The following is a 71,542-nucleotide window of genomic DNA, read 5'->3' on the forward strand; positions in this document are numbered from 1 at the left end:
CGGCACTCGAGGACTGGAGTTTGACATGCGTGTTCTCAAGGATCTGGTTGGAAAGGATCTGGTTCTTAAGGATCTGGATGGAAAGCATCTGGTTCTAAAGGATCTGGTTCTAAAGCTTCTGGATGGAAAGGATCTCGTTCTAAACTATCTGGTTCTAAAGCTTCTGGATGGGAAGGATCTGGTTCTTAAGTAATTGATTCTAAAGGATGTGGTTGGAAATGATCTGGTTCTAAGGCATCTGGTGCTAAAGGATCTGGTTCTAAAGAATCTGGTTCTAAAGGATCTGGATGGAAAACACCTCGTTGTAAGTTCTGGTTCTTAAGTAACTGATTCTAAAGGATGTGGCTGGAAAGCATCTGGTTCTAAAGCATCTGGTTGTAAAGGATCTGGTTCTAAAGCATCTGGTTCTAAACTATCTGGTTCTAAAACATCTGGTTGTAAAGGATCTGGTTCTAAAACATCTGGTTGTAAAGGATCTGGTTCTAAACTATCTGGTTCTAAAGCATCTGGATTGAAAGGATCTGGTTCTAAAGGATCTGGTTGGAAAGGATCTGTTTGGAAAGCATCTCGTTCTAAAGCATCTGGTTCTAAAACATCTGGTTCTAAAACATCTGGTTGTAAAGGATCTGGTTCTAAAACATCTGGATTGAAAGGATCTGGTTCTAAAGGATCTGGTTGGAAAGGATCTGGTTCTAAACTATCTGGTTCTAAAGCATCTGGATTGAAAGGATCTGGTTCTAAAGGATCTGGTTGGAAAGGATCTGGTTCTAAACTATCTGGTTCTAAAGCATCTGGATTGAAAGGATCTGGTTCTAAAGGATCTGGTTGGAAAGGATCTGTTTGGAAAGCATCTCGTTCTAAAGCATCTGGTTCTAAAACATCTGGTTGTAAAGGATCTGGTTCTAAAACATCTGGTTTGAAAGGATCTGGTTCTAAAGGATCTGGTTGGAAAGGATCTGGTTCTAAACTATCTGGTTCTAAAGCATCTGGATTGAAAGGATCTGGTTCTAAAGGATCTGGTTGGAAAGGATCTGGTTCTAAACTATCTGGTTCTAAAGCATCCGGATTGAAAGGATCTGGTTCTAAAGGATCTGGTTGGAAAGGATCTGTTTGGAAAGCATCTCGTTCTAAAGGATCTGTTTGGAAAGCATCTCGTTCTAAAGCATCTGGTTCTAAAACATCTGGTTCTAAAACATCTGGTTGTAAAGGATCTGGTTCTAAAACATCTGGATTGAAAGGATCTGGTTCTAAAGGATCTGGTTGGAAAGCATCTCGTTCTAAAGCATCTGGTTCTAAAACATCTGGTTGTAAAGGATCTGGTTCTAAAACATCTGGATTGAAAGGATCTGGTTCTAAAGGATCTGGTTGGAAAGCATCTCGTTCTAAAGCATCTGGTTCTAAAACATCGGGTTGTAAAGCATCTGGTTCTAAAACATCTGGTTGTAAAGGATCTGGTTCTAAAACATCTGGTTGTAAAGGATCTGGTTCTAAACTATCTGGTTCTAAAGCATCTGGTTGGAAAGCATGTAGCTCCTCGGGGGTCATGTCCAGGTCACGTCTTCGTATCGGTGTTTCACGTCAGTCTAGTTCTTTTGTTTTCTGTAAAAGTCCCTCAGTGTCGTATTTGAGCTTTATACACATAAACATGGGTTCTATGATGCACATCTGCATCATGACAATGTAAAAGCGTTTCCCACCATGTGATCTAGTTTCAACGCCACCATAGATTTAGCTTTTGTTCTTGCTCATAATGATAATATGTACTTTATGAATGTCAGTCCCATCATCTTGTTCGGATCCATGCTGGAATTATATCCTGCAGAAGTTTGGCTTTCGTCGTCTTGATCCTGGCAGGTCCTGTTTGTGATACTGTTTTTAGGTCAGGTCCGCATCAGAGACATGCCTCCCTGCATGCCAACCAGGACACATCTGAGAAGCATCTCATGTCGATGATTTCTGTACATCTGTAAAACAGGCACAACCTTTAGTCTGTCAGGATCAGCTAATCTCCACAGATCTGGGGTTTAACTTTCCTCATGTCCCCTCGCAGCAGAGCTTCACAGCTAACATAGCAGCCATGTTGATTCCCAGGATGAATGACAACTGATTATTTATCATTTGGAAGCATCAGTTCAGGAGTCTGTAAAACATGAAACATAACGACTGCTGTTGCAGAGAGCAACAACAACATTTGCAGGTCATTTTGATAAAACTTTGTAGAATATCTGGAGACATGAAAAGAAACAAAGCAGTCATCCTGCTTTAAAAAAACAAATAAATGAGACTAATAACTCCCATCTCAGCACTGGAAAATAAAACTCCAAAAAAATGTTGGCTTGCTGCAAAACGTCAGCTAGGGCTTCATCTGGGACAGAAAAGATTCTAAAGTAGAAACGTATTTAAGATGGGGGAAATCATTTTGTTTTTACACCAAACAATCCATCTAATATACTCTCTGCACCTTGCTGGATGTGTACCAGCATCTCTCCATCTTTCCACTGGATTTGTCCATGAAGGACCTGCACAAGCCACTGCACGTGTCTGCGTTCTGGTTTCACTTCCCAGCAGTAGAGGAAACGATTCAATTCAATTCATTTCAATTCAATTCAACTTTATTTATATAGCATCAAATCACGGCAATGCCATCTCAAGACGCTTTACAGACAGAGAAGAAAACATAATGAAGGCCAATTCATAACAGCCTATATAAGGAAACCAACAGATTGAGTTGAGTCCAACTCAATCTCCCATCCTGAGCAAGCACACTGGCAACAGTGGGAAGGAAAAAACTCCCTTTTAACAGGAAGGAAACCTCCGGCAGAACCCGGCTCAGGACAGGCAGCCATCTGCCTCTGCTGTGTGGGGGGAAGAGGACAGAAAGACAACAGACAACAGGAACTGCTACTCCCGGCCAGGGAGACCTGCTGAGACAGGTCTTAAAGGTGGGGAGGGTGTCTGCTTCCCTAACACTAACTGGGAGCTTATTCCATAAGAGAGGGGCCTGATAACCAAAGGCTCTGCCTCCTGCTCGGCTCTTTGAGACTCTAGGAACCACAAGTAAGCCTGCAGTCTGCGAACGAAGTACTCTGCCTGGTATATAAGGAACAATGAGGTCTTTGATATATAGTGGTGTCTGGTTGTGGAGGGCTTTATATGTAAGGAGAAGGATTTTAAATTCTATTCTAGATTCAACAGGCAGCCAATGAAGAGAGGCTAAAACTGGAGAAATATGATCTCTCCTGCTGGTTCTGGTCAGGACTCTGGCTGCAGAATTCTGGATCAGCTGAAGGCTTTTCAGGGCATATTTAGGACAGTCCAGTAATAGAGAGTTACAGTAATCTAGTCTCGAAGTAACAAAAGCGTGAACCAGTTTTTCTGCATCACTCTGAGACAGAATGTCCCTAATTTTGGCTATATTACGTAAATGAAAGAAGGCTGTTTTAGTAACCTGCTTAATATGTGGACCAAAGGACAGGTCAGGGTCAAATGTTACTCCAAGGTTTCTCACTGTAGCACTGGAAGCTAAAGTAATGCCATCCAGGTTCATTACAAAACTGGAAAATTTAGCTCTGAGTTTTTCAGATCCAAAGAGAATTACTTCAGTCTTATCTGAGTTTAAGAGGCCTATTTTGTAGCCTATTGGGCTGATTTGTTTAATCTGGTTTAAAGGATAAGTATAGTTGAGTATCATCTGCATAACAATGAAAGTTTATTCCATGCTGTCTAATAATTTTGCCTAAAGGGAGCATATATAGCGTGAAGAGTATTGGTCCAAGTACAGAACCTTGAGGAACTCCATGACTTACTGTAGTTTGTGGGGAGGACTTGTCATTTACATGAACGAACTGAAGTCTATCAGATAAATATGATTTAAACCAGCTTAACGCTGTACCTGTAATTCCAACCACCTGTTCTAGTCTCTGTAACAGAATGTTATGATCGACTGTATCAAATGCAGCACTAAGATCAAGCAAGATAAGTACGGACACAAGTCCTTTGTCTGAGGCCATAAGAAGGTCATTAGTAACTTTCACCAATGCCGTCTCAGTGCTATGATGAGCTCTAAATCCTGACTGAAACTCTTTGAATAAATTATTTCTGCTCAGGTGGGCATGTAGCTGAGCTGAAACTATTTTCTCCAGAATTTTGGACATAAACGGGAGGTTAGATATAGGTCTATAATTTGCTATCACCTCTGGATCCAGAGATTGCTTTTTAAGTAAAGGCTTGATTACAGCAGTTTTAAATGATTGTGGTACATATCCTGTCACTAAAGACATATTGATAAGATTTAGTAGTGATGTATTAATTAAAGGGAAAATGTCCTTAAAGAGGCTCGTTGGGAGAGGGTCTAAGATACAGGTGGATGGTTTAGATGAAGCTATTATTTTAGTTAATTCAGAGGGTTGGACAGGACAGAAACTATTTAGACACAAGTCAGATCCTGGTTCTAAGGATGCTTCGGAGACCACAACAGGCTCAACATTATAGGTAGAAGGAAGAGTATTGTGAATTTGATCTCTAATAGTGTCAATTTTATTCCTGAAAAAATACATGAAATCATCACAGCTAAGTGAGAAAGGAATACATGGCTCCACAGCGCTCCGGCTCCTAGTAAGCCTAGCTACAGTGCTGAAAAGAAACCGAGGGTTGTTTTTGTTTTCCTCTATCAATGATGAATAATAAGCTGTTCTTGCCGTACGTAAGGCTTTTTTGTATACAATTAAACTTTCTTTCCAGGTTAAGTGAGACTCCTCTAGTCCTGATGAACGCCATCTGTTTTCCAAACGCCTTGATGCCTGTTTTAGAGCTCGAAGCTGGGAATTAAACCAGGGAGCCTTCATAATCTTACCTAATTTTTTCTTCTTTAGGGGAGCAACATTATCCAAGGTTGTACGCATTGAAGCTGTTATAGTATCAGCATGTTGATCAATCTGAGCAGGAGTAAGGCTTAAAGGGGGACTCTCAGTCATGCTAACACATGGTAGAGGGGAAAAAAATGATTCAATTGATTGTTTAAATTTTGTAATATTATTGTCTGATAAACATCTACTATAGTAGAATTTAGTTTTGGTCAGTGAGTAATCAAATAAAGTGAATTCAAAGGTTAATAAGAAGTGATCGGACAAGACAGGGTTTTTAGGAAATACTTTGAGCTTATCAGTCTCAATACCAGATGTTAGAAGAAGATCAAGAGTGTGACCATGAGAGTGAGTGGCTCCACTGACATTTTGTGAAAACCCAATTGAGTTTAGAATAGAACTAAAGGAAATGTTTAAACTATCATTTTCATCGTCAATATGAATATTAAAATCACCTAGTACAATGACCTTATCAGTAGTCAGCACTAACTCAGACAAGAGATCAGAGAATTCGGTCAGAAACTCGGAGTAAGGTCCAGGTGGGCGATACACTAATGCTAAAAGGAGCGGTTTCTCTCAATTCCATTTTGAATGAGATAAATTTAATGTCAGGAATTCAAAGGATTTATAGTTAGTTTTGTGCTTAGGATTAATTAAAAATTCTGACTTAAAAATAGCTGCTACGGCTCGTAGCAATCCGCAGTGATACACGCTAGGGAAACAGGAAATGACACAATACGTTACCGCAACGTCAGCGCGTCCAATTAACTATTGACAGGTGATAGGGTCAGCTTTCACCAGATCTGAAACATAAAACTTTCCTAAATGATTCAGCTATTAAAGAAACAGCATTAAATCAGTTCCCAGTACATGTTTAGTTACACATCCATCCATTGTCCTCTGCTTATCCACCATCAGGTCTCAGGGGAAGTGATCGCTTCAACCAGTTACTCTCCGGCTCCTCCTCAGGACTGCTAAAGGCGTTCAACGACAGAAAGCCATTAAAATCCCTTCAGCATGTAGTGCAGGGGTGTCCAAAGTCCGTCCTCGAGGGCCGCTGTCCTGCAGGTTTTCCATGTGTCCCTGCTCCAACACACCTGGCTCACATTAAATAGATCCAACAGCCACTGAAGTTCTGCACAACTACTGTATAATTTGTATCAGGGATGTTGGAACAGGGATACATGGAAAACCTGCAGGATTGTGGCGTTGGACTGGAGCTGGTTGTCACTGATTTAGTGGGTCTGCCTTGAGGTCTTCTCCATTTAGGACATGTCCTCCAGCAGGAGGAGATTAGGAAGCATCCTGATGGTTTATACCATCCCTCTGGATGTGAGAAAAGACAGATATCATGATAAAAACTTCTGTAACATTTCATTCCTCACCTCAACAGGAAGAAAAAATTAAACCTGATCTGAGAATAAAACATGTCAATTCATGTCAAGTATCAGCCGAGATGTCTACCCAGCTGATGGAGAGCAGCGACAGCAGGGCAGCCTCAGGCCAGGCTTTACCACAAGGAGCCGTCCATTAAAAGCATTTAATGCACGGCTCCTTGATCTGCAGTAGAGTGATGTTCCTCCATAAGCTTCCTGTTTTTCTGTACTCCACATCATCGTATCATCCTACTCTTCATCCATCCTACTCTTCATCCCATCGTCCTCTTCCTCCCATCATCCTCTTCCTCCCGTCATCCCCTTCCTCCCGTCATCCTCTTCCTCCCATCATCCCCTTCCTCCCATCATCCTCTTCCTCCCATCATCCCCTTCCTCCCATCATCCTCTTCCTCCCATCATCCCCTTCATCCATCCTACTCTTCCTCCCATCATCCTCTTCCTCCCATCATCCCCTTCCTCTGTCCTACTCTTCCTCCATCATCCTCTTCTTCCCATCATCCTCTTCCTCCATCCTACTCTTCCTCCCATCATCCTCTTCCTCCATCCTACTCTTCCTCCATCATCCTCTTCCTCCCATCATCCCCTTCCTCCATCCTACTCTTTCTCCCACCATCCTCTTCCTCCCATCATCCTCTTCCTCCATCCTACTCTTCCTCCCATCATCCTCTTCCTCCCATCATCCTCTTCCTCCATCCTACTCTTCCTCCCATTATCCTCTTCCTCCCATCATCATCTTCCTCCATCCTACTCTTCATCCATCATACTCTTCCTCCCATCCTACTCTTCCTCCATCCTACTCTTCATCCATCATACTCTTCCTCCCATCCTACTCTTCCTCTATCCTACTCTTCCTCCATCGTACTCTTCCTCCATCCTACTATTCATTCCATCGTCCTCTTCCTCCATTGTACTCTTCACCCCATCCTACTTTTCCTCCATCCTACTCTTCATCCCATCGTCCTCTTCCTCCATTGTACTCTTCCTCCATCATACTCCTCCTCCATTGTACTCTTCCTCCATCCTACTCTTCCTCCATTGTACTCTTCCTCCCATCCTAACCTTCCTCCATCGTACTCTTCCTTCCATCATCCTCTTCCTCCCATCATCCTCTTCCTCCCATCATCCTCTTCCTCCATCCTACTCTTCCTCCCATTATCGTCTTCCTCCCATCATCATCTTCCTCCATCCTACTCTTCATCCATCATACTCTTCCTCCCATCCTACTCTTCCTCCATCCTACTCTTCCTCCCATTATCGTCTTCCTCCCATCATCATCTTCCTCCATCCTACTCTTCATCCATCATACTCTTCCTCCCATCCTACTCTTCCTCCATCCTACTCTTCCTCCATCGTACTCGTCCTCCATCCTACTATTCATTCCATCGTCCTCTTCCTCCATTGTACTCTTCCTCCATCATACTCCTCCTCCATTGTACTCTTCCTCCATCCTACTCTTCCTCCATCGTACTCTTCCTCCATCCTACTCTTCCTCCATCCTACTCTTCCTAGACGGTACTACTCTTAGAGACTCTGGAACCAGAGGTAGACCTACAGTCTGAGAGCCAGTTCTCTTTATGGATATATGGAACTATGAGATTTCTGATGTACAATGGAGCTTGGTCATGCAGAGCTTTATATGTGAGGAGAAGAAGTTTAAACTCCATCCTGGATTTACCAGGAAACCGATGGAGAGACGCTAAAACTGGAGAACTATGATCTCCCTGTAGTTCTCATAAATGTCACAAGTGGAACGCTTGTTGTTACATGTTCCTAGAGGGTGACTTTGTAGTGAGACTCCTCTGCAGGTTAGGGTTGTATGCAGGAATACGTGTTGAGACAGTTGTTCAATAAAGCGGCAAACTTACAATTATCATCCATTCTGTTAAGGCAAAATGTTAAGGAAACGTAAACAGAATGAAACATAGTGGCAGCGGTCACGAAAGTACCCAAATAACTGCGGAAGACAAGTGCTAAGTCTGTCGCTAGCCTGTTAGGTGTTGTGTTGTGTGTGAGAGACAGGCGGATGTTGGCGCCAAACGGTAAGGGGCGGAGATTCACAATGGAAGGTTTGAAACCACCATCAACGTTAGTTCTGGATTCTGCAAATTGGGCAAAGACATGGAAAAGTTGGAAATAGGAGTTCCTATTGTACAGAGACCTCACCATGCCCGGTGCAGAGGAAACAACAAAAGTAAAGCTGTTCAGCTATCTCCTCTGAGCGAGAGGAAGAGAGCTTTTCACCATGCTGGAGAGTGGGCAGGACAACAGCCAGAAGGACAGTGAGTTCCATGATGATGCTGTTTGATGAATACTGTAATCCAAAAGTAAACGAAACTGTTGAGAGACACAAGTTCTTTGTCAGAAACCAAGGACAGGATAAGAATATTGACAGATATGTCACTGATTTGAGAGTTTTGGCCAGTGCATGCAACTTTGGTGACAAAGATCCTAGCAGCTATGTTGTCTGACCCTGTTTGCCATGGGTCACCCATGGGTCACCCATGGCAAACAGGTGTCTGGGGGAGGGACCAGACCAGGTACGGCTCATCGACCCCTACGATGAACACAAACCCGGGCAGAAATGTTCCCTTGCCCGGACGTGGGTTAACGAGACCCCCCTCTGGAGCCAGGCCTGGGGGTGGGGTACGAGAGTGAGCGTCTGGTGGTCGACCTTTGCCCAAAAGGGTTACATGGGCCCCACCTCGCGTAAGCTCACCATCTGCGGGAGGAGCCATAGGGGTCGGGTGCAATGTGAGCTGGGCGGCAGCAAGGGGCGGGGACCCTGGCGGTCCGATCCCCGGCTGCAGAAGCTGGTGAGGAAGGAGCCTGAGCTTGTGCGCGAGGTTGAGCGGTTCCGGCTAGATATAGTTGGACTCACCTCAACGCATGGCTTGGGCTCTGGAACCAGAACCCTCAAAAGGGGCTGGACTTTCTTCCACTCTGGAGTTGCTCATGGTGAGAGGCGCCGAGCAGGTGTGGGCATTCTCATCAGCCCCCAGCTTGGTGCCTGCACGTTGGGGTTTACCCCGGTGGATGAAAGGGTAGTTTCCCTCCGCCTCAGGGTGGGGGGACGGGTCCTGACTGTTGTCTGTGCTTATGCACCGAACAGCAGTTCAGAGTACCCACCCTTTCTGGAGTCCTTGGAGGGAGTGCTGGAGGGTGCTCCTTCTGGGGACTCCATTGTTCTGCTGGGGGACTTCAATGCTCACGTGGGCAATGACAGTGAGACCTGGAGGGGAGTGATTGGGAGGCATGGTCCCCCCCCCTCTGAACCCAAATGGTGTTTTGTTATTGGACTTCTGTGCTCGTCATGGATTGTCCATAACGAACACCATGTTCCAACATAAGAGTGTCCATATGTACACCTGGCATCAGGATTCCCTGGGCCGCAGTTTGATGATCGATTTTGTAGTCGTATCGTCGGACCTGCGGCCACATGCCTTGGACACTCGGGTGAAGAGGGGGGCGGAGCTTCAACTGATCACCACCTGGTGGTGAGTTGGCTCAGATGGTGGGGGAGGAAGCCGGTCAGATCTGGCAGGCCCAAACGTGTTGTGAGGGTCTGCTGGGAACGTCTGGCTGAGTCCCCCGTCAGAGCGAGCTTCAACTCCCACCTTCAGCAGAGCTTCAACCATGTCCCGAGTGAGGCGGGGGACATTGAGTCCGAATGGACTGTGTTCTTTGTCTCTATTGTTGAGGCGGCCAGCCGGAGCTGTGGCTGTAAGGTCGTTGGTGTCTGTCGTGGCGGTAATCCCAGGACTCGTTGGTGGACACCAGCAGTGAGGGATGCCGTCAAGCTGAAGAAGGAGTCCTATCGGACCTTCTTGGCCTGTGGGACTCTGGAGGCAGCTGATGGGTACCGGCGGGCTAAGCGGCATGTGGCTTCAGCTGTCGCCAAGGCAAAAACTCGGGTATGGGAGGAGTTCGGCGAGGCCATGGAGAAAGACTTGCGGATGGCTTCGAGGAGATTCTGGTCCACCATCCGGCGGCTCAGGAGGGGGAAGCAGTGCTCCATCAATACTGTGTACAGTGGAGATGGGGAGCTGCTGACCTCAACTCGGGACGTTGTGGGTCGGTGGAGGGAGTACTTCGAAGACCTCCTCAATCCTACCAACACGTCTTCCGATGAGGAAGCAGAGCTGGTGGACTCGGGGGTGGACTCTCCTATCTCTGGGGCTGAAGTCGCTGAGGTGGTCAAAAAGCTCCTTGGCAGCAAGGCCCCGGGGGTGGATGAGATCCGCCCGGAGTTCCTTAAGGCTCTGGATGCTGTGGGGCTGTCCTGGCTGACACGCCTCTGCAGCATCACGTGGATATCGGGGACCCTCACCTATGGTCATGAGCTGTGGGTCGTGACCGAAAGAAGGAGATCTCGTATACAAGCGGCTGAAATTAGTTTCCTCTGCAGGGTGGCCGGGCTCTCCCTTAGAGATAGGGTGAGGAGCTCGGTCATCCGGGAGGAGATCAGAGTAGAGCCGCTGCTCCTCTGCATCGAGAGGAACCAGTTGAGGTAGCTCAGGCATCTGGTCAGGATGCCTCCTGGACCTCCCTGGTGAGGTGTTCCAGGCACGTCCCTCTGGGAGGAGACCCCGGGGAAGACCCAGGACACGCTGGAGGATTATATCTCTCGGCTGGCCTGGGAACGCCTCGGGATCCCCCCGCAGAGTTGGCAAATGTGGCTGGGGAGAGGGAAGTCTGGGTTTCCCTGCTTAGGCTGCTGCCCCCGCGACCCGACCCCGGATAAGCGGCAGAAGATGAAGAAGATGAAGATGAAGTGTCAGCAAAATCTTTAATGCTTAATTTTCATACTTGGCACGCACATCTTTCTGTCTGACTATCTTAATTAATACCAATAGGGAATGGTGGATAATATTTATGCAAACAACAACAAATAAGTACAAAAACAATAAAGGGGGACTGGAATAATTGCTTAATAATTATTTGATGCTTTTCATTTACATTTCCACACGTGGTCACTCTTTTATTCATTTTATCCATATTTCCTAATTTCCTTATTTTTTGCTAGTTTTGGTGGCGTCCCGTCGTTCTACCGGCAGAGTTTAAAAAGAGCTTAGAAAACAGCATCAGCTCCCTCTGAGCATCTCTGGACTCCTGCAGATACAGATGCTCCTCGCATCACTGTCGCTCACATAATCAGCGTAATGAAGCTGCCTGCAGGCTGACGCTGGTGTGAAGGCCTTCCAGTAACAGGTTGGTTTGTAAGGTGGGATGTTGTTTCATCCAGCTGCGAGAACAAACTCCACTCTCCTGTCATGTGTGAGCTCTGTGTACACATGAAACACATGATCTCATTGATCTTTACTAAAAGCCGATTGGATTGTTACATCTGACCAAAAAAATGGAGATTAAAAACAGTAAATTGTTCTGCAGTTCAGCAGGTGTCTGTGCATCACGGTGATCTGTGAATCATGCTCGTGTAAAAGCTGCTGTTTCCTGCATCATGCCTGCAGCTGGTGATCAGTGATGTGTTCAAGTTCAAACTTCAGCACCGTTAACGGGGAAACAGGAGCATGAATCAGTTCGAGTTTAACCCTCAGTCATAAAACTACACACAGCTGGATTCATCTGCGGATTTAAACTGGTTCAGTCAGCTCTGAGCATCTTTACCAGTCTGAAACCCAAGCTCCTGGAGTCACCATGGCAACAGCCAGTCTCATGCCTCTGACCAGCCCAAGTTAGATTATGGCCCAGAATTTCTAAATAACGTTACGTGTTAAGTCTACACTACTCTGCAGCCGCTTTTAATCCAATCTATTTTTCTAACATATCTCCAATTTAGTGTAAGTAGGGATTGTTTCATAATTCTGATTTATTTCAACTCAAATGTTGTTGAACATCTCCAACACATCTTTTAGAACAAAATCAGAATCTATATTCCGATCAAATACATGTTCATGCATGTCCAAAAACTAAATACATCAAATATTAAACGTTAAATAAATATTAGAAAGTTGTACTTTCTAATAACACTATAAACTATTTTTCCACTGTAAGTAAAAAGTTTCATCACAACCTAAATTTCACTTAAATAAAAACACGAGTTAAAGGTGAAATCTCCAACTCTGTTTTTCACTTCAAAACTTCCTTTTCATCAGATATAAATCAGATTAGTTTCCATGGAGATGCAATGCTTATGAATAACATACAACATTAAAACATGATATATTCTCTGCAGGTTTGTTATTAACAGTCTGATGATGCATCCTCCTGTTTTCTTCTGCAAAGGACTTCAGTTCATCCTAACCCTGAAACATGAATACACGCCTGAAGGTGCACCGGTCTCTGCGACCGTTTACCGGTCTCTGCGGCCGTTCACCGGTCTCTGCGGCCGTTCACCGGTCTCTGCGGCCGTTCACCGGTCTCTGCGGCCGTTCACCGGTCTCTGAGACCGTAAACGGTTTCAGCCACGTGTTTAGGAACTTTGGCCTTCCTGAGGACATTGTCTCTGATTGAAGACCACAATTCATCTTTCAAGTCTGGAGGTTGTTCTTTCGCCATCTCACAGTCTCTGTGAGTCTGACCTCTGTATGCCACCCAAAGTCCAATGGGCAGGCTGAAAGAACCAACCATGAATTGGGGAGGTTTCTTCGTGCACACTGTTCTCGGAACCAGCATGACTGGTACCAGTTCCTGCCCTGGGTGGAGTATGCCCAGAATATACTCGAGAATGCCTCAACTGGTCTGTCACCTTTCCAATGTGTCCTGGGGCACCAACCCCCCTTGAGTCTATGGAATCCCGATCTGGCTGGAGTCCAAGTAGTTGATGAGTGGTTTCGTCGCGTAGAACAAGTTTGGGAGGTTACCCATGTCCAGCTCCGTTGTGCCCTCCGTCAACAAAAGATTCAAGCAGATCGCAGATGCTCAGAGGCTCCTACCTTTTGACCTGATGATCAGCTCTGGCTCTCCACCAGGGATCTTCGTCTCCGTTTACCTTGCCGGAAACTGAGTCCTCAGTTCATTGGTCTCTTCAACGTCCTGCGGAGGGTTAATGAGGTTTCGTACACGCTACAACTTCCAAATCATTTCCGAATCTCATCCACCTTTCATGTTTCCCTTCTCAGGCCAGTGATCAGAGGTCCCCTTGCTGATGCAGTTTCACCTGACCAACCTCCTCCCCCCCTGGAGATTGAAGGTTTCACTGCTTACTCTGTCAGGTCCCTCCTTGATTCCAGATGCCGCCAGGGCCGGATTGAGTATTTGGTTGACTGGGAGGGTTACGGTCCTGAGGAACAGAGTTGGGTATCTGATGGGGATATCCTGGACCCAGATGCACATTTAGCTGCATCTTTTTCCAGAGCTTTTCTCTTTTTAGTTCTGGCCTTTTCTGCACCACCTTCCTTCTGCTCCCTGGAGCTACTCCCCCGCGAGGATGTTTGTATTCACTCTCAGCTCCAGAGCATGAGGCCATGTAAAAATACTTAGATGAAGCTCTGGCTGCAGGACTTATCCGCCCATCTTCCTCTCCTGCTGGTGCTGGGGTTTTTTTTGTTTTGTTTTTGACAAGGATGACAGTTTACGCCCATGAATAGATTTTCATGGTCTTAACCAGATAACTATAAAGAATCGATACCTGCTTCCACTTACAACTTCAGCTTTTGAACTGCTCCAGGGAGCAACCATCTTCATCAAACTTGACTTGCATAACGCTTGTCATCTGGTCAGAATGAGAGAAGGGAATGAGAGGAAGACTGCCTTCAATACACCTGTTGGGCATTATGAGTATCTGGTCATGCCATTTGGCCTCATGCTGTGTTCCAGAACTTGAGTTATGATGGGCTTGGGGATATGTTGAATGAATTTGTTTTTGTCTTTCTTGATGACATCCTGGTTTTCTCCAAATCTGAAATGGAACATGTGGAACACGTTCGAAAGGTTATTCAGAACTTTCTTCAGAACCACTTATTTTTTAAAGCAGAGAAATGCAAGTTTCATTCCCGTACAGTCTCTTTTTTTGGGCCTCATCTTGTCTGCAGGTCAGATCAAAATGGATTCTGCTAAAGTGGATGCAGTCGGGAACTGGCCCAATACAGAGAACCGCTAGACTCTACAACGTTTTTTTTTTGTTTTCTAATTGCAACAGACGTTTTATCCTACATTACAGCACCATAGATATCCCTTGCATCATCTCACTTCCAGTAAAGTCAAATTTGCATGGTCAACTGAAGCTGATGTCGCTGTTCAATATCTCAAGGAGGTATTTTCATTCGCTCCCATTCTTACCCTGCCAGATCCTGATCATCAGTTTGTCCCGGAGATGGATGCCTCAGACCAAGGTGTTGGTGCTGTTCTTTCCCAATGGGCTGAAAAGGATAACAAGATCCATCCATGCACCTTTTTCCCTCTGAGTTTTTCTCCAGCTGAACGCAATTACAGCATATGGGACAGGGAACTGCGAGCAGTAAAACTAGCACTTGATGAATGGCGTCATTGGTTGGAGGGTACTGAAAAACCGCTTTTGATTTTGATGGATCCTAAGAACCTGGAGTATGTCAAGACCGTTCAATATCTTAATCCCAGACAGGCACGATGGACATTATTCTTTGACAGGTTTCGTTTCCATCTTTCTTACCTCCCTGGTTCAAAGGATGTAAAAACGGATGCTCTTTCCAGACAGTTTGACCCTCCTGACTCTGATTCTTCTCCAGATTACCTCCTGCCACATGCTGTGTTACTCGAATAGATATTGAGAAGGAGGTTCTGCAATCACATGCCACAGCTCCTTCATCCTGTCCTCCTGACAAGTTTTATGTGCCGGACCATCTCCGTTCCAGAGTTATCAACTGGTGCCACTCTTCCAGGTTTTCATGCCACCCTGGTGTAGATTGTAGTGGTTTTGTTGTGAGGCAACACCTTTGGTGGCCCACTGCCCACTGTTTGTCTGTGCCTGTCCTGTATGTGCACAATGCAAGTCATCAAGAAGACCTCCATCTGGGTTATCAAGGCCACTTTCTGTTCCACATCGCCCCTGGTCTCACATCTCCTTGGATTTTATCACTGGCCTTCCCCTTTCCAATGGTTGCACAACAGTTCTTACCATTGTAGATTGTTTTTCTACGATGTTCAGTTTTGTTCCTCTGTCCAAACTCCCTTTGGCCAAGGAGACCGCTGAACTACTTGTGTCTCATGTGTTCCGTTCCCATGGTATTCACAAAGACATCGTGTCGGACTGGGGTCCTCAATTCACAGCTAAGCTTTGGGCTAAATTCTGTCACCTTCTTGGGATCTCTGTCAGCTTGTCAACTGGTTTCCATCCTCAGTCCAATGGCCATTTTAAGAGGCTTAACCAGAAATTGGAGACGGGTCTCCGGCTTCTCTGTTCCCATGATCCGATGTCCTGGTCTCGGAATGTTGTCTGGGTGGAGTACGCTCACAATTCCCTGCCAGCCTTAGCCACTGGTTTTGACCCCCTTCCAGGTGAGGTATGGTGTCCCAGTGGGTGATACGTCTATTCCCTCTGCACGTGCCTTTGTCAGGTCCTACGAAGCCAAGGCCAATAGACTCCATAGGCCTGCCCCTGCCTTTAGGGTTGGACAGAAGGTGTGGTTGTCCACAGGGGATATTCCTCTCCGCGTTGAGAGTTGCAAGCTTGCACCCCGGTTTATTGATCCCGTTCCTGTTTCCAAAGTGATTAACCCTGTGGCCGTCCGCCTCCGCTTACCTCGCCCTCATTGCATCCATCCAACGTTTCATGTGTCCCAGTTGAAAGCGGAAATTACTGCAGACACCCTCCCCACCTTTAAGACTAGGCTGAAGACTTATCAAAAAGATAAGTCCTATAGCTAGGGATGGTTAGCATCCCTTAGTTATGCTGCTATAGGTTTAGACTGCTGAGGGACATTTCCTGATACACTGAGCTTCTTTCTCTTTCTCTCCTGGAGCCTCCAACTCAATCTGTTGGTTTCCTTATATAGGCTGTTATGAATTGGCTTTCATTATGTTTTTTTTCTGTCTGGAAAGCATCTTGAGATGGCATTGCCGTGATTTGACGTGATATAAAGTTGAATTGAATTAGTAGCATGACAAGGTTTACCAGAAGGCAGGTGGCCAAAGGGATCATTGATGATCTGCAAAGTTCTTGTTAAAAGTCTAGATTTGTAAATGTCCTGCAGGACTTTTATGTCACAGTGAGATTACCAAACGGCACCGTGACAGAGCTGGTGAGAACATTTCAATACCACACCGATTAAAACAGTTTACTATTTATTTAATCATTTTCACCTCTAAGCCTCCGGATCAGCATGGATCCATGATACCAGCATCTATTCCCAGGAAAAATCCAGTATTTCACAAATGATGCGAGAAACTTTCCCTAAACTGGAAGTTATTTTAAAATTACATACTTGCACATTTTTACATGTGTGTACAGTTTTATTAGATTACAGTTACTTATATGAAATTAAAGTTTATTTAGATTGCAGTTACTATTATTAGATTGCAGTTACTTTCATTAAATTAGTTTTATTATATAGCAGTTGCTTTTATTTATTTTCATTTGATAATATTCTAGTTGGTTTGAATCACTGAAATATTTTGACATGATGCATGTGTTCCTGTCTCCACATCAGCGTTTGACTGTTATAAAACTTGAGTCTCAATCAGCAGACAGAACGGCGCTTTATCTAAACATCATCTTTATCTTCTGCTTGCAGATGTGATGTCTTCGCGTGCTGTGGGAAATGTCACAAACGCTTCCCACCCTGCTGATGCGGTCTGCAACCTTTAACCTGTTGACTGAATTCCTGCAGCCGAAACAGAGCAAACAGTAAATCAGAAACTCTGTTGAAGACTCACATTTCCTGGTTTTCTTTCCGTTGGGATGTCGTGTTGACATTAACCCTGTTTAGTCTGTGCACGTGAGCGTGAGCATGTTGTGACGCAGTTAATCGTGGATGTCGTCATCATTTCCACCTGGACTCCCTCCATTCATCTGATCAGGAGCCTCTATGAAGGACAAACAGCAAACTGCTCTGCAGGTTTAAAATAAAATGACTGAATGAAACTGGTGAGTTTAAGTTTGGTAAAACAAAAATCACTTTCTAATTCAGACCAACAGCAGTGAAGGTTTCAGCCTGAAAAAAAAGAATATATATATAAAATTAAGGAAAAGTTTCTTCTCTTTTAATAACGTTGACATAATTCTGAGTTTCGTTTTCAAGCCAAACTCTGACGAACACTAATTGCAGAAGTCGGAGCTGCTGAGCGGTCCCTGAACGCAACAATAGGAGGTCCATCCTGACGCTCCTCCGCGGCGCGTGCACCAGGAACTGGCTTGACCTCAGACTCCGATGGTGGGAGGACGGAAGAAGCTCAGAAGATCCCGGACTGAGGCTAAGAGATGAGGCCGGTAAGTCGGCCTGATCCCGTCCTGTAGCCGGTCTTCAGGCTCCTCCTGGAGACCTCCTCTGTTCAGAAACACACTGATGTTCCAGTCTGGAGAGGAGCCCTGAACGCATCCAGAGCTGAACTTACAGGTCAGTTCAGATCTGGATGTCAGGATTCTGTTTACTGTTTTTATTTTGTTCCAAATATGAACAAAATGACTGAAAATCAGTGGAAAAACATAAAACTGTTGTTTGAAGATTTTTATCAGGAAATAATCTCCATTTCTAACCCTGCCAAGTGCAAAATGTAGTAAAAGCAGACTTTCATCAGGACGTCTTGTATTGTGGGTAGAAGATGATCAGATGAGACGTTCTGTGATGTGATGAAAACTCTGACCGCTGCTGTGATGCAGCAACACATCCATAAGCAGGATGCCGGATTGGATCCAGTCTTAGTTTTTCCCCATGGAAGCTATTGATTAGGTCATAAGGCTGTCTGTAAAGTGTCCTGACATGACAGTGTGAAGAGGCACTGTACAGATAAATATTGTCACAGCAAGTTCTCAAACAAGGCTGGAGTTTTCCAGACACCCCTCCCCGAGCTACACCCGAATACACCACGGGTTTTTAACTCTTCATGGTTTCCCATTCATGAAACAGACTTTTAACTTTTATTTTGAGGTCAAATTAAGTTTGGCTGTATTTTTTACAGCAGGGATCCCCAATCCTGGTCCTCTGGGGCCGGTGTCCTGCAGGTTTTCCTGGTGTCCCTGCTACAACACACCTAATTCCGACAAAGCTCTGCACATGTCTTTTAAATACACACTGATTTGAAACAGGTGTGTTTCTGTGGGTGTGCTTGGAAAACTTGCAGGACACCGGCCTCAAGGACCAGGACTGAGGATCCCTGCTTTACAGTCATCCCAAACTCTGACAAATTAAGCCGGTCTGGATTAGAGAAATATGACAAAAAAGCCAAATGGCAATGCTCACTCCTTGACTAGTAATATTTACTGAGGTAAGTGCTAGGTATCTGGCCTACAGACCATAATTTACCTTTAAAAATGATGAAATATAACCCTGAAAACAGAGCCTTAGTTTAGGTGGAAATGGCATTTTTGTGGTAATAAGAAGCCTTTTATTTACTCCTATTTATCAGACCACCAACAACTCCTGTCAGATACACTCCTACCATGTTGATGAAGGTGCTTTGGGAAAAGAATCGTAGGTTGTAAAGCGATACCTGGCACAGTTGGGCTTCTTTAGACAAACAAGCTTCTCTGGAATCAGCCTAATAAGGTCCAAAATGAAGAATAAGAACAAACTAAGAGCATCAGGAACAGACGACTGCTCATTGTGATGGTCATCATGCCTGGAGGAGGAGACCATGTTTAGAAGATATAAAACATGAGTATCATGTGCAGCAGATTACAAGAGATGCATCCAGGTGAAGGAAAACAATATAATTTATTCATTGTTTCCTTGCTACAACAGACTGGATTCAAATGAAAAGGTTCTCCAGTTGTCACCGTCTGCACCTGCCTGGAAATGAGCCGTCGGTTTGAGTCCGGGGTGTCACAGTGGGGAAACACTAAACCTGCAGGACGGTGGCTCATGAGGACTGGAGGTGGAGACCCTGAGTTGCATCATGGGCAGGATGGTGGCGTAGTGGTCAACCTCAAAGCAAGAAGGTCGCTGGTTTGAGCCTCAGCTGGGTGGGAGGTTTGAACAGTGGCCTTTCTGTGTGAGGTCTGCATGTTCTCTCCGAGTACTACGTTCTGGTCTGATGCAGGATTCCAGCTGCTCTACTGGTTAGAGCCATGCAGTCAGGCGACGCGTAGAGCCATGCAGTCAGGCGACGCATAGAGCCATGCAGTCAGGCGACGCGTAGAGCCATGCAGTCGGGCGACGCATAGAGCCATGCAGTCAGGCGACGCGTAGAGCCATGCAGTCGGGCGGCGCGTAGAGCCATGCAGTCGGGCGACGCATAGAGCCATGCAGTCGGGCGACGCATAGAGCCATGCAGTCGGGCGACGCTTAGAGCCATGCAGTCAGGCGACGCATAGAGCCATGCAGTCGGGCGACGCTTAGAGCCATGCAGTCGGGCGACGCTTAGAGCCATGCAGTCAGGCGACGCGTAGAGCCATGCAGTCAGGCGACGCATAGAGCCATGCAGTCGGGCGGCGCTTAGAGCCTTGCAGTCGGGCGACGCGTAGAGCCATGCAGTCAGGCGACGCATAGAGCCATGCAGTCGGGCGACGCGTAGAGCCATGCAGTCAGGCGACGCATAGAGCCATGCAGTCGGGCGACGCGTAGAGCCATGCAGTCGGGCGACGCTTAGAGCCATGCAGTCAGGCGGCGCGTAGAGCCATGCAGTCGGGCGACGCTTAGAGCCATGCAGTCGGGCGACGCTTAGAGCCATGCAGTCAGGCGACGCGTAGAGCCATGCAGTCAGGCGACGCGTAGAGCCATGCAGTCGGGCGGCGCGTAGAGCCATGCAGTCGGGCGACGCTTAGAGCCATGCAGTCGGGCGACGCTTAGAGCCATGCAGTCAGGCGACGCATAGAGCCATGCAGTCGGGCGGCGCTTAGAGCCATGCAGTCGGGCGGCGCGTAGAGCCATGCAGTCGGGCGACGCGTAGAGCCATGCAGTCGGGCGGCGCGTAGAGCCATGCAGTCGGGCGACGCGTAGAGCCATGCAGTCGGGCGACGCGTAGAGCCATGCAGTCGGGCGGCGCGTAGAGCCATGCAGTCGGGCGGCGCTTAGAGCCATGCAGTCGGGCGGCGCTTAGAGCCTTGCAGTCGGGCGACGCGTAGAGCCATGCAGTCGGGCGACGCGTAGAGCCATGCAGTCGGGCGGCGCTTAGAGCCATGCAGTCGGGCGACGCGTAGAGCCATGCAGTCGGGCGACGCGTAGAGCCTTGCAGTCGGGCGACGCGTAGAGCCATGCAGTCGGGCGACGCGTAGAGCCATGCAGTCAGGCGACGCGTAGAGCCATGCAGTCGGGCGACGCGTAGAGCCATGCAGTCGGGCGACGCGTAGAGCCATGCAGTCGGGCGACGCGTAGAGCCATGTGGGGCGGCGCGTAGAGCCATGCAGTCGGGCGGCGCGTAGAGCCATGTGGGGCGGCGCGTAGAGCCATGCAGTCGGGCGACGCGTAGAGCCATGTGGGGCGGCGCGTAGAGCCATGCAGTCGGGCGGCGCGTAGAGCCATGTAGGGCGACGCGTAGAGCCATGCAGTCAGGCGACGCGTAGAGCCATGTGGGGCGGCGCGTAGAGCCATGCAGTCGGGCGGCGCGTAGAGCCATGTAGGGCGACGCGTAGAGCCATGCAGTCAGGCGACGCGTAGAGCCATGCAGTCGGGCGACGCGTAGAGCCATGTAGGGCGACGCGTAGAGCCATGCAGTCGGGCGACGCGTAGAGCCATGCAGTCGGGCGACGCGTAGAGCCATGCAGTCGGGCGGCGCGTAGAGCCATGCAGTCGGGCGACGCATAGAGCCATGCAGTCGGGCGACGCGTAGAGCCATGTGGGGCGGCGCGTAGAGCCATGCAGTCGGGCGGCGCGTAGAGCCATGCAGTCGGGCGGCGCGTAGAGCCATGCAGTCGGGCGGCGCGTAGAGCCATGTAGGGCGACGCGTAGAGCCATGCAGTCGGGCGACGCGTAGAGCCATGCAGTCGGGCGACGCGTAGAGCCATGCAGTCGGGCGACGCGTAGAGCCATGCAGTCGGGCGACGCGTAGAGCCATGCAGTCGGGCGACGCGTAGAGCCATGTGGGGCGGCGCGTAGAGCCATGCAGTCGGGCGGCGCGTAGAGCCATGTAGGGCGACGCGTAGAGCCATGCAGTCAGGCGACGCGTAGAGCCATGCAGTCGGGCGACGCGTAGAGCCATGTAGGGCGACGCGTAGAGCCATGCAGTCGGGCGACGCGTAGAGCCATGCAGTCGGGCGACGCGTAGAGCCATGCAGTCGGGCGACGCGTAGAGCCATGCAGTCGGGCGGCGCGTAGAGCCATGCAGTCGGGCGGCGCGTAGAGCCATGCAGTCGGGCGACGCGTAGAGCCATGCAGTCGGGCGGCGCGTAGAGCCATGCAGTCGGGCGGCGCGTAGAGCCATGCAGTCGGGCGGCGCTTAGAGCCATGTAGGGCGACGCGTAGAGCCATGTAGGGCGACGCGTAGAGCCTTGCAGTCGGGCGGCGCGTAGAGCCTTGCAGTCGGGCGGCGCGTAGAGCCATGTAGGGCGACGCGTAGAGCCATGTAGGGCGGCGCGTAGAGCCATGTAGGGCGGCGCGTAGAGCCATGTAGGGCGACGCGTAGAGCCTTGCAGTCGGGCGACGCGTAGAGCCTTGCAGTCGGGCGGCGCGTAGAGCCATGTAGGGCGACGCGTAGAGCCTTGCAGTCGGGCGGCGCGTAGAGCCTTGCAGTCGGGCGGCGCGTAGAGCCATGTAGGGCGACGCGTAGAGCCATGTAGGGCGACGCGTAGAGCCTTGCAGTCGGGCGGCGCGTAGAGCCATGTAGGGCGGCGCGTAGAGCCATGTAGGGCGACGCGTAGAGCCATGCAGTCGGGCGGCGCGTAGAGCCATGTAGGGCGACGCGTAGAGCCATGCAGTCGGGCGGCGCGTAGAGCCATGTAGGGCGACGCGTAGAGCCATGTAGGGCAACGCGTAGAGCCTTGCAGTCGGGCGGCACGTAGAGCCATGTAGGGCGACGCGTAGAGCCATGCAGTCGGGCGGCGCGTAGAGCCATGCAGTCGGGCGACGCTTAGAGCCATGTAGGGCGACGCGTAGAGCCATGCAGTCGGGCGGCGCGTAGAGCCATGTAGGGCGACGCGTAGAGCCATGTAGGGCGACGCGTAGAGCCTTGCAGTCGGGCGGCGCGTAGAGCCATGTAGGGCGGCGCGTAGAGCCATGTAGGGCGACGCGTAGAGCCTTGCAGTCGGGCGGCGCGTAGAGCCATGTAGGGCGGCGCGTAGAGCCATGTAGGGCGACGCGTAGAGCCTTGCAGTCGGGCGGCGCGTAGAGCCATGTAGGGCGACGCGTAGAGCCTTGCAGTCGGGCGGCGCGTAGAGCCATGTAGGGCGACGCGTAGAGCCATGAAGTCGGGCGGCGCATAGAGCCATGTAGGGCGACGCGTAGAGCCTTGCAGTCGGGCGGCGCGTAGAGCCATGTAGGGCGGCGCGTAGAGCCATGTAGGGCGACGCGTAGAGCCATGCAGTCGGGCGACGCGTAGAGCCATGCAGTTTGGCGGCGTGTAGAGCCATGTAGGGCGACGCGTAGAGCCATGTAGGGCGACGCGTAGAGCCTTGCAGTCGGGCGGCACGTAGAGCCATGTAGGGCGGCGCGTAGAGCCATGTAGGGCGGCGCGTAGAGCCATGTAGGGCGACGCGTAGAGCCTTGCAGTCGGGCGGCGCGTAGAGCCATGTAGGGCGGCGCGTAGAGCCATGTAGGGCGACGCGTAGAGCCATGCAGTCGGGCGGCGCGTAGAGCCATGCAGTCGGGCGGCGCGTAGAGCCTTGCAGTCGGGCGGCGCGTAGAGCCATGTAGGGCGACGCGTAGAGCCATGCAGTCGGGCGGCGCGTAGAGCCATGCAGTCGGGCGACGCGTAGAGCCATGCAGTCGGGCGGCGCGTAGAGCCATGCAGTCGGGCGGCGCGTAGAGCCATGTAGGGCGGCGCGTAGAGCCATGTAGGGCGACGCGTAGAGCCATGCAGTCGGGCGGCGCGTAGAGCCATGTAGGGCGACGCGTAGAGCCATGCAGTCGGGCGGCGCATAGAGCCTTGTTGGGCGGCGCGTAGAGCCATGTAGGGCGACGCGTAGAGCCATGCAGTCGGGCGGCGCATAGAGCCTTGTTGGGCGGCGCGTAGAGCCATGTAGGGCGACGCGTAGAGCCATGAAGTCGGGCGGCGCATAGAGCCATGTAGGGCGGCGCGTAGAGCCTTGCAGTCGGGCGGCACGTAGAGCCATGTAGGGCGACGCGTAGAGCCATGCAGTCGGGCGGCGCGTAGAGCCATGCAGTCGGGCGGCGCGTAGAGCCATGCAGTCGGGCGGCGCGTAGAGCCATGTAGGGCGACGCGTAGAGCCATGTAGGGCGACGCGTAGAGCCATGTAGGGCGACGCGTAGAGCCTTGCAGTCGGGCGACGCGTAGAGCCATGTAGGGCGACGCGTAGAGCCATGTAGGGCGACGCGTAGAGCCATGTAGGGCGGCGCGTAGAGCCATGTAGGGCGACGCGTAGAGCCATGCAGTCGGGCGGCGCGTAGAGCCATGTAGGGCGACGCGTAGAGCCTTGCAGTCGGGCGGCGCGTAGAGCCATGTAGGGCGACGCGTAGAGCCTTGCAGTCGGGCGGCACGTAGAGCCATGTAGGGCGGCGCGTAGAGCCATGTAGGGCGGCGCGTAGAGCCATGCAGTCGGGCGGCGCGTAGAGCCATGCAGTCGGGCGGCGCGTAGAGCCATGCAGTCGGGCGGCGCGTAGAGCCATGCAGTCGGGCGACGCTTAGAGCCATGTAGGGCGACGCTTAGAGCCATGCAGTCGGGCGGCGCGTAGAGCCATGCAGTCGGGCGGCGCGTAGAGCCATGTTGGGCGGCGCGTAGAGCCATGTTGGGCGGCGCGTAGAGCCATGTTGGGCGGCGCGTAGAGCCATGCAGTCGGGCGGCGCGTAGAGCCATGTAGGGCGGCGCGTAGAGCCATGCAGTCGGGCGGCGCGTAGAGCCATGTAGGGCGACGCGTAGAGCCATGTAGGGCGACGCGTAGAGCCATGCAGTCGGGCGGCGCGTAGAGCCTTGCAGTCGGGCGGCGCGTAGAGCCTTGCAGTCGGGCGGCGCGTAGAGCCTTGTTGGGCGGCGCGTAGAGCCATGCAGTCGGGCGGCGCGTAGAGCCATGCAGTCGGGCGACGCGTAGAGCCATGCAGTCGGGCGGCGCGTAGAGCCATGTAGGGCGACGCGTAGAGCCATGTAGGGCGACGCGTAGAGCCATGCAGTCGGGCGGCGCGTAGAGCCTTGCAGTCGGGCGGCGCGTAGAGCCTTGCAGTCGGGCGGCGCGTAGAGCCTTGTTGGGCGGCGCGTAGAGCCATGCAGTCGGGCGGCGCGTAGAGCCATGCAGTCGGGCGGCGCGTAGAGCCATGCAGTCGGGCGGCGCGTAGAGCCTTGCAGTCGGGCGGCGCGTAGAGCCTTGCAGTCGGGCGGCGCGTAGAGCCTTGCAGTCGGGCGGCGCGTAGAGCCATGCAGTTGGGCGGCGCGTAGAGCCATGCAGTCGGGCGGCGCGTAGAGCCATGCAGTCGGGCGGCGCGTAGAGCCATGCAGTCGGGCGGCGCGTTGAGCCTTGCAGTCGGGCGGCGCGTAGAGCCTTGCAGTCGGGCGGCGCGTAGAGCCTTGCAGTCGGGCGGCGCGTAGAGCCATGCAGTCGGGCGGCGCGTAGAGCCTTGTTGGGCGGCGCGTAGAGCCTTATTGGGCGGCGCGTAGAGCCTTGTTGGGCGGCGCGTAGAGCCATGCAGTCGGGCGGCGCGTAGAGCCTTGTTGGGTGGCGCGTAGAGCCTTGTTGGGCGGCACGTAGAGCCTTGTTGGGCGGCGCGTAGAGCCTTGCAGTCGGGCGGCGCGTAGAGCCTTGTTGGACGGCGCGTAGAGCCATGCAGACGGGCGGCGCGTAGAGCCTTGTTGGGCGGCGCGTAGAGCCTTGCAGACGGGCGGCGCGTAGAGCCTTGTTGGGCGGCGCGTAGAGCCATGCAGACGGGCGGCGCTTAGAGCCATGTAGGGCGCCGCGTAGAGCCATGCAGACGGGCGGCGCGTAGAGCCTTGTTGGGCGGCGCGTAGAACCTTGTTGGGCAGTGCATAGAAGCTCCTATTAGCAGTAAGTCTCGGTTTTCTGGATGAGAATGTGGACTTCATTGTTCTAGTGTTATTAACAGTGTCGTAAACCAAAGATTACAAGGTTGACGACAGATCAGGTCAATATTCAAAGAGTTTGTGTGTCTCAGCAGGTTTTACTGAAACTATGAGAAATTGCATGTAACACAAAACAATCTGCAGGGCTTTTATTGTCGCTGAGCTATAAAAAACTCAGAAGAAATTAAGAAGTTATGGATGAGAACGAGCCGTAAACTCCGTCTGTCAGCATCAAAGTCTCTTGTCTGATCAGAACAAAGTTCCCCCCATCATCTTCATCATCCTGTACCTCCACATCTCCTCCTTCCAGGTGGCCATCATGCATGCCGACCTGAGGACCCCCTTGTTGACCTCCCCCGCCTCCAGCTGCTCACAGTTCCAGCACCAGGATGAGGGAGGAACAGTTATTAGCATCATCGGTACTGGAGACTTTTCCCGCTCCCTTGCGATCCGACTGGTGGCTTCTGGTTTTCGGGTTGTGGTCGGGAGCCGCAACCCCGGCCGGGTGGTCAGGGACCTTTTTCCTGATGCGGTGCAGGTGCGGTCGCAGAGGGAGGCGGCGGATGCAGCGGAGAAGGTGGTGTTCCTGGCGGTCTACCCGGAGTTCTACGGTTCCCTCGAACACCTGAAGGAGCAGCTGGCTGGCAAGGTTCTGGTGGATGTGAGCAACGCAGCCAGGCTGAAGACAGGAGAAGCGTCCAATGCAGAGAAGCTAGCAGAACGTTTCCCAGAGAGCAGGGTGGTGAAGGGCTTCAACGTGGTCTCTGCCTGGACCCTGCAGACCGGAGCTCCTGATGGAAGCAGGCAGGTGAGGCCAGGCTGAACTGTCTCCTACTAACTGGTTTTCCTTTTACCAGTCAGAGTGGCTGGCATCTAGAGTTTCTCTGCATCTCCACAGGGAACTGTTTGTACATCCAGCTCCTCTGAAAAAGCTCAGGTTGATGTCAGTCCTGATCATTTTCAATGAAGCTGGACTTCAACGTACATAAAACCTCATACCAACATGGAGGCCATAACCAAGTAGCTGGCACAGTGTACAGGAACATCTGTGCAGGATATGGACTGGAGACCCAGTGGGAAACTCCCCCCAAGGTGGTGGAGAATGAGAGGGCTAAGATCCTCTGAGACTTCCAGATCCAGACAGATAAAATGGTGGTGGCCAACCAAGCGGACATAGTGATCATGGAGAAGCAGCAGAGGAAAGCCGTAGTGATCGATGTATCCATCCCCAATGATGGGAATATCAGGAAAAAGGCCTCAAGGAAGACCTGGAGAAGGCCTGGAGGGTGAAAGCAACAGTAGTACCCATAGTGATGGGAGCACTGGGGGCCGTGCCCCCCCCCCCCACTGGAGAAGTGGCTCCAACAGATACCTGGTGGAACATCAGACATCTCCGTCCAGAAGACATCAGTCCTAGGAACAGCTGAGATACTGAAGAGGAGCCTCCCAGGACTCTGGTAGAAAACCTGAGCTGGAGAGATGAACAGTCGGCCTACCCTGGGTGATGGGAGGGGGGAGTGGGGGGGGTATATATATATATATATATATATATATATATATATATATATATATATATATATATATATATACACACTTTAAATGTCTTCTCTATGCTGCTCATGGCACATACCCAAACAATGTGTGATTTATTAAGTGATGTTAACATTTATATTTCTACTCTTACCTGATACATGATGAAGCTGTACACACACACACACACACACACACACACACACACACAGCAGCAGGCTTTATAATGTTATTGGGCATCCAGTTAGCTTGCCATTATTAGCACATTGTCTTTTATAAACACATGAAATTGACACAGCAACCAGCTTCTCTCCTTTGTTCCAACAGGTCGGTGGTACGTAACACCTCTAACGTTAGAAAAACGTCGGCTAACTCCTACCTCGACACATGTAAAGAGGAACCTAAGTTTAAGCCCAGGAACAACCAGGAGGACTGGTGATCATCTAAATGTGTTGGCAGGAAGTAGAAGTTAAGCATTGTGCAACACATCCTGGTTAAAACCAGACACTTCCACTGCTATCGCGGTTCAACAACTCATTCAGCAGAGAGCGTTTAGATTTCTCCCTGTCTGAGTCGGGAAGGTGGGACTATAGCTCTATAGATCAAACCATTACAGAGGGGAGGGAAGGGGGTTATAATATTACTTTTTAAACCAGGTAGTTTAGTTTCTACACTTTTATAGTGAGTTTTTTTTTTAAATGCATACACTAAAAAAAAACAAAAAACAAATCAGATTTTAGTGGTGCTTTGCTTCAGTCTAGGGGGGGGCTTCAGCACCCCCTAAAAACACCCTTTGCCTCACACCATGATTAGCAAATCTTTTAAAACTCATAATCCTCTGACAACACTGCAACAGCAAGATGTTTAATGTTCAGACTGATAAAACACCGACTTGGGTCATTCCACAGGTGAACAGGTTCCCTGGAAGCTGGTGGGTGTCATGATTGGGTATAAAAGAAGCATCACCGAAAGGCTCAGCAAGGATGGGGCGAGGTTCACCGCTTTCAGAGCTAATAGTTTAGGAACAACATTCCTCAGTGTCAGTTTGCAGGAATTTGGGGATTTTCAGAGAATGTGGAAAAATCTGCATGTAAAACCAACACTGAATGTCTGTGACCTTTGACCCCTCAGGCAGCACTGCATTGAAAAGCAACATCATTGTGTAAAGGACTGATTGTGTAAAGAGCCAGACGCGCGAGCAGCCAGACGCGCGAGCGGCCAGACGCGCGAGCGGCCAGACGTGCGAACAGGTTTACCTCCAGTCCACGTTCTTCCTCCTCTCCAGGTTCTGGTCTGCAGCAGCTGTTCTGACTCCAAGGCCTTGGTGGTCCAGCTGGCCCGTCGCCTGGGCTTCAGCCCTGTGGACATGGGGGGTCTGGGTGCGTCTCGGGACATCGAGAACGCCCCCCTGCTCCTGTTCCCTTTCTGGGAACGTCCCGTCTTGACCACCTTCCTCCTCCTCCTCTTCTTCTATGGATACGCTTTCATCAGGGACGTCCTGCTGCCGTACATCGATCGCGGAGAGAACAACTTCCACCAGCTTCCGTTTGTCACAGTAAACCAGGTTCTGCCAGCGGTCGCCCTGGTTACGCTGGCCCTGGTCTACCTACCAGGTATGGAACAAAGGTGACGTGTGTCTGCTGAAGAAAACAGCTGTCCTTGAACGCATTGCTGTGCTCCATCAGGTCTGCTGGCGGCCGGTTTCCAGCTGTTCCGAGGAACCAAGTACAGCAGGTTTCCCGGCTGGCTTGACGGATGGATGCGCCGCCGCAAGCAGCTGGGTCTGCTGAGCTTCCTGTGCGCTGGACTACATGCGCTTTACAGCATGAGTCCGAGGAGGGGCGCAGAGCGCGGCGTGCTGGGGGCCGCGGTCCAACAGGTAAACCATCCGGACCCTGACGACTCCTGCTGAGTGGAAACACTGACGGACGCTGCTCCTCTGTTGGCAGGTGAAAGCTGGAGGTGATGGTTCCCAGTGGGAGCAGACGATGTGGAGGTCTGACCTGTACCTGTCCAGTGGGATTCTGGGATTTGGAGTCCTGACCCTGCTGGCTGTGACCTCTCTGCCGTCTGTGGGAAACGCGCTGAACTGGAGGGAGTTCACGTTTGTTCAGGTCAACCTCTCATGGCGATGAAACATTTTCTGTGTTTGCCGTGCTGGGCCGTAACTTTTCCCACCGCGACGGAAACCGCAGATCAAAGCAAACTTTATAAAGTTCTTTTCATACAGAAGTAGCTTGAAGTGATTTACATAATAAAACATATTTTAGATAAGTATCAAACACACTGAAGCATCAGGGATCAGTACCACACACCTGACATCTTGTTTGTGTAACCCTGTACAGCATCGTAGCGGACAGAACGGCCGACTGCGTGCCAGACAGTTACTCAGACACATCTTACATATGGCTGCTATTCTGCATATTTTTATTATTATTTTTATTATGACGATCCGTCCTGATATGGCGACACTGAACCTGGCGGGGAGGAGAAGGTACAGAGTCACAGTGTGAAGGGAAAATTTGTCTAAACTGCCAAAATAACAATATTCACAAAGACAGTGCAAACTGCTAAAGTATTCCAGCACTACAGTAATATAGTACTATTGTAGTATAGTACTACAGTAGTATTGTTGTGATCCTGTTCCCTGGTGGGCGTGTCTGGCATCCTGGCACCTGGATCAGCACCTGATCGGCATCTTGGCAATCAGCAGCAGCACTATTTAAGATCTGCCCAGCCTGCTGTTCATCGCCAGATAGTTGAACGCCTTTGGTACAACTCTCGGCCTGAAAGATTCTTCCCAGTGTGATTTCCTGGTCGATAACCTGTGTGTTCTTTCCCCGTTAGAGATCCTGCCTGCATGCCCGATTGCTGCCTTACCGCTTGCCTGCCTGCCTGCCTGCCCGCCTGCCTGCCTGCCCGCCTCTCTGTCCGCCAGGTTTACCGCTCCGCTTGTCTGCCTGCTGACTAACCAATCTTCCGCATCCACCTGGGAAAGAACCGTAATCAGAAGGAAGCAAATAAAGTATTGTTTGAAACTCCGAGCCGAGTCCGCATGTGAATGCCACGCACGTAACGTCAACCTAACAGAACTATCTGGCCATAAATGGATTCAGCGGACTCAAACCCGGAAGTCGCCTCGGACCCACTACAACAAGCCCTCTCAGGTCTGAATGCTCGCCTCGCTCGACATGAACAGTTGATGTTGACTCTGGATCATAATTACCACACCATACTCTCTCAGCTGGCCCAACTTACCACACATGTTGCTGGATTGATCCCTTCTGCACCTTCCCAGCTGCCGGATCCCGACGCACCCGCGCTTCAACCCGATCGAGCAGTCACAGTAAGAGAGACACACATCCCAGATCCCAAGCCCTACGCTGGGGATTTGGGAAAATGTAGGGGATTCCTCCTCCAATGCTCCATTATTTTTGACCAGAAGCCACTCACCTATGCTAACGATAGATCCAAGGTTTCATATATAATTGGTCTACTGGAAGGAAAGACACTGGCGTGGGCGGAAGCGGCATATGAACAGCAGGATTTTAGACACTCTTCCTATTCCTCATTTGTCGAAGAGATGAAAAAAGTTTTTGATCACCCAGTAAGGGGCGGAGAATCAGTCAAGCGTCTCCTTAATCTCCGTCAGGGAGATCGGTGTGTAGCGGACTTTGCGATTGATTTCAGGACAGTAGCTGCTGATTCAGGCTGGAACAACGAGGCTCTCCGCGACATCTTCGCTAACGGGTTAAGCAGTCGGCTAAAGGATGAGTTGGCAACCCGAGACACACCTGGCTCTCTGGAGGAACTAATTTCCCTTGCCATACGAATAGATAACCGGCTACGGGAGAGGGATAGGGAACGGCGATCCAGATCCAGCCAAGACTCGGGCACTCTCTCGGGATCGAACTCCTCCACTCTGTCTCACACTACCCCGCCTACGGAGGAGCCCATGCAACTGGGCAGGGCTCACCTCTCCCCAGAGGAGCGGCAGAGGAGAAGGGACTCTGGAGATTGCTATTACTGCGGAAGATCTGGACACCGGATATCTCTATGTCCCAACCGGGCAAAAGACCAGGGTCGTCAGTAGCGGCGGGAGTACTGACGACCACATCATCCAATGAGATCCCCCACACCAAGACACTTATCCCCGCAACCCTGTTCGTAGATAAGACCCCCCATTCTGTTGAGGCCTTAGTGGATTCTGGAGCTGAGGCCAATTTTCTGGACGAGACTTTGGCCACCACTCTTGGGTTATGTCTGGAGGCTCTTTCTTCCCCTGTATCAGCACAGGCTCTGGATGGTAGCCATCTTTATTCCATAACCCGACAGTCCATCCCCGTTAGACTGATAGTCTCTGGCAACCACCAAGAATACATACCTTTCTTCATTGTTGACTCACCTAAGTCTCCACTGGTCTTGGGTCACCCCTGGCTGTCATTACATAACCCGCACCTAGATTGGCGTACTGGGCGAATTATCAATTGGAGCTCCTTTTGTCATGCCACCTGTCTTCTGTCGGCTATTCCCTCGACCTCATCCGTTTCTGGTCTTCAACCCGTTACCCCAGACCTGTCTGCAGTACCGACAGTATATAACGACTTAATGGAGGTTTTCAGCAAGGACAAAGCTTTAGCACTGCCACCTCATCGACCTTACGATTGCACCATTGATTTGCTCCCAGGTGCCCCGCTGCCTACCAGCCGACTATACAACATATCCCGACCTGAGATGGAGGCTTTGGAGGGGTACATCTCAGACTCCCTAGCAGCTGGATTAATTAAGCCCTCTTCTTCACCCCTAGGAGCTGGATTCTTCTTTATCTCCAAGAAGGATGGCTCACTTAGACCTTGCATTGACTACCGGGGCATAAATGCAATCACAGTTAAAAACAAGTACCCTTTACCCCTACTGGAGTCAGTTTTCAATTCCCTTCATGGCTCCACAATCTTCACGAAACTCGACCTTCGCAACGCATACCACTTGGTCAGGATAAAAGAGGGAGACGAATGGAAAACAGCGTTTAGAACACCCTTGGGCCATTTTGAGTACCGTGTTATGCCGTTTGGACTATGTAATGCTCCTGCCGTGTTTCAGGCCCTGGTTAATGACGTATTACGAGATCTCCTTAACCGCTTCGTCTTTGTCTATTTAGACGACATCCTCATTTTCTCCCAGAACGAGTCTGAGCACATCCAACACGTCCGACTGGTCCTACAGAGACTCTTGGAGAACCGCTTATTTGTCAAGGCTGAGAAATGTGAGTTTCATAAAAGTACTGTATCGTTCCTCGGCTACATCTTTGAGACTGGGCAAGTCCGAGCAGACCCGGAGAAGGTCAAGGCGGTGGTAGATTGGCCTACCCCCACCTCTGTGAAAGAACTGCAACGCTTCCTGGGATTTGCTAATTTTTACCGCCGTTTCATCCGTAACTATAGCCAGATTGCAGCCCCTCTCACTCGTCTTACCTCTCCATCAATTCCCTTTACCTGGTCTGAACCTGCAGATCAGGCTTTCCGTAGACTGAAGGATCTATTCACCACAGCCCCTGTTCTCCTCCACCCTGATCCCAGTCGTCAATTTGTGGTTGAGGTCGATGCCTCAGACAAAGGAGTTGGAGCTGTGCTGTCTCAGCGATCATCTAGGACTCAGAAACTCCATCCCTGTGCTTATTTCTCTCGACGCCTCACCCCAGCTGAACAAAATTACCACGTCGGTGATCGCGAGCTCCTAGCCATTAAATTGGCTCTCGAACAGTGGCGTCACTGGCTGGAGGGATCTAGGGAGCCATTCCTCATTTGGACAGACCATAAGAACTTGGAATACCTGCAGTCAGCCAAACAGCTAAATCCCCGTCAAGCCCGTTGGTCACTTTTCTTTAACCGCTTCAACTTCACCTTGTCGTACCGACCTGGGTCCAAGAACCAGAAGCCAGACTCCCTTTCCCGCCAGTTCACTTCAGGATCCACTTCCTCCACGGACACAATCCTGCCTGCTACCCGCATTGTTGCCGCAGTTACCTGGGAAGTAGAGGATAGGGTCCTCGCAGCCCAGCAACAGCAACCTGACCCAGGTACAGGTCCTCCTAACCGCCTATTTGTTCCAGATGCTGTCCATTCCTTGGTCCTCCAGTGGGGTCACTCGTCCCGTCTGGCTTGCCACCCTGGATCCACACGCACCCTATCCCTCATTAAGCGTAGGTTTTGGTGGCCCACAATGGAGAAGGATGCTCGGGAGTATGTGGCGGCCTGCACCACCTGTGCCCGGAGTAAGGCCTCTCATAGACCGCCAGCCGGTCTTCTACGACCCCTGCCTGTTCCCAGCCGGCCATGGTCCCACATTGCCCTGGACTTCGTCACCGGCCTACCCGTCTCCAAAGGTAAAGATACAATCTTAACCATTGTGGACCGCTTTTCCAAGGCCGTGCATTTTGTCGCACTCCCCAAACTTCCCTCGGCCAAGGAGACGGCTGACCTACTGGTCCATCACGTTTTTCGGCTCCACGGACTGCCCGCGGACATCGTGTCTGACAGAGGGCCCCAATTCACGTCCCAGGTATGGCGAGCCTTTTGTCAGTCAATTGGAGCCACTCTGAGTCTGTCATCAGGATTTCACCCCCAAACCAATGGTCAGGCTGAAAGGACGAATCAAGACTTGGAGACTGCCCTCCGGTGTGTGGCAGAAACTAACCCATCCTCTTGGAGTGAACATCTGGACTGGGTTGAGTATGCGCACAATTCTCTCACCTCCTCAGCCTCTGGATTGTCCCCTTTTGAATGCTCCCTAGGGTACCAGCCGCCACTATTCCCCGCCCAGGAGGATGAGGTTTCTGTGCCATCTGTCCAGCTTCACATCCGCCGCTGTCGACGGGTTTGGCAGAAGGCTCGGGCTGCACTTCTCCGAACTGGGGAACGGAATCGGCGCCAGGCGGATCGTCACCGGACTCCTGCGCCCGGTTATTCCCCTGGTCAGAAGGTTTGGCTCTCATCCAGGAACATTCCTTTGCGGACCGATGCCAGGAAACTGACCCCTCGTTACTTGGGCCCCTTTGAAATCCAACAGATCATCAACCCTACTGTGGTTCGACTTAAGCTCCCCCGTTCCATGCGGGTTCATCCCTCCTTCCACGTCTCCCAACTTAGACCTGTTTCTTCCAGTCCTCTGGTCCCTCCTTCCAGGCCCCCTCCTCCCGCCCGGCTTGTGGCTGGTCGCCCGGCCTACACGGTCCGACGTCTCCTGGATGTGCGCCGTCGTGGTCGGGGCTTTCAATTCCTGGTTGACTGGGAAGGGTATGGTCCTGAGGAGCGTGCCTGGGTCCCTCGCTCTTTCATTTTGGATGCCTCCCTGGTTCGTGACTTTCGCCGGGCTCATCCTGACCGGTTTCGGTCGCCTGGTGGCTCCCGTTGAGGGGGGGTACTGTTGTGATCCTGTTCCCTGGTGGGCGTGTCTGGCATCCTGGCACCTGGATCAGCACCTGATCGGCATCTTGGCAATCAGCAGCAGCACTATTTAAGATCTGCCCAGCCTGCTGTTCATCGCCAGATAGTTGAACGCCTTTGGTACAACTCTCGGCCTGAAAGATTCTTCCCAGTGTGATTTCCTGATCGATAACCTGTGTGTTCTTTCCCCGTTAGAGATCCTGCCTGCATGCCCGATTGCTGCCTTACCGCTTGCCTGCCTGCCTGCCTGCCCGCCTGCCTGCCCGCCTCTCTGTCCGCCAGGTTTACCGCTCCGCTTGTCTGCCTGCTGACTAACCAATCTTCCGCATCCACCTGGGAAAGAACCGTAATCAGAAGGAAGCAAATAAAGTATTGTTTGAAACTCCGAGCCGAGTCCGCATGTGAATGCCACGCACGTAACGTCAACCTAACAAGTATAGTACTATACTACTATAGTAGTATAGTACTATAGTAGTATAGTAGTATAGTACTATAGTACCATAGTAGTATAGTAGTATAGTAGTATAGTACTATAGTACTACAGTAGTATAGTAGTATAGTACTATGGGATACATAACGCAGAATAGTTATGATCTGTAAGAAGAACAGATAAAAACATTCCTGCAGAGAAACCTAACGACACATAAACATCAGCAACGTTCAGTAGGAAGCAGATGGAGAGGAAATCTTTGTGGGCATGCACTTGTCAATGTGTACGTGTCAGTGTGCATGTGTGAAGTGCGGCTGGGTGATATGACACTATATATGTTCTGAACAATAGAAAATGTTTCATATGAGGCTTTATTGTTTACGCCGGATTCACTAAAAGATGAGCAGCCGACCCAAATCGATGAGCTTGTTCCTAAAAGAGGAAATTTCTGTCTGGATGCGGTTTGGATATAAAAAGAGCGACGTGGAACCGACAACAGACTAGCTCACAGTCCCAACAACGGACTCCGACACAACTAACTCATTTCATCACCTGCAGGAATCAGGAATAAAGAATCCAGAATAAAGAATAGAGTCAATAAAAGCAGCGTCTAGTGGAGGAGAAAGCTCAGAATAAACTCAAGACGCTGCAGCAGGTATTTATGGGATGGAAGAGGAGCTGGTTATGGATCGTTATGGGATGGAAGAGGAGCTGGTTATGGATCGTTATGGGATGGAAGAGGAGATGGTTATGGATCGTTATGGGATGGAAGAGGAGATGGTTATGGATCGTTATGGGATGGAAGAGGAGATGGTTATGGATCGTTATGGGATGGAAGAGGAGATGGTTATGGATCGTTATGGGATGGAAGAGGAGATGGTTATGGATCGTTATGGGATGGAAGAGGAGCTGGTTATGGATCGTTATGGGATGGAAGAGGAGATGGTTATGGATCGTTATGGGATGGAAGAGGAGATGGTTATGGATCGTTATGGGATGGAAGAGGAGATGGTTATGGATCGTTATGGGATGGAAGAGGAGATGGTTATGGATCGTTATGGGATGGAAGAGGAGCTGGTTATGGATCGTTATGGGATGGAAGAGGAGATGGTTATGGATCGTTATGGGATGGAAGAGGAGATGGTTATGGATCGTTATGGGATGGAAGAGGAGCTGGTTATGGATCGTTATGGGATGGAAGAGGAGATGGTTATGGATCATTATGGGATGGAAGAGGAGATGGTTATGGATCGTTATGGGATGGAAGAGGAGATGGTTATGGATCGTTATGGGATGGAAGAGGAGATGGTTATGGATCATTATGGGATGGAAGAGGAGATGGTTATGGATCGTTATGGGATGGAAGAGGAGATGGTTATGGATCGTTATGGGATGGAAGAGGAGATGGTTATGGATCGTTATGGGATGGAAGAGGAGATGGTTATGGATCGTTATGGGATGGAAGAGGAGATGGTTATAGATCGTTATGGGATGGAAGAGGAGATGGTTATGGATCGTTATGGGATGGAAGAGGAGCTGGTTATGGATCGTTATGGGATGGAAGAGGAGCTGGTTATGGATCGTTATGGGATGGAAGAGGAGATGGTTATGGATCGTTATGGGATGGAAGAGGAGATGGTTATGGATCGTTATGGGATGGAAGAGGAGATGGTTATGGATCGTTATGGGATGGAAGAGGAGCTGGTTATGGATCGTTATGGGATGGAAGAGGAGATGGTTATGGATCGTTATGGGATGGAAGAGGAGCTGGTTATGGATCGTTATGGGATGGAAGAGGAGATGGTTATGGATCGTTATGGGATGGAAGAGGAGCTGGTTATGGATCGTTATGGGATGGAAGAGGAGATGGTTATGGATCATTATGGGATGGAAGAGGAGATGGTTATGGATCGTTATGGGATGGAAGAGGAGATGGTTATGGATCGTTATGGGATGGAAGAGGAGATGGTTATGGATCATTATGGGATGGAAGAGGAGATGGTTATGGATCGTTATGGGATGGAAGAGGAGATGGTTATGGATCGTTATGGGATGGAAGAGGAGATGGTTATGGATCGTTATGGGATGGAAGAGGAGATGGTTATGGATCGTTATGGGATGGAAGAGGAGATGGTTATAGATCGTTATGGGATGGAAGAGGAGATGGTTATGGATCGTTATGGGATGGAAGAGGAGCTGGTTATGGATCGTTATGGGATGGAAGAGGAGCTGGTTATGGATCGTTATGGGATGGAAGAGGAGATGGTTATGGATCGTTATGGGATGGAAGAGGAGATGGTTATGGATCGTTATGGGATGGAAGAGGAGATGGTTATGGATCGTTATGGGATGGAAGAGGAGCTGGTTATGGATCGTTATGGGATGGAAGAGGAGCTGGTTATGGATCGTTATGGGATGGAAGAGGAGATGGTTATGGATCGTTATGGGATGGAAGAGGAGATGGTTATGGATCGTTATGGGATGGAAGAGGAGATGGTTATGGATCGTTATGGGATGGAAGAGGAGATGGTTATGGATCGTTATGGGATGGAAGAGGAGATGGTTATGGATCGTTATGGGATGGAAGAGGAGATGGTTATGGATCGTTATGGGATGGAAGAGGAGATGGTTATGGATCGTTATGGGATGGAAGAGGAGATGGTTATGGATCGTTATGGGATGGAAGAGGAGATGGTTATGGATCATTATGGGATGGAAGAGGAGCTGGTTATGGATCGTTATGGGATGGAAGAGGAGATGGTTATGGATCATTATGGGATGGAAGAGGAGATGGTTATGGATCATTATGGGATGGAAGAGGAGATGGTTATGGATCGTTATGGGATGGAAGAGGAGATGGTTATGGATCGTTATGGGATGGAAGAGGAGCTGGTTATGGATCGTTATGGGATGGAAGAGGAGATGGTTATGGATCGTTATGGGATGGAAGAGGAGATGGTTATGGATCGTTATGGGATGGAAGAGGAGCTGGTTATGGATCATTATGGGATGGAAGAGGAGCTGGTTATGGATCATTATGGGATGGAAGAGGAGATGGTTATGGATCGTTATGGGATGGAAGAGGAGATGGTTATGGATCATTATGGGATGGAAGAGGAGATGGTTATGGATCGTTATGGGATGGAAGAGGAGCTGGTTATAGATCGTTATGGGATGGAAGAGGAGATGGTTATGGATCGTTATGGGATGGAAGAGGAGATGGTTATGGATCGTTATGGGATGGAAGAGGAGATGGTTATGGATCGTTATGGGATGGAAGAGGAGCTGGTTATGGATCGTTATGGGATGGAAGAGGAGATGGTTATGGATCGTTATGGGATGGAAGAGGAGATGGTTATGGATCGTTATGGGATGGAAGAGGAGATGGTTATGGATCGTTATGGGATGGAAGAGGAGATGGTTATGGATCGTTATGGGATGGAAGAGGAGATGGTTATGGATCGTTATGGGATGGAAGAGGAGCTGGTTATGGATCGTTATGGGATGGAAGAGGAGATGGTTATGGATCGTTATGGGATGGAAGAGGAGATGGTTATGGATCGTTATGGGATGGAAGAGGAGGTGGTTATGGATCGTTATGGGATGGAAGAGGAGATGGTTATGGATCGTTATGGGATGGAAGAGGAGATGGTTATGGATCGTTATGGGATGGAAGAGGAGATGGTTATGGATCGTTATGGGATGGAAGAGGAGCTGGTTATGGATCGTTATGGGATGGAAGAGGAGATGGTTATGGATCGTTATGGGATGGAAGAGGAGATGGTTATGGATCGTTATGGGATGGAAGAGGAGCTGGTTATGGATCGTTATGGGATGGAAGAGGAGATGGTTATGGATCGTTATGGGATGGAAGAGGAGATGGTTATGGATCGTTATGGGATGGAAGAGGAGATGGTTATGGATCGTTATGGGATGGAAGAGGAGATGGTTATGGATCGTTATGGGATGGAAGAGGAGCTGGTTATGGATCGTTATGGGATGGAAGAGGAGGTGGTTATGGATCATTATGTGATGGAAGAGGAGATGGTTATGGATCGTTATGGGATGGAAGAGGAGATGGTTATGGATCATTATGGGATGGAAGAGGAGATGGTTATGGATCGTTATGGGATGGAAGAGGAGATGGTTATGGATCGTTATGGGATGGAAGAGGAGATGGTTATGGATCGTTATGGGATGGAAGAGGAGATGGTTATGGATCGTTATGGGATGGAAGAGGAGATGGTTATGGATCGTTATGGGATGGAAGAGGAGCTGGTTATGGATCGTTATGGGATGGAAGAGGAGATGGTTATGGATCGTTATGGGATGGAAGAGGAGATGGTTATGGATCGTTATGGGATGGAAGAGGAGGTGGTTATGGATCGTTATGGGATGGAAGAGGAGATGGTTATGGATCGTTATGGGATGGAAGAGGAGATGGTTATGGATCGTTATGGGATGGAAGAGGAGATGGTTATGGATCGTTATGGGATGGAAGAGGAGATGGTTATGGATCGTTATGGGATGGAAGAGGAGATGGTTATGGATCGTTATGGGATGGAAGAGGAGCTGGTTATGGATCGTTATGGGATGGAAGAGGAGATGGTTATGGATCATTATGGGATGGAAGAGGAGATGGTTATGGATCATTATGGGATGGAAGAGGAGATGGTTATGGATCATTATGGGATGGAAGAGGAGATGGTTATGGATTGTTATGGGATGGAAGAGGAGATGGTTATGGATCGTTATGGGATGGAAGAGGAGATGGTTATGGATCGTTATGGGATGGAAGAGGAGCTGGTTATGGATCATTATGGGATGGAAGAGGAGCTGGTTATGGATCATTATGGGATGGAAGAGGAGATGGTTATGGATCGTTATGGGATGGAAGAGGAGATGGTTATGGATCGTTATGGGATGGAAGAGGAGATGGTTATGGATCGTTATGGGATGGAAGAGGAGCTGGTTATGGATCATTATGGGATGGAAGAGGAGCTGGTTATGGATCATTATGGGATGGAAGAGGAGATGGTTATGGATCATTATGGGATGGAAGAGGAACTGGTTATGGATCGTTATGGGATGGAAGAGGAGATGGTTATGGATCATTATGGGATGGAAGAGGAGATGGTTATGGATCATTATGGGATGGAAGAGGAGATGGTTATGGATCATTATGGGATGGAAGAGGAGCTGGTTATGGATCATTATGGGATGGAAGAGGAGATGGTTATGGATCGCCCTGAAGCGTCTGGGAGAAGCCTAAGATCTACAGGGCCCGGCAGGCCTACCAAGCAGGGTCCGAGCCCCCCCCCTGAGTGGGGGGCTGAAACGGCCTGATCGCTGTTTTTCCACACACACATCACACACACATCCACACACACACACACACACTGTTTGGAATTTCAGTTTTTATTATATTTTTAGTTCATATTATGATAATCTTTTATTAATCTTACATTGATGTTCTTCATTAATCCTCATGTACAAGTTAAAAGTTTTCCTCTGTGTGCTGTTTGGATAAGCAGGACATTACAGTGACGTGCAAGGTCAGAGTGGTCTGACTAAGTTTCATAAACATTCGGTTCCTATCAGAATGGTATCTTTAAGAAGAGTACACATACGCATTGTCCTATCAGGACATACGCATTGGACTTTGAACCAAGCAAACACACACACACACTCACACACACTGAATTGTATCAACTTGTGGGAATATCACGTGGTATCTTTCAATAATTGCTTGGAGTTTTTTGAAGCTCAGGCTTCTGAGATGAGCCTCCTTGCTAGTTGAACAAGATCGTCTCGTCTGGTTTCCTTCTTATTTATTGATAATTATGTTAAGATGTTAAGGGTTTAAACTTAACACAAACACGGTGTAACAGAAAGGTCTGTCTTGTCTCCAGTCAGGACTCGGGTACGCCGCTGTGGCTCTGTCCACCGTGCACACGCTCCTCTTCGGCTGGGACTCGGCCTTCCTCCCTGCAACCTACCTGTACCACCTGCCACCACTCTACCTGCTGGCCCTCGTCCTGCCCTGCATCCTGCTGGTGGGACGGCTGGTCCTGCTGCTGCCGTGCCTGGAGTCCAGACTGGCAAAGATCCGGAGAGGCTGGGAGAGTCGGGTTCACAGGGACCCCAGGGAGGCAGCTGGGTCAGACCCCCAGCCGAGCTGGGATGCGTAGTGTGACTGGTTTCTACGTTGCAGAACCTGGAGACCCCCAAAGCCCTCTACAGACTTCTACTGCGAAGGTTTAGGTTCTCCGAAGCACTTTGGTTCCACGGCGTGAAGCTGATGAGGCGGTTTCTATCCTCCGTGTATGACTGTGATGATCATGTTGTTTAGAATACTTGTCTCATTTCAAACATTGTGTGTTTTTTTTATAGTCAGTTAATAATTTGAAGTTTCATTCATCACAGTTAAAGAAGTGTTTGTGCTTTTATTTTGGTACACCTAAAGTTATTTCCTGTTGGGCTGAGAACTTGACAATAAGCAGTGAGCAGATGCTGCAGGGTGAAAGATCTGGACTGGGTCATTTCTGAAGGACTGGATGTGCAAGGAGCATGCAGCCAATGAGGTTTTTCTTTGTTTGCTTATATTTTACTTTAGTAAAGCGTTATTTACAGGCTGTGCATGTTGTTTATATTCAGGCTGTGCATGTTGTTTATATACAGGCTGTGCATGTTGTTTATATTCAGGCTGTGCATGTTGTTTATATACAGGCTGTGCATGTTGTTTATATACGGGGCGTGCATGTTGTTTATATACGGGGCGTGCATGTTGTTTATATACGGGGCGTGCATGTTGTTTATATATGGGCCGTGCATGTTGTTTATGTGACACTGTGTTGATTTTCTTTTATGTTTTTGTTCAGTTTTGCGGTGAACTTTGTGGAGAAGTCTATAAATAAACCAGCAGCAAGAAAGCCACTTGTGTCTGCTTACACCATGACCTGATAAATTTAGCACTCCAGCTAAATTTTCATTTTGACTCGCACTCCAGTTAGCTCAAAATGGCTCAAAACCTCCCTCACACCAGAGGGGATGGGGACTCCGGCGCTCGTTCCTGTGTCTGTGGGAACAAAATCTCAAGCGAGGATCCACACCAGGTCTGCTCGAACAGCCTCGGGCTGGAACACGCCCAAGCAGCTATCCAAGCTCCAGGGTCATGTCCGCACTCTTTTCACCACGAAGAGCCTCTGACGTCATCTAGCACGCCAAGCTACTTTTGGGCCAGGACCCCTGCTTGTCTGCCGCCACCAGCGATGATAAGCAGGAGACTGATGCGGAGCCTGAGCCGCGCGCCATGGCTAGCTGGGGTTCCCAGCTGGACATGGCGTCGATGGCCCCCCACATGGATGATGTTCTCGATCTCAACTACGAGGATGAAGAGAGGAATCCTCTGAACTTCTCATATCCGAGGAGGACGAGTACGAGGATGAAATTTTCATCCCTGCTCCGGTTGCACAGCCTGATGCTGTTTCTGCACCGAGGGGAGAGCGGGAGGGCACACCAGCTTCTCCTACTCAGAGCCTGGACATGCATGCAGTGTGCAAATGCGCTGCGCCCAGGCTGAGTATCGCCTGCCGTTGTAACGGAGACCATACGGTCACGTTATGAAGGGAAGAAATTGCCCCGGACTGCGAGAGCTTAAGACAGCTACTTCCTGTTTTCCCAGAGCTACTAGAAGAGGTTGCGGCCTCGTGGAAGGACCATCCCTTCAGTGGCAAGAGTCCAATTCAAGGAGCTTCCTCCTTGGACTTTGAAAACATGGAAAAACACGGCATGCTCCGCATGCTCCCTATGGAACCGCTAGTTGCAGCCCACCTGCACCCGCGAGTGTCAACTGCGTCTTCCAGGAGCCTCACACTGCCATCGAAAGCCGACAAATTTCAGTCTGCTATGACTGAAAGAGCCTACAAGGCCACGGCCGTAGCTGTCAGGGCGCTCAACGTCACCTCCATCCTCTCAGCTTACCAAGCAGAACGGTGCGAGGACATGGTGACAAAGCCCAAGCCGGCTGTGTGGGAAGAGATTACCGTCATCACGGACATCTGCCTCCACTTACAGCGATGTGCGGTCCAGGCCACAGGTAAATCTATGGGAACGATGGGTTCGCAGGAACGGGCCAGATGGCTCAATCTGACGAACCTATCTGACAGAGAAAAGGAGGATATCTTGGACATGCCAATTGTTACAGACGGCATTTTTGGCACCACACTGGCTTAGATGCAGCAACGGTGTGAGATCAGGAGGAAAGAGGATGAAGCTCTCCACCTTTGCCTTTCCCGGAAAGCAGAGCATCCTCCTCCACAGGTCCCACAAAAGACTTTTTCCCAGTCTACTCCATGGCCTCCTCTGCAACATAAGTTCCCCAAACGGCAAACAGGCCAGCCCGTCCCTGCTGCTTCCCCAAGACAGGAGGCTAGGCCCGGTTGGCCCAAAAAAGTTGCGACACTGACAACAGCCCCACCAGGACAACCACCATCAGTCAGCAGGCCAGGAAGAAGAAGAAGAGGGCAGCCTGACAGCGGTGATTGAGTGATTGTTCCACATTCACCAGCCTTGCCGGTTCCGAGTGTGCTGCCGGGAGTGGTTTGCCCGCCATCCCCATTGCTGCGTATGGCGCTGGAGCGGTGCCAACCTCTGCCAGCCAGAGGGATCCAAGGCTCTCCCCACATCTGAGTCACACAAGCACACATTCATGTTTGGAAATAAAATGTGTTCGACTGACGCCTCCAGACAAAGGGTCGAGGGCGCAGAAAAAAATTAACATAAAAACAATAAAGAGGAAAGTGACACGTCTCGCAGAAGGCAACCTCTGTGGTGAGAGGAAAAATGTCAACCCTACAGGCTTGCGTATGTGCTGTGCATGAGCAGTGTTGAAAAGCTGTCACAACTTTATTCTGCCGCCAGAGGGTACCCTGACACAGGTTTTAGTCACAATGAGGTCAGAACTCACAGTGGAGGATGTAAGCCCACTGTTTTTGAGAAGGGAGCAGTGGACATTGTAGATCTTCATTATATAGAGACACACAATTCGTTTCCCTTTCGGTAAATTATTTATTGTTTAGAAATAAATGCAGTCATGATCTGGGGAGTAACACATCATTGCCATCCTCTGCTGTGATCTGTATCATAACAATATCTCTGCCCTTTGTAACAAACCAAACTGTGAGGAAAAACAGGTAAAAATCTGTGGAGTTCTTGTCGTGGTTGGACCTACACCTTGGGATGTAGGTCCAACCACGGCATGGGAGACCCATCCAAGATGGCGGCGCGATGAGACGTCAGCTCGTATAGGCGGCGTGATACAATGCGCGTCTACGTATATATGATGTCTATGTATGGCAAGCCAAAGTGGTCAAAAATCGCCACTTAATTAACGCGTTTGCATTACAACGCCGTAAAATTCGCCGTTTTCTTCACAAAACGCCGCATAAAGCGCCGTTTTTTTATGACTAAACCGCCGTAAAATACGCCGTTTCGATAAACGCCGTAAAATACGACGTTCTGTACCGTTCCTGAACGCCGCTTTATGCGGCGTTCAATGTACGCGTGTAAAAAACGCCGTTTTATGTCACTTTGACGCGCGTAAAAAACGGCGTTCTGTTCAAGTACGACGCGCGTAAAAAACGACGTTTTTTTTAATATTATAATTATCCCAGCCCCCTTTCTGAACTGCCACTGAAATTAAACCGCAATCATCCAATCAATATAGACTAAGAGCAGACATCGCCAGTTCATCACAGAGTTCCTTTGCTGCACGAGTCTTTTCGATGAGCCCATTCTGGTGTTTGTTGGGTGTCTGCTTATGTACTCATATCTGCTGCTTAATTTAAATGCACTGCCAGGAGACACGCTCACATGTAGATTAAAAAAGACACTATTTTATTATTATCATTTAAATATATTGCTTAGCCTACTTCGTATTAGTATTTAGCCTACTTCGTATTTGTGGCTTAGAGAACATCACCAAAATGCGCAATAATTAGAAGAAAACTACCCGTGTGTGCGCATGTCTCTCACCTATATTAATTATTAATTACCATCTAATTTCTATCTATAGTTTATTTAACGTCTTCCACGGTCACTACAGAGGCAAATGGCTTCAGTCTATTTGTATGATGAGTTCACTTCCATAATAAGACACCGATCTGTTACTATATTTATAAAAAGTGATTGATCGTGTCGCACACTATACAGGATGCTATAAAACAAGCATCGTCTGAAGGCTGAAGGCCGGTGGGGAGCATCATGTCCCCACCGGCCTTCAGACCGGTGGGGACATGATGCTCCTGGTTTAAATTATTCCTGGCAATCATAAAATGTTTCACGAGACTTTTGCAAATTACACACACACACATATATATATATATATATATATATATATATATATATATATATATATATATACACACATATATATATATATATATATATATATATATATATATATATATATATATATATATATATATACACACATATATATATATATATATATATATGTGTGTGTGTGTAATTTGCAAAAGTCTCGTGAAACATTTTATGATTGCCAGGAATAATTTAAACCAGGAGCATCATGTCCCCACCGGTCTGAAGGCCGAGGTCCTCATACAGGAGTTCCACAGAGCACAGAATAGAAGATATTACAAAATATGCTCAGCTAACTCTGGACCAGTCTCTGAGAACCCTGCTGGTGCTCATCTCGGCTGCCTTCTTCATGGGGGTTTCGTCTCATATTATCAGAGTACAGGGTGGGTTGCTGAGTGGAACTGGGGCGATGGGTGCCGCAGTAGTTTCTACCTTATAGTGGCTGAAAAAGTCATCGAGCTGTGTTGCCACAGTCTGATTGCTCAAATAAACTTGTCGACTTGCAACAAACTATTTTAAGCCCAGCTCTCAACATGATGTTCATTACACCCAGACACAAAGAAATGATACACCAAAGCAGATTTCTCAGAAATCCCAACACCACGTCAAGTAAAACAAATAGAACCAATTTTGGTCACCAGAGGGCGCTCACATCTCAGCTGCAGTTACATTTATTGACGACTTGATGTATGATTGTGTGGTAGAGCTTCTATGATTATTCTAAATACTTCCTTATTCATCTTGATTTCCGCCCACTTGTTTAGTAATTGTGCCTACTGGTGTATTGGAGCACAGCTACTGGTTTGGACAACTGTTGGAGGAAACAAGGGAGCAATAATGGGTGACATGACAAAAATACTTTATTTTACAACAACATATAACACCGCACAAACAGTGTGTGTGTGTGTGAACTCATTTCAGTGCACTTTTGGGGTTCCTGGGCAGATAACTGATGAAAACTCAAGCCCTCACCTACACCTTCCCAAATCCTAGAGAACCCCTCAGGGTTCATCATTTCTTTAAAATCCACTTCCTCCTTGACCCCCCTTGGAAGGAAGATGGACAGGCTGCAAGTGGATGAATAGGGCATGCGCCGTGTTCCAGCTTCTTGGTCAAAGAAGTCAACAGTGCACCCCTGGGAGAAACCCAACGGAGGCAGACAGTCTGCTCCAGTGACAAACACGAGTACTTCCTCGTATGTGTGGTCCACCTCTTTCTCTGTAGTTAAAAAATTGCACATTATTAACAGCAGTAATTTCAAACTCCACTGTCATTCTAACAATTCTTTCATTCTGAAAAAAAAACTGTAATTTGAATTTTGCATATTCTGCAAGACTGTGCAAAAGTAAAGGAAATCATATGCATCCATATTGTAATTACATTGTTTGGCATTGTCACATCTCCAACAGTCTGCTCATGTAGCTCAACAACACCAAGAATGAATGGAATGAAAGAATAACTGTTTCTATAAAAAGCACTTTTGGTGCCCTAAAAAGTGCTATTTAAATCTAATCCATTAATCAGAATGATGATATTTCTGTCCACAAAAATAGATTTTATCGTTGTGAGGGCAGCATGAGCTGCCACACAGTAAAGGTCAGGTAACTTTCTTTTTTTTCCTCTCAATTATGTAAACACTTGAAAGATACACGTAATCATTTTTCATATTTTTATTAGCTGGGTTGACTAACTGGGTGCACACACTTAGTTAACCTATATTGTCATCTTGTTATTTTGGTTTATTTTTTCGCCTTATCAATTTGCTTTGCTTTCAGTTAATATACTTTCCTTTTGAGTTGCCAGTTCCTGGGCAGAGTTCCCAGCCTTCCAAAGAAAGCAGTCCTGGCTGCACTGGAGCTCCTGAAATCAGGCTGAGGCCTAATTGGGAATTACCCTCTTTTTTTAGGATGGAAGTGTAGGAGAGGTTTAGGTTCTTCTATTGATTGGTCAGATGTGTTTTGCATTATTTAGGAATCTCAGATTGTTTAGTTTATTGTCTTAACAGGTTACATATAACACTTCATTGATTAGTTATGTTTATGTTATAGTTGGCATAGAGCAGTGGTTTCCAAACTTTTTCTGCAGGGCCCCCTTGTAATCGACGACGATAATGTCGAGCCCCTCCCCCCTCCCGTCAATAAAAACCAAAGAGACATACTAAGAAATGCGTCTTTAGTTTTAGTGGCTGTCTTGTAGGTAACTATAATTAAAACCGTGTCAGTACTATTATCTATTCTTCTGCTCGAGTGTCAAACACTACTACTACTTTAGATGAGGGGAGTTTTCTATGAGACGCTGCTGCTTTAGTAAAACAACTTTGTTATATATGATAGTCGGATACTTGATTTCTAAAGTAACCTGCAGGCTTTTCTTTCTTTTCAGTATGAAAAGTCCACAAGTGGTGTAACTTGTTTGTCTTCGTACTTCATGATATTAAATGATACTATTTTGGTCCATGCAAAAGACTATGGTCTCATTATTACCCACCATTGGTGATTATTATTACTGGTCAAGCTGGGACAGATATACTCCATCGTAAATTGCTTTTTTTAAATTTTTTTTTATTACTTGCTCTCTTTTGTTGATTTTTTTTTTTTTTTTTTTTTTTTTTATCATTTCCAATGATATTTTTACAAATTTATCCTGTGTAAAATTTCCCAAGTTTTCTTTAGCCTCCCCCCCCCCGGTCCCTCACAATCGTTTTGGATTAGGGACAACTGATAGGGCGTGTATTAAATCAAAAATTGTCCTCCACCACCGTCTACTTATTCTTGGATTAATGTTTTAATGATTTTAGCAACTTACTTTGTCTTTAATTGTACCATGTTGCAGACACACACACCTTGAATTGCCATGAGCCACCACTCCCACAAGAAGATAGTTTCTTCCTCAGCATCACGACGGTTGCTCCCTGGAGGACTCCATGCAATGGTGAAAAGGTTTTGGAAGCTGTTCCTTGTGAGTTTCTGCCCTGTGTTTGTAAAGACAGGAAGGAACTGCTTCCAAAACCTCTTCACCATTTGCCAAACCTGGCCACATTCATCCATTCCAGCAAAGATCTGCTGGACTACACTGGCAACCCTGTTGACCATAAATTTAGATGTTAATTGCTGACTTACAAAAATTGTCTTACATTTTTGAAACACTGACATGTAGCTGTTGGTGGTTAATTTTTCCCTTCCCCATTTCCAATTTAACTGTGAACAAAGTGCTATTAGCCTATAAAATTCATATTGATTCTACTAACCGATGGAACAGAAAATGGGTAATCATCAGATTTTTAATCCATTGCATGTCATCCAGTGTGGCTGTGTAGATGCACGGGACTCCACAACCAGCTATCCAATCACTAAGGCTCTCTTTGACATCCTCAAGTTGTTGGGGTGTACTGCAGTTGACAACCTTTTGAAATGAAAGCATATTCAGGCTATCAGCATACCAGAGGGAACATGAATTGCTTTCATTAGGTAATACTGGGGGGGGGGGGGGATTAAGCCTTTATTAACGTCACTGCTAATTATACAGCTTTTGTTATTTTGTGTTTCTGATATTTGATTAATTTGTTCAATGATTTCCATAACAACAACAGACAAATCTTTACCTTTTCCATTCTTGATTTGAGGTCCTGGTCTAAGAAGATCTCCAGGTCGACTCCCTCCAGTTCTGGGTTCTGGCCACACATTAAAAGAGACAGCTGGAGATTCAGGCATCTTGGTCCTGGCCCATTGTGCATGATGGACCGAGCACACATCTTCCCTGCAGCATAGTACTTCTTATTAGACAGCAGTTCTTGGCTGTAAGTAAAAAGCAGATTTCCAGGCTGTCCTTCAAACACTCCCATGGAGGTCTGGAGGTCGATCAGAAGTAGCCTGCAGAAAAAAACAAAAAGTGGAAAAATATATTACCATATAATTATATTAAAAAAATAAACTTACACACATACATATATATATATATATATATACATATATATATATATATATATATATATATATATATATATATATATATATATATATATATATATACATATATATACATATATATATGTACATACATATATATATATACATAAATATGTATATACACATATATATATACACACACACATATTTACAAATCTACATTTACACATAGATTCACAAACATCTTACCGGAAAGACTCTCTTCTTGGCCCACCATAGTCATCTGCCATTTCCCCTACAAATTCAATATTTGGCACCCTGTTCCAGGCAAAGTAGGGCTTTGCCATTGCCAATAATGCACTCTTTAAAATGTGCCTGCGACGCGCAATTACTGTCGATGGCATGTCATCCAAGCTGGAGAGCTGGAAGTCTTTCAACGCAGTAGAAAGGTCAATGTGATCCTGAAAAAAGAATTTTTTTATATTTATGAAAACAAATTAATCAGACATTTGAACATGTGTTAAACACAAGCATAAACATACATTACACTCTTCTTCGTCCAGGGAGTCCATTAGAGTGTCCTCCATGTCTGACAGATCTGACTGTGTGTAAAAGTCTTCCCTAAATTTTATCGAAAAAAAAAAAAAAAGGCATAATTCGTCATTTTAAGAGGCAATTCTTTACAACACTAGATGGAAGTATATCTTGCCGAGACCTTCAATGAAATACACAGAGGACCTAAAAAGACTTGAGGAAAAATTCTGGTACCATAAAAAAGTAAGGGGTCAATAGCTTTGTAATTTCATAGATAGCTAAAGACATGTTGAACCATCTTTAGGAAAAAAAAAAGGCATAAGTTATTTTGATGAAAAATTATATATATTAAAAAAAAAAGCTTTCAGATTCTGTTTTTAAAATGGTTGTATTTCAGTCAAACGTGTTAATCTAGGAAAAATCTGTTATCCCTAAATCATAACTTTAAATCTTTAATGTCAACAGTTTGTTCCTTCTGTGCCATATGACACACCAGATGAATACATTTCATATTAGAAAATGGACAGACCAAAAACAACAAAAAAAACATTACCTTTCTACCTCGGAAATTGGGGGGCGATGCTCATCATCCCCACCAACTGTGTGAGTAGTCAGAACTGCTTGAGTTCTGCATGAAGGGTAAATTTATTCATTTATAGAAGATATACATAAATGCCCCAACTAAAAAGCCAACGTCGGGGAGCAGTTATTTCAAAAGAGCCCACTCACCTACAAGGACAAAGGAGGGGTAAAGGAAAAAGCCAGACTCACCTGTCAACCTCTGCATGCGGTTGATTATGGTTACCCAAGCTTGTTTGTATAGTTGGCTCTGCTACAGTGCTGCATAAAGAAAAAAAAATGTAGTATTGACACACGCACACACACACACACACACATATATGACTATACACTAAGTGTAAAGAATCGGGCTGGGGACTAGTGAGCATCAAGGCCACTATCCAAGATTAAACAACCAAGCTCTATGAATACATCAGGAAGAGGGCACCGAGGGATGAAGCACTTAGTGAATGTCTCAGACAATGGAGTCTGGAGGAACACGAGATGGAAGAACCATCATGGGAGGAAAAGCTCCTGCATGGGATGTACCACCGGCAGATCACTGAATATATATTTTTATATATATATATATATATATATATATATATATATATATATATATATATATACACATGTATATATATATATATATATATATATATATACACGTGTATATATATATATATATATACACATGTATATATATATATATATATATATATATATACACGTGTATATATATATATATATATATATATATATATATATATATATATATATATATACATGTGTATATATATATATGTGTGTGTATATATTATATTATATATATGTTCTTTTATGAGGAATATATGAAGTTACCTTGTCATTTCATGGTCGACAGACTGATCAGTTGCAGTTCCACTTGCATTAGTAATCTGTGAATTATGACATTGTATGTCATAATTATACAGAAACACATTTGAAAAACTGGTCAACATAAGACAACCTCAAGAAAGACAATTCTGGCAAGCAAGCCAAAATGACATCAAATTTTTAAAATACCTTTGGACGCAGATACAGAGCATTTCTGGCCCTGATGTCACCGGGTGTCTGCTCCACCAGTGCCACAATCTGTCGCTGCCCCGTCACCTTGCACAGATCAAACTCGTGTGGTAAATCTGGAATAGAATCTCGGAGAGCCTGGCGAAATTCTTCCTGGTTGAGACCCAAAGGAACGACAACCCTACACGCAGGGGTGGCATCTGTGAATATGTTAGACACTGTATAAGAGATGAGTGGAAAAAAAACTAAAAACCACATTACAACTATAAAATTGCTGTTCTTGCTGAACAGCAGTGTGGATGTTTTCATTCCAAAGCTTTTAGACCGTAATGTCAAAGAAAGCTTTAACTGTAATGCAAAAAAAAAAAAGGCTGAAATGAAAAGAAGTTTAAAAGAAGAGTTTAAAGCAAAAACTGGCCTGACTGATTCCAAGGCTGACACCTGTGGTCTGGAGGAGGACAGGGACAGATCTGAAGTCCAACAGGAGGCAGTAAGACAACAGAGAGACAAACAGAAGACAGGAAGCGGACATGGAAAAAGATCTTGACATTAACTTGTGACAGGAAGTGGACATAGAGGAAGATCTGTACAGTAACAGGACATAAACAGCTCTGTATTAACAGTGCTGAATCACCACCGACACCTTTGACCTATTAGTTGTCATGACAACGGCCCCTCCCTTCCCTGCTCTGTTCAAACTGGCAGGAAGTTAGGAGAAGAGGAGACAGTTTGCTGAACTGTGCTTCTGCCAGGCCTAGAACTTCTGGCCGCTACATGAAAACATTGACACATATTGAAATAATTATTCCACCACAAGCGGCAGAAGGCTTTGAGGAACACAGGAATGTAACTTATTTTATCCTACTGTGAGCAGAATTTAAATAGCGGTGTGTTAAACAACAGTGGAGCCAGGAACTTTGATGCTTTCTCTCTGGAGTGTGAGAGAAAAGATGATCGGAGAAAAAAAGGTGAACGATTTTAAAACTGCGATATTTCAAAAAGGGTTAAAGATATCAAAAAGTTGAATAAAAGTTTCATAGTTGAATCGCTTGTGACTTGTTTAAAGTTTGAATGGTGTCTCTAGCTAAAAGTATGCTGGGAGTATTCAGGCTGAGAAAGCTGAAAGTTTTGTGAAATGTTTAGCTTTTCCCATTCAATTCAATGAGAGCTGAAAAAAATCAATAAAATGATCAAGTTTAAATTGGTTCAAAATGTGACAAAGAACCAAATTTCCGCATGTGAACGCTTTTATATTGACAGCTAAAGTAGCCAATCACAAGTTCTGTTTTAAGTTTGGTTGAGATCGCAACGTTGTTAACTGTAAATTTCAGTGCGTGGAGCCGAGCTCATGGTTGTGCCCGTGTGCATCAGTTGGACAAGAGTGAGTAATGGTTGGAAACGCTCACATGCTTATATCTGTGTATAGTTTGTACATGCTAGAAGGTGTGATCATATTTTATGTTAATTGTAAACTTGCTAATATGTTAATTACACTAATGCTGACAGTCCTGCGGTAGCTCCATACTAATTAATATTATGAGCTATTTTGTTTGTTCTGTCATTCTTGTTTAGTTGTATTTAGTATGTTATAATTCAGATATGTTGTTTATCTGTGTTACAGAACCACAGTTAATATCAGGACAGCAAGCTTAAGTTTTATAATAAAGAAGACATCTGAATCTTGTACGTGCATTCTTACCAATGACCCTCTGGTGGTCACAACATTGATGAACCAATCAACTTAGCTCTCACCAGAAGGTAAATCAAAGCACCTATCTCCTGAATGTGTTTTTTTTTATTTCATTTTTTTTATACACTCTCAAAAATAGAGGTACAAGATGAGGACATTTCTGTACCTATAGGTACATTTTAAAGAAATGTTCTCTCAAAAGTACAATACTGGTCTTTAAGAGACCAGAAGCACCTTCAGAGTACGAACAAGGGTTCAAAGTGACATAAAGTACAAATTTGTACCATTTTGACCATAAGGGAACCTGCAGCATTGAAAACTGTTAATGGTTGTAATGTTACAAACTAGAGCAGAGTTGAGTGATGACAGTAGTACTACTTAACAGTCATTTACTACACCAGACAATGAAGGTCAGATGCTGCAAACTAAGTGTATGTCTGGTCAGTATTTTGAGTTTTTGAAGATTATTTCTAGATTAAAGATAAGATAACATTGCTAAGTTGCATGGACCAGGCCTAATGCTGTGAAAACATAAAAAAAACATGACTTGATAAGGTGAGGTTGAACTTGATAAGGTACAAAAATAGACCAGAACTGAAGGGTACAGAAATGTCTCTCAAAAGAGTACACCCCCAGTGACAAGCATTTGTACCTTTTTAGGTACAAGCCGGTACCTCTATTTTTGAGTGTGTACCTAAGGACAGAAACTGATGAAAGTGGCCCATCTGAACGTTTTGATACCAATTTGTTGCAATTGGTTGAACAAAGCTGAAGATTTTATGTAAAGGTACGGAAGTAGTAAGAATAAATAGGGAATAAAGAACAGGAAAACTATTGTGTGATTTCGTTGAAAAGCATTCACACAATTGAAAATATCTCCAAGTGATTGCTTACCCCTGTGAGATCGATACGTGGTGAGTGAGTGAGTCCTTAACACAGACACTTTGAATGTGACTTGCCGACTCATGGCTCTCCCCCGTCCTCTGCGTTGACGATTAAGCCCAGTTTGTCCAGCGCCCTCTTGTTGGAACGTTTGTAAACTGAAGGCAAGAGAAAGAGCCAGTTTATAACGTTGATGTAAAAGAGTTATAAAAATAAATAAATAAATAAAGCAGCCTCGCTTGGTAACCATGGAATTTATGCTGTCAGATTAAAACACATCATTGAGCTAATTTATGCTAAATATTTTTCTGACACGAAAAACCTTTGCCAGTGTTTAAAAGTTTGGTATAAATAAGGAGAACTCTGAAGATGCACATAAAGCTTAGTACAAAGGCCCTACCTTAAAAAAAAGGACGGCATCAATTGAAATGTAGTTACTTAGCAATTACACATTACAGCAGTAGCATGGCTTCTTAGCGTTTTACAAAACCTTCATAATTTACGAGATCCAATATGTTACCAGCAGCTATACAACTTTGGTAGCATAATTTAATCTGCATAGAAATACTTAACGCTACCTGCATATGAACAACTTGTACTCCAAGTTGGTCTATTATCCAAAGACACACCATAATTTTATTATTATTATTATTATGGGTTTTTTTTACCTATGAAGAAATGAGGACTCTCCAGCGCGGTCTTCGTTGATCATGCGGCTAAACTGTGCATTCATTCGATCCCGAATATCAGTTATTCTTCTTCTAAATGCCCTGCTAGATGCACTGCTCCTCTCGGCCATGACTGCTCACCTACAATCGCGCTAAATCCAAAGGGCGGGAACGTACTGATTGAATGTATTTCCCTGTCTAGTCCTGTAGGTGGCAATAGAACTACTCCAGCTCTCTTTTTCACTGACTAAAGAAGATAAAAAACATGCCCATTACATTCCTAGATTTAAGGTAGTGGTCAACAGTGGACTGCATACTTTTTGGAATTAATTGGAAAAACCATGGACAGGAGGAATTTCATTTCTGCTTGTAGGAACCTTGTCAACGACTGCACACGGCGGCTTCTGATGGACAATGTCGGAGTGCAACAAGTGACAATGCGGAGGTTTGTTGTTTGAATCTTACAGGAAATATGATTGCAGGCTCTGTTGGTGTTGCTGAACTAATGCTGCAACGATTAGTCGACAAAAGTCCACAACGTCAACAATGAAAATTCATCTACGTGAAATTTCATTGTCAATGCGCTGTGTTATAAACGCCTGTAACGGCTGTGCCGGGCAACTTAACACCATTTACCAAACATGGCTTTTCAGACAGTATAAAACTCTAAACAACAAGCTAATAACGCAAAGCACCACAGGAAGTGTGCTGGGGGCAGTATTGTCCTGCAGCGTCTTTGTTTAAACAACGAAGAACAAACTGACGGCGGCGCAATCTATTTCCAAATTTTCTTTAAGGTGGAAAATCCCTTTTATATATATATACATATATATATATATATATACATATATATATATATATGTATATATATATATATATATATATATATATATATATATATATATATATATATATATATATATATATATATACATATATATATATATATGTATATATCAATTTATATAGGCACAGCAGTTTCAGAACAGTTTCACCCAGAGTCATAAGCATGGCAAAGACTGAACCTGCAAACTAAAAAGCATGTTTGAGTGTGTTACATTTCATTATGCTGATCTATTTACTACAAACTACAGTAGTATAGCACATATAATGTTATACTTGTATGAGGACATCTAAACTGTAGATGCCACATATACAGTTTTTGGGGGACTGGTCAATGTGCTGATGGTTTGTTTTATTTGGTTGTTATGGTGAAGTGGAACATTGGTCTCGTGGATGCAGACGGCGACAGCTTGAACTGGCAGAGAGAAGAAGGCTGGTAGCCGTAAATGTAGCAGATTTGCTGAGTTGCTTGACTTAAGCATCGGTATTCTACGGTTAAGGGTGTCTTGTTTTATAGCATCCTGTATAGTGTGCGACACGATCAATCACTTTTTATAAATATAGTAACAGATCGGTGTCTTATTATGGAAGTGAACTCATCATACAAATAGACTGAAGCCATCCTTTGCCTCTGTAGTGACCGTGGAAGACGTTAAATAAACTATAGATAGAAATTAGATGGTAATTAATAATTAATATAGGTGAGAGACATGCGCACACACGGGTAGTTTTTTTTCTAATTATTGCGCATTTTGGTGATGTTCTCTAAGCCACAAATACGAAGTAGGCTAAATACTAATACGAAGTAGGCTAAGCAATATATTTAAATGATAATAATAAAATAGTGTCTTTTTTAATCTACATGTGAGCGTGTCTCCTGGCAGTGCATTTAAATTAAGCAGCAGATATGAGTACATAAGCAGACACCCAACAAACACCAGAATGGGCTCATCGAAAAGACTCGTGCAGCAAAGGAACTCTGTGATGAACTGGCGATGTCTGCTCTTAGTCTATATTGATTGGATGATTGCGGTTTAATTTCAGTGGCAGTTCAGAAAGGGGGCTGGGATAAATATAATATTTAAAAAAACGGCGTTTTTTACACGCGTACATTGAACGCCGCATAAAGCGGCGTTCAGGAACGGTACAGAACGTCGTATTTTACGGCGTTTATCGAAACGGCGTATTTTACGGCGGTTTAGTCATAAAAAAACGGCGCTTTATGCGGCGTTATGTGAAGAAAACGGCGAATTTTACGGCGTTGTAATGCAAACGCGTTAATTAAGTGGCGATTTTTGACCACTTTGGCTTGCCATATCTATGGACTCTTTGGGTCTGAAGCAGGAGATCTGTGCTCGACTTTTCGGGTCTGAAGCAGTGATCTGTGATCGTGGTACCGAACCTTGGTGGCAGCTCGTACTGCGGGGTGGAGGAACCAACATGGCTGCTGAAGCTGTGGTCACGGTCCGTCTGGTGAGGTCCTTCCAACACAGAAACTTTAAACCTGTTGTTCTGCGCGGAGTCAGTCTGGACCAGACAGTGCAGGACTTCATGCAGCTCGTCAGAGACGGTCAGTGAACGCAACACCGTGCTGGGACGTCCAGTCAGACCCCCATCTGTCCGAGTTTTGGTCCAAATGGAGCCAGATTTTAGTGTGAAGTCTGCAGTCAGACCAGCACAAGGACTTAGTCTCTCACAGTGAATTTATTTGATCATATTTAGGGTTTAGTTTCCATCAGGCTGGATGTGATCCCACACAGTTTGGAAAGATCCTAAAAGTTCCCTGGATCAGCAGCAGTGCTGATGTTTCGCATCTAAAAACAACTGAGCTGAAAACAGTCAGATCGGCTGAAATCTGACCACATCTCACTTCATCAGCTCCTGAAATGGTCCTCTAGGCTTCTGTAGGACGACGCTGGTCTCCTGAGAGACATGCTGGCTGTGAGGAAACGTTTTACTGAACCTGAACTCTTCTTGCAGATATCGCTTCCAGGACAGAACTTCCTCTTCCTTTCAGGAAATATGCTTACGGTATGTGTGTGTGGTTGTGTTGCTGCGTCAGAGAGATGCTTCCAGTTGGGTCAGAAAGACAACAGAAACATTCTCCATGCAGTCAAACTGAGTCATGAGATGATTTCTGCTCTTAAAAACTCTGCTGCTTCCCTGTGTTTACAGACACCATGAAGATTATCCATCAAGCTCATGGAGCAAAGGTATCATCTGCTGGATGCTCCCTCTCCTCTTTAGTCTGCAGGACACGCCGTCCATGCTGTCCACAAACTATTCCACATCTTCATCCAGGTTTCCACTCAGAACATTTTAAATGAGCTTTGGTCCAGAGAAGACTGCGTGTTTCTGGATCCTCTTCACATATGATGGAGCTTTAACCTGCATCCAGCCTGGTCCCAGCATACAGAGATTCCCTCTGGGCCTCTGAATCTTTGGTCGATATTCTACATTGCAGATGGAGGATCTTCAAAGGCTGTAGATCCAGTTTGTTTCAGATTGGAGAGCTTGGTGGTCTGTTATACCACGTCCAGATGAATACTCGAGTCTGATTGGCTGCAGGGTGTCCGTTAAAAAGTGATAATGGACACCAGTTAAAAAAAAAGTCGAATATTCCTAAATCCTTGTGCCGGCTCTTTTAACTGTGAAAATTGCAAGTTGCGGTCAGAACGACTGCTTGTGGCTGAAAAGAGTAGAAGTCATATGTCCTCTGTCGTGTTACCAACCTGTTCCCATTTAAACCAGGAGAAGCGCCTCTGTGTGTTGTTGCATCAGATTCACAATCGGGTACAAATTTCCCATGAAGTTGAAGAATGTCTCAGTTGTCGGGGTTTCAAATTTCTGCTTCTGAGAGTAAAGTCCTGCCTTCCCATCACTGCTGGCTTTATTTAACCAGCTCTGAAGTATCCAGCTGGTCCCTGAGGGCCGCCGTCCGGCAGGTCTTCTCTGTGTCCCTGCTCCAACATGCCTAGCATAAATAAATGGATTCAACAGCCAATGAAGTTCTGCTCAGTGGCACATTGATTTGAGTCAGGTGTGTTGGAGCCGGGATACATGGAAAACCTGCAGGACTGGAGGATCGGAGCTGGACACCCCCAGTTCAGACGAATGTGGTGAGCTCAGTGGTGGTCACATTTTCTGCTAACCACGTGTCACGCATCACATATTCTGTAGTCACACCTGGTTATTGACCCAGGAGAATCCAGGAAATCCCAGGAGAATCCAGGAAATCCCAGGAGAATCCAGGAAATCCCAGGAGAATCCATCCTGAAGGTCTTCTGTTTCTGTCCTTTCTCAGACTAATGAGCTGGTGATGAGTTTAGAGGATGATGACAAGCTGATTCTGCAAGACGGCCAAACCCTGAGAGCTGCTGGAGTCGGTGAGAAACTGCTTTCTGCTGTTCTCATCAGTGTTTGGTTTTTATTCTTCATGTCTCAGGTGATACACGGAGCGGTTGGACTGATCTGAGGTCTGTGGGGCGGCAGGTAATGACCTGCATCAGTCTGAACAAAGATGGATGTGACTGAACAATCACACACACCAGGACTTAGATAAGCCAACAGGTAGGAGCCGCCAATTCCTGCAGGGTGGTGATGTCATGTAGTCATTTAACCCCAACTGACATGACCAGCAGGTAAGGGTTAGGTTCAGATCTATGTTTAGCTCTAGGTTCAGGTCTAAGTTCAGCTCTAGGTTTGGGTCTAGGTTCAGATCTAGGTTTTAGCTCTAGCTCTAGGTTCAGCTCTATGTTCAGATCTAGGTTAAGATTTAGGTTCGGATCTAGATACAGATCTAGGTTCAGATCTGTGTTCAGGTCTAGGTTCAGATGTAAGTTAAGATCTAGGTTAGGATCTACATTCAGGTCTAGGTTTAGCTCTAGGTTCAGATCTATGTTTAGGTTTAGGTTCAGTTCTAGGTTCAGCTCTAGGTTCGGATCTAGGTTAAGCAGCTCTAGGTTCAGCTCTAGGTTCGGATCTAGGTTCAGGTCTATGTTCAGATCTAGGTTCAGGTCTAGGTCCAGCCTTAGGTTCAGATCTAGGTTCAGATCTAGATACAGGTCTAGGTTCAGGTCTAGGTTCAGCGGCTCTAGGTTCAGATCTATGTTAAGATCAACGTTAAGGTCTAGGTTTACCTCTAGGTTCAGATCTATTTTCAGTTCTAGGTTCAGCTCTAGGTTCGGATCTAAGTTCAGCTCTAGGTTCAGGTCTAGGTTCAGCTCTATGTTCAGATCTATGTTCAGCCCAAGTTTCGGATCTAGGTTCATGTCTAGGTTTAGATCTAGGTTCGGATCTAGGTTCAGATCTATGTTCAGGTCTAGGTTCAGCAGCTCTAGGTTCAGTTCTAGTTTCAGCTCTAGGTTCAGCTCTAGGTTCGGATCTAAGTTCAGCTCTAGGTTCAGGTCTAGGTTCAGCTCTATGTTCAGATCTAGGTTCAGATCTATGTTCAGGTCTAGGTTCAGCAGCTGTAGGTTCAGTTCTAGGTTCAGCTCTAGGTTCGGATCTAAGTTCAGGTCTAGGTTCAGTTCTAGGTTCAGCTCTAGGTACTGATCTAGGTTTGGATCTAGGTTCGGATCTAGATACAGATCTAGGTTCAGATCTAGGTTTAGGTCTATGTTCAGATCTAGGTTCAGCTCTAGGTTCAGCTCTAGGTTCAGGTCTAGGTTCAGCTCTATGTTCAGATCTAGGTTCAGCTCTATGTTCAGGTCTAGGTTCAGCAGCTGTAGGTTCAGCTCTAGGTTCGGATCTAAGTTCAGGTCTAGGTTCAGTTCTAGGTTCAGCTCTAGGTACTGATCTAGGTTCAGCTCTAGGTTTGGATCTAGGTTCGGATCTAGATACAGATCTAGGTTCAGATCTAGGTGTAGGTCTATGTTCAGATCTAGGTTCAGCTCTAGGTTCAGCTCTAGGTTCGGATCTAGGTTCAGGTCTATGTTCAGATCTAGGTTCAGGTCTAGGTCCAGCCTTAGGTTCAGCTCTATGTTCAGATCTATGTTCAGCCCAAGTTTCGGATCTAGGTTCAGATCTATGTTAAGATCAACGTTAAGGTCTAGGTTTACCTCTAGGTTCAGATCTATGTTCAGCTCTAGGTTCGGATCTAAGTTCAGCTCTAGGTTCAGGTCTAGGTTCAGCTCTATGTTCAGATCTATGTTCAGCCCAAGTTTCGGATCTAGGTTCATGTCTAGGTTTAGATCTAGGTTCAGATCTATGTTCAGCAGCTCTAGGTTCAGGTCTAGGTTCAGTTCTAGTTTCAGCTCTAGGTTCAGCTCTAGGTTCGGATCTAAGTTCAGCTCTAGGTTCAGGTCTAGGTTCAGCTCTATGTTCAGATCTAGGTTCAGATCTATGTTCAGCAGCTGTAGGTTCAGTTCTAGATTCAGCTCTAGGTTCGGATCTAAGTTCAGGTCTAGGTTCAGTTCTAGGTTCAGTTCTAGGTACTGATCTAGGTTCAGCTCTAGGTTTGGATCTAGGTTCGGCTCTAGGTTCAGATCTAGGTTTAGGTCTATGTTCAGATCTAGGTTCAGGTCTAGGTTCAGCTCTATGTTCAGATCTATGTTCAGATCTATGTTCAGCCCAAGCTTCGGATCTAGGTTCATGTCTAGGTTTAGATCTAGGTTCGGATCTAGGTTCAGCAGCTCTAGGTTCAGCTCTAGGTTCGGATCTAAGTTCAGCTCTAGGTTCAGCTCTAGGTTCAGGTTCTAGTTTCAGCTCTAGGTTCAGCTCTAGGTTCGGATCTAGGTTGGGATCTCGGTTCAGCTCTAGGTTCGGAATGTAGGTTCAGCTTTAGGTTTAGGTCTAGGTTCGGATCTAGGTTGAGCTCTACGTTCGGAATGTAGGTTCAGCTCTAGGTTCAGTTCTAGGTTTAGCTCTAGGTTCAGATCTATGTTCAGGTCTAGGTTTAGCTCTGGGTTCAGATCTAGGTTCAGTTCTAGGTTCAACTCTAGGTTCGGAATGTAGGTTCTGCTTTAGGTTTAGCTCTAGGTTCAGATCAGGTGTGTTCTTCATACTTCACAGCAGCAGTTCTCATAGACCTTGCAAAGTGTGTTCTCGATGTGTGGGCTGATACAGTGACCTCCTCAAACAACTCAGGATGGGTGCCAGCAACTGTCTTTCCCATTGGTCCATCCCACAGCACAAGATCCCCCACTGTGCGGATCTTCTGTGGAGCCAGCTGACCCTCCTTGTGACTTACAAGGAGGTGGATCTCTCTTGGCCTTACTAGGTCACTGAGTGGGACGCCTGGGAAGAACTCTTGCAGTTTTTTGGGCGACACATGTCTGTGGATGTCTGCGATGTTGTCTAGGCCATAGCAAACCAGCTGGTGGGACCTGAAAGTGCCTCTTGAGGTGCTGACACGGATTTTCAGGAGGTACCGCTTTGTTTTGATGAAGACTTTCATGCCTCCTACACCATGGACCACAAGCGTGATGTCTTCACTTCTGAGATTGAGCTGACCTGCTGCCTCATGAGTGATATAATTGGTGTCAGAAGCTAGGTCGATCAGGGTCCCAATCTTTTGTCCAGCATTAGCTGTTACCTCCAAAAGCATCATGATGACAGGCCACTCCGCTAGGCCGCTCTCTGCCAGAAGACTTGAGTGACTCTTTGCAACGTGGGAGGTGCTCGCTGCTGTGTTGGAAAATGCGTCCCGGCATTGTTGGGCTAATTCAGGTGAGAGTTTTCTGAAGAATTCTTCCTGGGCCTCGGTGTAATTCCTCTTGTTGCCACCTCCCACTAAGCTGCCTTTGCTCCTTCTCTGGGTCGTGCTGCCTCTGGATGCTTCAGCATTGGGACACAGATAGTAATGGTGGTCTGTGGCTCTCTTGTCCTCACACTCAGGATCTTTGCAGAGGAATGAAGTTTTGCAGTGATTATCATCACCGTGGACCTCCAGACATTTCCAGCAGGCTCCCAGTTTCCGTACTGCATCCTTCTTCTCTGTGAGCTTGAGCACACGGAACTTTTTGCAGAAGTACAGCTTTTTCTTATGCTTGATGTCCCCACAGACGACACACCCTGAGAGATAGCTACTCGACTGGTTTAAGGCTCTGGTTCTGGCTTGCCTTTGCTCAGGTCGGATTTCTTTCCTTGGCAGCTCTTCATCCCTCAATTGGTCCAGCTGTTCATAGATGCTCTCTTGACTCTTGAGGAAGGCCAGAAGACTGTCAAAGCGCTTCTCTGGTTCAGCACTGATCCTCCCAGCTGAATAGAGAAGCCACTCTTTCTTCAACGCATCAGGAAGCTTGCTTTCAATTGACTTTGTCACCAGAGGGTTCTTTAAAGCGCCAGTGTCACCAAGGTCACTCAGGTCTTCAAGGGCTTTCTCAACAGCTTGGATGAGCTCAACAATTTTCTTGGGCTGGTGACTTTTGACAGCTGGAAGTCTCTGGAGCTCCTCAACAATCTCAATGGCAATTGCAGTTTGGTTTCCAAACCTATTCTCCAGGACACGAAAGATGTCGTCTGATGTATTGTAGGTCATTAATCGAAAATCCCTCATTATTTCCTCATCCAAACTGTCAAGAAGCTGGAACTTTTTGACTTCTTTTGATCCAGTGGGTTCTCCTTGCCTCTGAAGGGCCTCCCAGTCTCTTTTCCAGCGATGAAAGTCTCGCCTTATGCCAGTAAACTTGGGGAGGGAGGTTGGCTTCAGTCTAATGGCTGATGCTGGGTAGCTGATGGAAGCTGCACTCACAGCTCTTTCAGTGTCTTCTTTAGCTTTTGCTTCAATGAACTCTGCTTTTCTGGACATTAACTTGGGAATGATCTGCTCAAGCCCTCGCACGCGTAGCTGCAAGTCTTTCTGCTCAGCAGGCGGGGCCCAACACTTCCACTGTGTGTGCAGCTCTTTTGCCCTCTTAACCAATCTTTCCATGTAGTTGAACATGAAGTCAAAGGCCTCTTTATTTCCACCAGGTTCAAAGGACATCACACTCTCTACTTTCTCCTCTGCAGCCTTTACCGCCATTGTCAGTTCCTCTTCTCCGAAGCTGGCCCAGAGTGTCTTCTGGATGAGGTCTTTCAGCTCTTTCAGTTTCATCTCACACTCATTTGCAGTTTTCCCAATATCGGCCTTTTGCTGCTCGCTCAACCCAGTAACTTCTTCAGGATCCGCATCCAGCTCCGCCTCTGCAAGGTACTGGGCCTCCACATCATCATTGGCTTCCATGACTTTGTTGGCCTCAATTATGAGCTTTTTGAAGCAGTCTCTGAGTTCCTCTTCTGGCATTATGGCATGCATCCGGGCAATGTTGTTGGCCAGCCGGGAGAATTGCCGCTTTGCAGACGTCCTATTGGCTTTAAGCTGCTCCAATGACTTTGAGTCAGCCATCCTCTTGTCCAGCGGGATTGGGTAAGGTGATGCTCAGTGTGTCACCAGGCCTCTGGACTTCCAAGCCTGGCTGGTTGCCGTTCAGGATTCTCTGTTCCAGTCTTCACTGGCGGTTTTTCACTGTCAAGTGCCCCTCACTCTTGCGAGGTTTACCCTGCAGCTTCCCCACTTGAAAGGCAGCTTGCTTCAGAAGAATATAACTGGAATCCACTCAATGACCAAGACCAGCTTTCTTTCTTTTCTTTCTTTTATTTTGAAAGTCATCGAGGCCAAACCAGGTGAAAAACCTTAAAATACAAACACAAACAGAAGTTCAAAAAATATACCCAAAGAAACCATAATCAACCAGCATCGAAATCCAATCAAAATCAAATATTTAATTTTAATTTAATTTAATTTTTAAATTATCAAAAATTAAACTTGAAAATAAGTAAAGAAAACCCATATTTAAAGCACCCAAAATAAATTAAATACAGTTTAAAGCATTGCTCAATTTTAACCCTACAAACCTAAGCAGCTTTTAACTCCCATTCATGCACAAAAATCACAATGACCAAATTACTTTTAGCTTAACCTTTTTAAAATACACCACATTTTTAACTGTACTTTTACCCATGTGATATTAAATATGTGATATTTTAACTTGCTTTTTAATCACGTGACTTTTTTTAAATACATTACATTTTAACCCTAATCTAATCACATGATTACCCATAGTTCAAGCTGCAAAACACATAGCACATTTAAAAGCTCACCGGCTCCTTCTTCCTTCTTTGAGTCAAGCTTTAAACCTGCAGTCTTCTTTTTCCAAGTCCAGAGTTTTCAACCATTCTTTCACACACTGTTTGCTCCTCACTGTCTGTGAGTGAGTGCCTCCAAACTCCAACTAATTTCCCGATCGCTTCCACCTGGTGCACTCAACTGCTGCCTCCAGGCTGGGAGACACACCCAGACCTGATGCACTCAGGCAGAGAGGGCGTGGCCTGCAGCTCAGCTCAACAATGTTCAGGTCTAGGTCTAGGTTTAGCTCTGGGTTCAGATCTATGTTTAGGTCTAGGTTCAGTTCTAGGTTCAACTCTAGGTTCGGAATGTAGGTTCTGCTTTAGGTTTAGGTCTAGTTTCGGATCTAGGTTCAGGTCTAGGTCCTTATCTAGGTGCAGGTCTAGGTTCAGCAGGTCTAGCTTCAAATCTATGTTTGGATCTAGGTTCAGCGCTAGGTTCGGAATGTAGGTTCAGCTTTAGGTTCAGGTCTAGGTTCAGCTCTAGTTTCGGATCTAGGTTCAGCTCTAGGTTCGGAATCTAGGTTCAGCTCTGGGTTCGGAATCTAGGTCCAGCTCTAGGTTGGGATCTGTTTAGGTCTAGGTCCAGCCTTAGGTTCAGATCTATGTTAAGATCTATGTTTAGGTTTAGGTTCAGTTCTAGGTTCGGATCTATGTTTAGGTCTAGGTTCGGATCTAGGTTCAGCAGCTCTAGGTTCAGCTCTAGGTTCAGCACTAGGTTCAGATCTAGGTTCAGCTATAGGTTCAGCTCTAGGTTCGGATCTAGGTTAAGCAGCTCTAGGTTCAGCTCTATGTTCAGATCTAGGTTCGGATCTAGGTTCAGGTCTATGTTCAGATCTAGGTTCGGATCAACGTTCAGGTCTAGGTTTAGCTCAAGGTTTAGCTCTAGATTCAGATCTATGTTCAGGTCTAGGTTCAGCAGCTCTGGGTTCAGATCTATGTTTAGGTCTAGGTTTAGCTCTAGGTTCGGAATGTAGGTTCTGCTTTAGGTTTAGGTGTAGGTTCGGATCTAGGTTCAGGTCTAGGTTCAGCAGGATTAGCTCTATGTTTGGATCTAGGTTCAGGTGTAGGTTCGGATCTAGGTTGAGCTCTAGGTTCGGAATCTAGGTTCAGCTCTAAGTCCAGCCTTAGGTTCAGATCTATGTGAAGATCTATGTTTAGGTATAGGTTCAGTTCTAGGTCCAGGTCCAGGTTCCACTCTGGGTCCGAATCAAGGTTAAGCAGCTCTAGGTTTAGCTCTAGGTTCAGCTCTAGGTTCGGAATCTGGGTTCAGGTCTAGTTTTCTGCTCTAGGTTCGGCTCTAGGTTCAGCTCTAGGTCTAGCCTTAGGTTCAGATTTATGTTTAGTTCTAGGTTCGGATCTATGATTAGGTCTAGGTTCAGCTCTAGGTTGGGATCTGTGTTTAGGTCTAGGTTCAACTCTACGTTCGGAATCTAGGTTCAGCTCTAGGTTTGGATCTAGATTCAGGTCTAGGTTCGGAATCTAGGTTCAGCTCTGTTTGGATATAGGTTCAGCTCTACGTTCGGAATCTAGGTTCAGCTCTGTTTGGATATAGGTTCAGCTCTACGTTCGGAATCTAGGTTCAGCTCTAGGTTCGGAATGTAGGTTCAGCTTTAGGTTCAGGTATAGGTTCGGATCTAGGTTCAGCAGCTCTAGGTTCAGCACTAGGTTAGGATCTAGGTTCAGCCCTAGGTTCAAGTGTAGGTTCAGTTCTAGATTCGGATCCATGTTTAGGTCTAAGTTCGGATCTAGATACTGATCTAGGTTCAGATCTATGTTCAGGTTTAGGTTCAGCTAGTGTAGGTTCAGCAGCTCTAGGTTTAGCTCTAGGTTCAGCACTAGGTTGGGATCTAGGTTTAGCACTAGGTTAGGATCTAGGTTCAGCCCTAGGTTCAGGTCTAGGTTCGGAATGTAGGTTCAGCTTTAGGTTCGGAGTGTAGGTTCAGCAGCTCTAGGTTTAGCTCTAGGTTCAGCACTAGGTTGGGATCTAGGTTTAGCACTAGGTTAGGATCTAGGTTCAGCTCTAGGTTCAGCTCTAGGTTTGGATCTAGCTTCAAATCTAGGTTCGGATCTAGGTTCAGCTCTAGGTTCGGAATGTAGGTTCAGCTTTAGGTTCAGGTCTAGGTTCGGATCTAGGTTCAGCAGCTCTAGGTTCAGCACTAGGTTAGGATCTAGGTTCAGCCCTAGGTTCAGGTCTAGGTTCGGATCTAGGTTGAGCTTTAGGATCGGATCTAGGTTCAGCTCTAGGTTCGGAATGTAGGTTCAGCTTTAGGTTCAGCTCTAGGTTCGGAATGTAGGTTCAGCTCTAGGATCGGATCTAGGTTCAGCAGCTCTAGGTTTAGCTCTAGGTTCAGCGCTAGGTTGGGATCTAGGTTCAGCACTAGGTTAGGATCTAGGTTCAGCCCTAGGTTCAAGTGTAGGTTCAGCTCTAGGTTCAGCGATAGGTCCAGCCTTAGGTTCAGATCTATGTGAAGATCTATGTTTAGGTATAGGTTCAGTTCTAGGTCCAGGTTCCACTCTGGGTTCGGATCTAGGTTAAGCAGCTCTAGGTTTAGCTCTAGGTTCAGCTCTAGGTTCGGAATCTGGGTTCAGGTCTAGTTTTCTGCTCTAGGTTCGGCTCTAGGTTCAGCTCTAGGTCTAGCCTTAGGTTCAGATTTATGTTTAGTTCTAGGTTCGGATCTATGATTAGGTCTAGGTTCAGCTCTAGGTTGGGATCTGTGTTTAGGTCTAGGTTCAACTCTACGTTCGGAATCTAGGTTCAGCTCTGTTTGGATCTAGATTCAGGTCTAGGTTCGGAATCTAGGTTCAGCTCTGTTTGGATATAGGTTCAGCTCTACGTTCGGAATCTAGGTTCAGCTCTGTTTGGATATAGGTTCAGCTCTACGTTCGGAATCTAGGTTCAGCTCTGTTTGGATATAGGTTCAGCTCTACGTTCGGAATCTAGGTTCAGCTCTAGGTTTGGATCTAGCTTCAAATCTAGGTTCGGATCTAGGTTCAGCTCTAGGTTCGGAATGTAGGTTCAGCTTTAGGTTCAGGTCTAGGTTCGGATCTAGGTTCAGCAGCTCTAGGTTCAGCACTAGGTTAGGATCTAGGTTCAGCCCTAGGTTCAGGTCTAGGTTCGGATCTAGGTTGAGCTTTAGGATCGGATCTAGGTTCAGCTCTAGGTTCGGAATGTAGGTTCAGCTTTAGGTTCAGCTCTAGGTTCGGAATGTAGGTTCAGCTCTAGGATCGGATCTAGGTTCAGCAGCTCTAGGTTTAGCTCTAGGTTCAGCACTAGGTTAGGATCTAGGTTCAGCCCTAGGTTCAAGTGTAGGTTCAGCGATAGGTCCAGCCTTAGGTTCATGGTTCATGTTAAGATCTATGTTTAGGTTTAGGTTCAGTTCTAGGTTCGGATCTAGATTCAGGTCTATGTTCAGATCTAGGTTGAGATTTAGGTTCGGAAATAGATACAGATCTAGGTTCAGATATAGGTTCAGGTCTAGGTTAAGCAGCTCTAGGTTCAGATCTATGTTTAGGTTTAGGTTCAGTTCTAGGTTCGGAGTCTAGGTTCGGAGTCTAGGTTCGGATCTAGGTTAAGCTCTAGGTTCGGATCTAGGTTCAGGTCTATGTTCAGATCTAGGTTCGGGTCTAGGTCCAGCCTTAGGTTCAGATCTAGGTTCGGATCTAGATACAGATCTAGGTTCAGATCTATGTTCAGGTCTAGATTCAGCGGCTCTAGGTTCAGATCTATGTTAAGATCTAGGTTAGGATCAACGTTCAGCTCTAGGTTCAGATCTATGTTTAGGTTTAGGTTCAGCTCTAGGTTTAGCTCTAGGTTCAGCACTAGGTTGGGATCTAGATTCAGGTCTATGTTCGGAATCTAGGTTCAGCTATAGGTTCGGAATCTAGGTTCAGCTCTAAGTCCAGCCTTAGGTTCAGATCTATGTGAAGATCTATGTTTAGGTATAGGTTCAGTTCTAGGTCCAGGTCCAGGTTCCACTCTGGGTTCGGATCTAGGTTAAGCAGCTCTAGGTTTAGCTCTAGGTTCAGCACTAGGTTGGGATCTAGGTTCAGCTCTAGGTTCGGATCTATGTTAAGATCTATGTTTAGCTCTAGGTTCAGCTCTAGGTTTAGCTCTAGGTTCGGATCTATGTTAAGATCTATGTTTAGGTTTAGGTTCAGTTCTAGGTTCGGATCTAGATTCAGGACTATGTTCAGATCTAGGTTGAGATTTAGGTTCGGAAAAAGATACAGATCTAGGTTCAGATATAGGTTCAGGTCTAGGTTAAGCAGCTCTGGGTTCAGATCTATGTTTAGGTTTAGGTTCAGTTCTAGGTTCGGATCTAGATTCAGGTCTATGTTCAGATCTAGGTTGAGATTTAGGTTCGGAAAAAGATACAGATCTAGGTTCAGATATAGGTTCAGGTCTAGGTTAAGCAGCTCTGGGTTCAGATCTATGTTTAGGTTTAGGTTCAGTTCTAGGTTCAGCTCTAGGTTGGGATATAGGTTCAGCTCTACGTTCGGAATCTAGGTTGGGATCTAGATTCAGGTCTAGGTTCGGATCTAGGTTCGGATCTAGGTTCAGGTCGAGGTTTGGATCTAGGTTCAGCTCTAGGTTGGGATCTATGTTTAGGTCTAGGTTCGGATCTAGGTTCAGCTATAGGTTCAGCTCTAGGTTGGGATCTAGGTTCAGCTCTATGTTTGGATCTATGTTTAGGTCTAGGTTCGGATCTAGGTTCAGCTCTAGGTTCGGAATCTATGTTTAGGTCTAGGTTCAGCTCTAGGTTCAGCTATAGGTTCGGAATCTAGGTTCAGCTCTAGGTTGGGATCTAGGTTCAGCTCTATGGATCTATGTTTAGGTCTAGGTTCAGCTCTAGGTTCGGAATCTATGTTCAGCTCTAGGTTCGGAATCTAGGTCCAGCTCTAGGTTGGGATCTATGTTTAGGTCTAGGTTCAGCTTTAGGTTGGTATTTATGTTTAGGTCTAGGTTCAGATCTATACTTGGGTCGAGGTATGGATCTCGGTCCGGAATCTAGGTCCAGCTCTAGGTTGGGATCTATGTTTAGGTCTAGGTTCAGCTTTAGGTTGGTATTTATGTTTAGGTCTAGGTTCAGATCTATACTTGGGTCGAGGTATGGATCTCGGTCCGGAATCTAGGTCCAGCTCTAGGTTGGGATCTATGTTTAGGTCTAGGTTCAGCTTTAGGTTGGTATTTATGTTTAGGTCTAGGTTCAGATCTATACTTGGGTCGAGGTATGGATCTCGGTCCGGAATCTAGGTCCAGCTCTAGGTTGGGATCTATGTTTAGGTCTAGGTTCAGCTTTAGGTTGGTATTGATGTTTAGGTCTAGGTTCAGATCTATACTTGGGTCGAGGTATGGATCTCGGTCCGGAATCTAGGTCCAGCTCTAGGTTGGGATCTATGTTTAGGTCTAGGTTCAGCTTTAGGTTGGTGTTTATGTTTAGGTCTAGGTTCAGATCTATACTTGGGTCGAGGTATGGATCTCGGTCCGGAATCTAGGTTCAGCTCTAGGTTCAGGTTTATGTTCAGGTCTAGGTTTGGATCTAGGTTCAGTGTTCAGCTCCAGAGAGGACCAGAACATTCTGTACCACGATGGGATCATGTGGTTCTGCTGGAGGTTCTGCTGGAGGTTCTGCTGGTTGTTCTGCTGGAGGTTCTGCTGGAGGTTCTGCTGGAGGTTCTGCTGGTTCTGCTGGAGGTTCTGCTGGAGGTTCTGCTGGTTGTTCTGCTGGTTGTTCTGCTGGAGGTTCTGCTGGAGGTTCTGCTGGTTGTTCTGCTGGTTGTTCTGCTGGAGGTTCTGCTGGAGGTTCTGCTGGAGGTTCTGCTGGAGGTTCTGCTGTCCAACGTGTGTTTTCCTCTGCAGGGAATGAAACGGAGGTGGCTTTCTTCCAGAAGGACGACTATAGCTCCTTCAAAGCCGACCCCAAAACCGTGTGGTGAGCCCGGACCGGACCGGAACCATGAAGCCAGACAACTCCACGTTAACCAATAGTTTTCTGACTGAAGCTCTTCATGCTGGAGACGTTTTATTTCCTGTTTCTGCTGAATGTTTACGTTGTTCTGCTGTATGAGGAATAAAGTTTTTATTGAAGCCTGTAAAGGGAAGTTTTTACATTCATGTTTGGAAATAATAAAGTGGTCAGACAGTAAAATGTAGGGAGAAAGTGCATCTTGGTCCACAGGAGGAGGAAGGGGGGGCGCTGCCCACTCCCACAGATTAGAAGCTGGCGGGAAAATGAAGGAGTCCAGAGATACGCTGGAACAAAATGCTCCAGATGATGCTGGAAGTGCTTCATTCCTTGGTTTCAGATTATAAAATGAACGGACATAAATGAGACGTCTCTGACTCCAGTTTATTTACTGGGAACATACTGGTGTTCCTGTGTGTCCCAGCTGGGTTGCAGCGCTGCAGATGTGGTCGGAGAGGGGGGGGGGGATTCTCCACCTCTGATGTGTTGCATCACTGCTAGACGTTTGGCAGCAGTTTGGTTCCAACATGATGGTTGGAGGTCGGGGACAACAGCGCTGGTCGCAGCTGAACGGGACACGTTACCATTTAGTAGCATGTTATGTAGCGTCTCCACTATCTGCACACATCTGCAGCTGTACAACAGGTTTCCTCCTGGGCATGGAGGCACCTCCACCTGCCTCCATCTGCCCGATGGCCGCTACACCACGTCTGGCTGTGGAGAACATCGTTCTGTTCCTCTGCTCTGGGTTGGGAAAAGGAGCGGACCCGACCTGTCAGTCCCTTCCCTTTGGAAGGTGCCGGACTGGAGTCCAGAGTCTCCATGTTCCATGTCCACCAGCAGGGACAGATAAGCCACATTGGGGAGCATTTTATATCCAACCATCACTTCATGTTCTGTATCTGCAGGTGGAGGAAACACCTGAGCAGCCTGATGATGGGCTGTTGTCATGGCGACCGCCTCCTTTTACCTGCAGGTCTTCATGTAGAGCTTTATTAGTACGGCAGCTTCTGTACGACTTATTAACTGTGTGATGTGGCTTTTCTAACATGTAGAACTGCTTGGTTTCAGAACATTTTACTGCTGG

General features: G+C 46.9%; 2 protein-coding genes across 2 annotated transcripts; both read left to right on the forward strand.

The window, feature by feature from the left end:
- Positions 1-17,566: 17,566 nt before the first annotated feature.
- steap3 (STEAP family member 3, metalloreductase) lies at positions 17,567-41,715 on the forward strand. Its single transcript, XM_079254204.1, has 6 exons — positions 17,567-17,621; positions 25,780-26,277; positions 28,285-28,612; positions 28,685-28,878; positions 28,949-29,113; positions 40,784-41,715. Exons 1-6 carry the CDS (start codon positions 17,613-17,615, stop codon positions 41,060-41,062), a joined length of 1,473 nt encoding a protein of 490 aa, XP_079110330.1. The 5' UTR covers positions 17,567-17,612; the 3' UTR covers positions 41,063-41,715.
- A 15,064-nt stretch (positions 41,716-56,779) lies between these two features.
- cUnh2orf76 (chromosome Un C2orf76 homolog) lies at positions 56,780-70,580 on the forward strand. Its single transcript, XM_079254394.1, has 5 exons — positions 56,780-56,948; positions 57,359-57,409; positions 57,554-57,591; positions 58,683-58,764; positions 70,350-70,580. Exons 1-5 carry the CDS (start codon positions 56,819-56,821, stop codon positions 70,424-70,426), a joined length of 378 nt encoding a protein of 125 aa, XP_079110520.1. The 5' UTR covers positions 56,780-56,818; the 3' UTR covers positions 70,427-70,580.
- The last annotated feature ends 962 nt before the right edge of the window (positions 70,581-71,542 follow it).

The sequence above is a fragment of the Telmatherina bonti genome, assembly GCF_933228915.1.
Source record: "Telmatherina bonti genome assembly, chromosome: 15".
In the NCBI taxonomy this organism is placed as follows: Eukaryota; Metazoa; Chordata; class Actinopteri; order Atheriniformes; family Telmatherinidae; genus Telmatherina; species Telmatherina bonti.

Coding starts and splice junctions, on each gene's coding strand:
- cUnh2orf76 (XM_079254394.1), top strand. CDS start 56,819: ATGGCTGCTGAAGCTGTGGTCACGGTCCGTCTGGTGAGGTCCTTCCAA. Junction 57,410..57,553: donor TTTCAGGAAATATGCTTACG/GTATGTGTGTGT, acceptor CTGTGTTTACAG/ACACCATGAAGATTATCCAT. Junction 58,765..70,349: donor CCTGAGAGCTGCTGGAGTCG/GTGAGAAACTGC, acceptor TTTCCTCTGCAG/GGAATGAAACGGAGGTGGCT.
- steap3 (XM_079254204.1), top strand. Junction 26,278..28,284: donor CTCCTGATGGAAGCAGGCAG/GTGAGGCCAGGC, acceptor CCTCCTCTCCAG/GTTCTGGTCTGCAGCAGCTG. Junction 28,879..28,948: donor TGGGGGCCGCGGTCCAACAG/GTAAACCATCCG, acceptor CTCTGTTGGCAG/GTGAAAGCTGGAGGTGATGG.